We start from the raw sequence: 72,089 nt of genomic DNA on the forward strand, positions 1-72,089 counted from the left end.
GTGTAGCTTGTTATTCTTGGTACATGCATTATAGTGTACTTGTTAAACAATACCATTTGTTTTTTTACATGTTATTTTTTTCTCTATTATCATGAAAAAAATGTAACACTAGTTTGATAGGTTCAGGTTGTTTACAAAATAATAACAGATTTTTAGTGTTTGTCATCCATGCTAGCTAGTTGTTGCACATAGAATGACCATCTAAAAACCATGTTTAATCTTTTAAGTTATGCAGCTCATGATGTTTTTTAATACTGATATGTTTGGTTTCAGACTTTAAAAGCAAATTTTTATGCTAAATTTATATATGATTGTATACATGTGTTAAACATGGTGTTCATTGAACCTTCCTATGCTAGTGTCTTGCTAAAGAATTTCATCACAGGCCGCATTGTCCATGACTATAGCCAAATGTGTCTTAACAAGACCTGTGAATTTGTTATTTAATTGTCATATCATACCCTTAAATATAGGATTGAACAATGACCGTTGGTGTTTATAGATGTGAAAATTGCCAAAGTTAGTTATCACCACCTGTTTTTCAAGCTTTGTTTTCTACTCTCAAGTTAAAGAGACGGACATGAGAAATGAAGGCTATAAAATGGTAACAACACCATAAAGAATACAGTATTTGAATCACACTTGACCAGTTCTATTTTTCTTGGGCTCAGTAAGTCATAGCCCTTGGGATGGCAAAGAAAACCCGAAATCAAAACATATAGGATGAACATTCAGGTATTAGATTGGTTACGGTATTAATTCTTTTTCTCAGGTTCTAGTGGGTACGGGATTCAGTGATGACCTATTGATTACCTGAAAACCTATGCTCGTTTGCTCGATTACCGAAAAATATTTATTTAGGGGTGTTTGGGATTGCTTATTTACACCAACTTATACCTTATTAACTTTCTGAAAATGAAAAGGATGTTTGGGATTGCTATTAATGTGAGAGGGAAAAGTTAATAAGTTACACTTTTGTAACTTATTAACTTAATAAAAATTTATAAGGTGGTAAAATAAGGAATTCCAAACACCGCCTTACTTTTCAATTTTCTTATTTAAGAAATTACTAATACTTTTCATTATGCTTTGTAAGTTACTACTTTCTCAAAGTGTTACCATCATACTAGGCCTGGCCTACTTAGATTAAGAATGATCTGGAAGCTATAAGGAATAAAGTTGAAGATAAATGGAAAGCAACTGAAGATTATGCAAGACGAATAAGGAGATACTTGATTTATAGCTGGATAGGTTTTTAAATTTTTGTTGTTACTTTTAAGCCATGTAAATGGTTATTAGTTGTTACTGTATTTGGAAGAAATGGAACAATTTATTTTTCATTATGTGCTTTGTTAGCATCTATAAAGATGTAATACACATGTTTGTATGAAATTATTTTCATCTATTTGGAGGCATTCGCATAATTTTACATTAATTTTGACTTTGAAAGTCAAAGATAAATTTTATGTCCAAACTAAAATGGTGAGAGTTATAATTGACAAAACTGTTCATTTGTGAAATTATGGGAGTTTTACATCAGTATTGACAATGTTTACTACTTTAACATCTAGTCGTAATTTGCAAAGTTTGGTACATGCATTTGCACAAATGTGCAACAATGCGACTTCCACCATTCATATTAGTACATTTTGACTCTATTCAATTTATATTTCTACGTTGTGTTACATTTAAGTTTATATTGCTGTATTTTGGCCCGTTTCGTTTTATACAACAATTTTGACTTGTTTAGATTTATATTGCTACGTTTTGACCTGTTTAAGTTTATATTGCTATATTTTGACCAATTTAGCATTATATTACTATATTTTGACCCGTTTAGCTTTATATTACTATACTTTAACCTGCTTCAGTTTATATTGCTAAGTTTTGACCATTTAAGTTTATATTGCTATATTTTGGCCTGTTTCGTTTTATATCACTATACTTTGACCCGTTTTTTTATATTGCTATCTTTTTACCCGTTTACTTTTGTATTGTTAAATTTTGGCCCATTCCATTTCTAATTCATATATTTTTCTATACATTTTATTTTCTTTTGAGAGTATTCCAAAAGAAAAGCCATTGCAGCATTTTCGCTTTTAAAGAGTTAAACAAAAACATACCATCATTAAAATATGAAAACTACTAAATAGATCTAAAAACTATAAAAACAAGTTTATTTCATATATATTCTCAAATAAGTGGTACCAAAGCAAATCTACAAAACTGCTAGGTCTCCAATTCGATTCACAAATCATCATTCTCTTTTCTAATAATGACTCATCTTCTGCGAAAAATTACTGCAAGTACTGTACTAACAATCACTAGTTATTAATAAATACATAGTACCTTCTTTGTTTTTGGCATCCACTGACGTAATGACCCGGTTGCTTGCAGTATGAACAAATTCTCTTTTTTAGTGTTTCCAAGGAATATTTTATTCTAGTTGCAGTGTTAGGATGGCCTTTAGTATTTGTTTTAACTTGTGGATCACGAATATAAATTTGAGGCATCAAGTTTACTTGCGAACTTCTTATGTTAGAATTTTGTATAGTACTTTCCAGCTGTTCATAATTTGTTCGAATGCTTTGTTCTTCTAAAAAGTTCATCAAGATGGAATTTAGTTTTTTTATCTCAGATGGGGAATCTCTTACATGTTCGATTGCTTTTTTAAAGTTTGATTGAACACACCATAAAATTAATGCCCTAACTTTATTTCCACAATGTATGTCTTCAAGCCCAATTGTGTCATTATCAGACTTATACCTAACATCAAGTGTCCACCTAAAATATAATGATCAGGAAGGGTTTCAACATTCATCTTCTTCAACACATATAATATATTCTTGCATAATATCCCATATGTTTCCAACTTTGCACATAAACATGTTACATCTATCTTATCCGAGAGTCAAAAGTTAACAATTCAATGTCACTATAACGAGTTGTAAGTGGTCCAAGACGTTTAATTTGATGTTTCTTTATATGCCATGAGCAAAAATGATGTCGAGTTTTGGAAAAACTGTTTTGATTGCATTTCCAATAGCTTTGTCTTGATTAGTAATTATCGCCAATGGATTCTTATCAAACATGTACTTTAAAAATGTTTAAAATAACCATTCAAAAGTATCTTGTTTCTCATTCTCCAATAGTGCGCCGACAAAAAGTATGGACTGGTGGTGATGATTCACCCCGAAAAATGGAGAAAATGGAAATTTAACATTGTTGGTCATGTATGTGACATCAAACACAATAAAGTTCGCAAATTTTATATACGAGTCTTTTGATCTCCCATCTGCCCAAAATATATTTCTAGGAGAACCATAATCTCATAAGTCCACAACAAAATAAAGGTAGGGTCTTCTAATAATTTGTCTTGCAAATGTTTAATAAGGCCATAAAACTCCTTACCCTTGCATTGCTTTCGTTGTTCATTTAAGATTATCAGCATATTGTTTTGACGTGACATCATTTTCACCTGGATTTTTCATGGTATTTATGACCTTGTTGATTTGACAAGGTCTCAACCCGGATTGACCTAGTTCCAACATTATAGATTTGCAAGCCATTGAGTGGTGAAACTTTCCACGAGACATGTGTTTCATTACTTTGGTTGGAGTAACAATTAGCTCATGGTTGTGTGCATCATTAAATCCATCCACTAACCATTTACCATCATTATCAATTGAAATCATAAGATATGCTTCATATCTTGTCCTTAAATCCCTATGACATTTCATAGCTTCTCCCTCATAATTACCATGCTTCAAATCTTTAAAACCATCTTTGTTGCATACGTATTCAATCGATAAGCCACATTTGCTGTCATATATTTAATAGTCAAATGAATGCGTATTCCAAACCCATTTAAAACAGATAGCTATTATAGAAAGCATATACGTCATCAGGAGTATCAAAAACCTATCCGAGTACGTCATTTGCTATTTCTTTTTCAACTCCAAAATCCAGGTACATATCTTCTGTTTTCTCTACTTCAACATCGGAACTGCTATTTATGACCAAATATCTATTTGCATCATTATGTTCAATAAAATTGGTTTCAAAATCTTCCTTCTCTGCTTCTAAATCCATTAAGGTGTGGACGTCCTATATCAACAAAAGAGAAATATCAGAACACGGAATGCTGATAATCAACAAGCGAAAGAATGCATCGGGAACTGAAAACGAAAATTAGAGTTACATGATTACTAAAAACCGTTAATGAATAAATATGTCGTAAATAAACATTGGATCATATAAGTCTTATTATTGAATATTAGTTCAAGAACTTACTAAGATTGATTAACCACTATGCTGATCTTATTTATTAATTTAAAAACTGATTACAATTAGGTGATCACCTTTTGATTTAGTAAATGGAGAGAAATAAAAATATAACCAAACTCAATAACTTGGTCAATTATTTGAAGACCTAAAATTGAAGAATTTAGGTTTAAACCTATCAACTAATATTCAAGAACTTGATGGAATCATTCAAGATCTATATGAAATAGAAATACCGTCATGTATGAATGATTAATTGTTACATGCCCTACTGCATCCATCTTCGTCCTTGTTATTTTTGATCACCATGTACTGGAATAACCTAGGGTTGTTGTTGGGCTTGCAACGAAGCAACTGAGAGAGACATGATTAGACAGGTACGTGTTTTTATCTATTTTAGTTTTAGGTTTTTTTAATATCAAAATTACGTAGTTTTAGTGTGTTTTCGGTGTAAGATTAGGTGGTTAACAACACCGTATTTCATTTCCTCTTTAAATAATATTAAATATTAATTATCGGTAATAACAGTCCCAATTAACAAAATTTCTGCTAACGCTCCCATCATTTAATATATTTAATCCTAACGATCAACGATTAACAGAAGCCTAACTCCCTTTATATGATGATAATATGTCAAAAACGTGCTTATGCGGCAAAATCGGGTTTATGTGGTTGGTTACACCATCACCACCACCATGGAAGCCGCCACCATCACCACATTCATTATCACTTCCTTTCTCCACTCTATCCAAACCTTCCCCATCTCCGTCAAACTCAGTCAATTTCCTTAATATTAGAAAGAAAATCTTTAGCCTGATGCTTTATATAATCATTGAATATTCCTTAGCCTCGGTTCATCTACCATCATGACCAATAAATCTAAAGCTCTTGGGTTCATTAGCCAGGTCGCAAAAGTTCCGTTTGAAGATTCCGATTTAGGTGGGGATGGGGACATTGTAAACGATGTTGTATCGATATAATCTACGTACACATTAGAACTAAAATCAATAACAGAGGGATTAAGACTTACAAAATCAATAGTTCAGATTCTGTGAATCTGTTTAGCGATTCCCATTTCACGAAGTGATTGAAGTAAGAAAGATGAGCTGCCGCGAACTCGTAGTGTGAATCGATGGCTTGTTTAACGAATTTCTTGTTGTGATTGCATAATCTTCCAACTTCGCATTTTTCTGCTTTCATGTGTGAAATCCACATTTGTTGAAATGTGGGTGATAAACCTTAGAATTGAGTGAAAAAATTGGGGATTTTAGGGGATAAAAGCAAACCCAGTTTTTGAAAATAATGGAATTGGTTGGAATGAGTTGGGGTTTGAAGAAGGAAAAAGTAGATGGTGACGGTGGCGGCTGCATGGCAATGGTGGTGGTGGCTGCCATGGTAGTGATGGTGTAATCTGCCACATAAGCAAGATTTTGTCACATAAACTAGATTGGCAAATTGGATTTTAATAATCCCAACTATCTGTTATTAGCCAATAATAATCCCAACTTAGTTTATTCCACTAGTGGTCTTAAATTTAAAAAATTGGCTCTCAATGGTCACTCGTTAAAAAAACCTAACGATGTTAAGTTTTTTTTTTCGAATTTCAAGGTGATTGTTTAGGGCTTTCGATCGGAAGGAGGATACGAGTCGATTGATGTAAAACTTAGCTCGAAACGATACTCCAAACAGCTTAATTTTTGTTAATTTGAAGTTCAAACACCCTATTTGAAGCACCAATCAAGCCGCACGGAGCATCGTTTTGAGCTAAGTGTTTTTTATCAAGCGACTCGTATCCTCCTTCCGATCAAAAACCCTAAAAAATCAGTTTGAAATTCGGAAAAAACTTAACGCCATTAGGTTTTTTTTAACAGAGGACCATTGAGAGCCAACTTTTTAAATTTAGAACCACTAGTGGGAATAAACTAAGTTGGGATTATTATCGACCAATAGCATTTAGTTGAGATTATTAAAATCCAATTTGCTAACTAGATTTTGTCACATATGCATGACACACCATCATCACACTAACGAAGTTAGGCTTCTATTAGTCGCGGATTATTGGATACAAATATTTTAGAACATGAGACGGTCAGCAGACATTTCGTTAGTCGACCCTATTAATTGCCAATAGTAAATAATTTGGATATTTATTTAAATCTAAATTTCCTTATTTTTATAATTAATTAATATGATGCTTTTCGTGACTCTACTTTACCTAGCTATATCTAGGTTTTTACATTACTAAACGATAATCATCAGTTATTCGTTGCAAAATACGATGATAAGATTTCCTAAGTATAGTCTGCAAAAGTTGTCGAAAAAAATCGATCTTTGAACAATAATTTGTTTGTATGTTCAAATCTTTATCACATATACATACAAACCTCTTTGGGTTTCACATTTTTCTTTAGTGATCTCCAATGACGGATCTAGAATGAAATTTCAGGATTATCCCAATTTTTTATTACCGTACATTCATTTAAATGAGCAATTTTTTTACCGTACCTGCATGTGAATGAAACAATCTTTTTTAACCGTACATATGAGTAAAATTAAACAAAAATTGGAAACTAAACCCTAAGATAAGGTCCAATTTTGTCCCTTTTGTGTTAGATAAGGTTGTAAACAAATTGAGCATTTAACGAATAGTTTGTGAGCCGTTTGGCGGGAAGTTCATTTCTGTTCGTTTGTTTATTAAATGAACAAATATGAACAAGAAATTTTGTTCGTTTAGTTAAATGAACGGACATGAATAGAGGCTGCATCCGTTTATTTGTGTTCATGAACGTTCAGTAATTTGTTAATTATTGTCTGTTTACGTTGGTTTGTTTATGATCGTTAGTTAAAGGTTTGTTTTATATTTTTGTGAGTTTTTATTTGTAGCAAGCAACCTAACATTTAATTACTTTTTTTTTAAATTTTATTGTTATGCTTCGTTCGTTTCATTATATGTTTGTTCTATAAAGTCTTGCTTCAACTAACAATAAATCTAGCTTGTGCCTTATTTATATTATCAGACTAAAATCACTAATTGGGATTATTATATTTACGGTTATTATCTTAATGGCTTAACTTAATATACAACTAAACATGTGCTTAACTTTATATTCAACTAAGCTGAATATGTCTAATGCTTTGGATTAAGAATGTTGTGTATTTAATTGTTTTTAAAACAGTACATGCTCGTCTACGTTTATGGAACGTTTGTGAATAAGTTCAATTCTTTAACGAAGGAGTGCGTACAAGAATTTTTGATCGATTAGAATTTATGAACCATTTGCACAATTTCATATAACCCTAAAATAAAAAGTGAACAAGTTACAAAAAATTAGAAGAATACATTTTACTAAGTGATGGGGTGACGGGCTGACGGGCGGAGGCACCTACCGAAAGGCTGGTGGTGTGACGAATGGGATGGAGGCCGATGACTCTGATTCCGTTCATTTTTTTAAATCATATTTTATTTGTCTAATCTAAATGATTAATCGGTTTAAGCTATTAATTAAGTTAGACTTTTATAATTAATTAGTATGCGGGCTTTTTAATGAAATCACTATGTGGGCTTTCTAATCAAATTAACTTAGGCTTTTAATAAATTTTTAAAAGTGCGGTGTTGGGTTTTAAAAGATTTGAGGGGTATTGTAATTTTCCCTAAGGAGTATCCCGATACATAAAACACCAAATAAAAAACAATTGCATTTCGGAAGAAAAGTCGAGGAAGCTTGGCTTTCATATATGTCCGCCTCTGGCGATCTCTCTATACTCTAGTGATAATGTTTGTTGATATCACATAATGATCTGTGAGCTAAGTAATTTTACATGCGCTTATATGGTCGTCATTTATAAGTCCATAAACTTTCAACACAAAGCTAAAAGTATTATTGTTATAATATAAGTCTAGATTTTACATTTATACAATCTATTAAAACACAAATATTTAGCCACGATCATTTCTCTACCCCGATATTTACAAACCTCCGCACTAAAATAAAAATTGTTTTCCTTACATATCCTTCTCCCTTCCCCGTCCGCTTCTACCAATATTCGAATAAACGCGAAGCCTCCTCTCTTGCGCATAAGCCACCCAAAAGACGAGCGAAAACATTACCGCCAACGATACCATCAACAGCCCGACATAGACCAGTTAAGGTAGCGACACAGCCCCGGGCAATGATCTCGAGAAATATCCGTAAAAGTCTTCTGAACAAATGTGAAATCTTGAAGATCCACCAAAAATGGCCCGTACAAGCACAACGAGTAGCCTAGTTCGATCCCAGCCGACATTTGGTTAAACGAGTCAGGTGTTAGCCGGCCTGGCCCTTTTGTGTAAAATTAAACAAAACTTAGAAACTAAACCCTAACATAAGGCCAATTTTGTCCCTTTTGTGTTAGATAGGGTTGCAAACAAATCGAACATTTAACGAATAGTTTGTGAACCGTTCGGTGAGAAGTTCGTTTATGTTTGTTTGTTTATTAAATGAACAAACACGACAAGAAATTTGTTCGTTTAGTTAAATGAACAGGCACGAATAGAGGTTGCATCCGTTTATTTGTGTTCGTGAACATTCGGTAATTTGTTAATTTTTGTATGTTTATGGTCGTTAGTTAAATGTTTGTTTTATATTTTTGTGATTTTTTATTTGTAGTAAGCAGCCTAACATTTAATTAATTTTTAAAATTTTGTTGGTTATGTTCGGTTCGTTTCATTAGATGTTGTTCTATAAAGTCTTGCTTCAACTAACAATAAATCTAACTTGTGCCTCATTTACATTATCAGACTAAAACCGTCGATTGGGATGATTATGTTTATGATTATTATCTTAATTGCTCAACTTTATATAAAACTAAACAAGTGCTTAACTTTATATTCAATTAAGCTGATTATGTCTAATGTTTTGGATTAAGAATGTTGTTTGTTTAATTGTTTTTAAAAGAGTACATACCCGTCTATGTTTATGAAAAGTTTGTGAACAAGTTCAATTCTTTAATGAAGGAGTGCATACAAGAACTTCCGTTCGGTTAGAATTCATGAACCATTTGCATAATTTTATATAACCCTAAAATCAAAAGTGAACAAGTTCCAAAAAATTAAAAGAATACATTTTACTAAGCAAGGGGGTGACCGGCTAACGGGCGGAGGCGCCTACCGAAAGGCTGGTGGTGTGGCAAACTGGGATGGCGGCCGATGACTCTGATTCCGTTCATATTTTTTTAAATCGTATTTTCTTTGTCTCATCTAAATGATTAATCGGTTTGGGATATTAATTAAGTTAGACTTTATATTAATATGTGGGCTTTTTAATCAAATTAATATGCGGGCTTTCTAATCAAATTAACTTGGGCCTTTAATCAATTTTTAAGAGTGCGGTGTTGGGTTCTAAACAATTTGAGGGGTATCGTAATTTTCGCTAAGGGGTATCCTGATACATAAAACACCGAATAAAAAAAATTGTATTTTGGCCGAAAAGTTGAGGAAGCCTGGCTTTCATGTATGTTCGCCTCTGACAATCTCTCTCTACTCTAGTGATAATGTTTGTTGATATCACATAATGTTCGTTCAAATCACCGAAGTCCATGCTATAGAAGCTAGTATCTACCATGAATGTGATGAATGATGAATGATGAATCAGAGTCTACTTTGATAACAATATTGAATGAGAGAGAGAGAAAGAGAGAGAGAGAGTGAGTCTTTTTCTTATTTCAATAAAAGATGAAGTACAAAAGCACAAGGAGAACCCTCCTTTAAATAGAAAAGAAAACCAAACGGCTATGCCTATAACTCACACAGTCTAAACAACTTATTCAAATTCAAACTAAACAAACTGACTAGATAAAACAAAAAAGACTCCACAACTTTTGACCAAATCTAGCATGAGCACGTGCAGAAGACTTAATCTTGCATGCCTTCCCCCTTTCAATTTTGCATGGGAGTGTTGTGTCAATTTTAACACCCCCCTTGATACACACTCCTGCACTCCAACCTTATGCCTTAAATACACCAGCTTTTCTCTTGGAATTGCCTTAGTCATAAGATCTGCTAACTGCGCGCTAGTGCCCCACAGAATTCCAGCTTGACTTGACTCTAATTCACCATATCTCTGATAAAATGATGCTTAAGTTCAATGTGCTTTGAGCGGCTGTTCATGACAGGATTTTGGGACAAGTTTATTGCAGATTTGCTATCACAGAATAACATAGTTTCTTGTTCCTGAGCTACACCAAGATCATTTAAAATTCTCCTTAACCACACCGCTTGACATGCACCTCCTGTAGCTGAAATATACTCAGTTTCTGTACTTGAGAGAGCAACAGTATTTTGCTTTTTAGAACACCATGTCACTGCTGCATTACCAAGGAGAAACACATTTGCAGACGCACTTAATCTATCATCCAAACATCCTGCCCAATCACAATCAGTATATCTAACTAACTGAACATCATTCTTGTTTTCATACCACAAACCAAAACCAGTTGTGCTGCAATGTACCCGAGCACTTTCTTAGCAACACCTAGATGTTGTTTTGAAGGGGCCTGCATGAACCTTGCCAAGACTCCTACAGCGAAAGCCAGATCTGGTCTAGTATGAGTGAGATACATAAGTCCTTCTACAAGACTCCTGTACATTGTTTCATTCACCTTGTCTTCACCATCATCAACCTGGAACTTGTCATTAGGACTCATAGGAACAACTTCAACTTTGCAATCCTTCATCTGGAATTTACTGAGTAGACTCATAGCATACTTCTCTTGACTCACAAATACACCCTTCTTAGATTGTTTTACTTCCAACCCAAGAAAGTATTGTAGAAGCCCCATGTCTGTCATTTCACAGACCTCCTTCATCCCTTTCTTGAATTCAAGAATGAGTTGTTCACAGGAACTTGTGCATATAATATCATCCACATAAAGGCAAACGTAGATAATATCATGTGCACCAGTTTTCTTCACATACAATGTTGGCTCATTAAGACTTCTATGATACCCATTCTGAGTAAAATAGCCATCTATTTTAGCATACCAAGCCCTCGGGGCCTGTTTGAGTCCATACAGGGCCTTCTTAAGCTTATACACTTTTTCACTTGAGTTCTTCAACTCATACCCCTCCGGTTGTTCAATATAGATGTCTTCTTCGAGTTCTCCATTCAAAAAGGCTGACTTCACATCTAATTGATGTAAAGATGATTGATGTCGAAAGGTCAATCAAAAATATTTGTAAAATACCTTCACTAGCAAGGGCAAGTAAGGTGTTGAATCCATAGGAAATCAGTAGAAAGTGCCAATCAAGTCTAATAATTAATTATACTAAGTGGACAAACGATGTCAAGCGGTTTATAAGATTTGTTTTAACGAAACGACTATTAATTTGATTTGTAAGCAATTATAAAAAGTGTAACCAATCTCCAAGTTTCGGGATTTGAAGTAAATTAGATTGATGATTAAACCTATTGAATTATAACCTTGTTTAAGGCAAGAAACCAAAAAACTAAATGTTTGACTATGTTGATCGTTAGAACTTAATCCCCAATTGATTGACACGGCTAAACAATAACCTATTTGATTGTTAATCATAGGTAATGATGAATCACTCAGTATTATGGTTAAAGATAACTAGGCCAATGACACTAAGAACTCAATCCTAATTGTTGATGACCAAAATCATTAACTGATAAACTTCAACTATCATTGATTACCCAAAAAAATATTCTCAAGCACATAAAGAAAATTCAAAAATAAGGTTTAGAGTACCAACAATCCAATGAACAACTTAACCCTAAACTCGGAGATGGTCACAAGCGGATTAGCCTAGCATATCCATCTTGAATAGCTTCTTTGATTCTTGAGTGGATGATAACATGGATGATTCGGGTGATTAGGATGTGTTAGAAGGGTGGAAAGAGCCTCCAAAAACGTCCAAGTATGATGTGATATCAAAGATAGCCATCTTAGGGTTGAACCGGCCTTAAATAGCTCCAAAAGAAACCTAAAAATCGCGAATTCCTGTCCAGACGACCGTAAGCTACGGTCACACCACCGTAGCCTACGGTCCACACACTCTGCCTTACGGTGGCAGTCCAACTGTAGGCTGCGGTGGGCCTGCCACCCACCATAGTATTTTTCTTGTAACTTCTTCGTCCGAACTCCGATTTTGTGCCTTGTTTTCGGCCACGTCTTCGTCTTCATTTGCTCTATCATTCCATGCAATAAAATTTTCCTTTCCTTTCCATCTCATATGCTCCCATTTAGCTCCTTTAACCTCCACACATCTGTAATCGTAAACTCACACAAAGTAATCGTGTTTTCGGCATATAAACACACAAAACATGTGATATGAATCATTTAACATACGATATGTCACCCACACATCACATTCCAACACTTATCCTTTTCGTCCCGAAAAAGACGTACAATGAAATCAGAACTTGAAACTGTTTTTACTAAATAATCAACTTATTTTACGTATCAACAAATAACACAAAAACCGCGATTGCCGATATTGCAATCCACTTAAACCCATGCCCTAATACTTACCGGGACAAATAAGGCGTGACAATTTATTAGTGTATATGATTAAATGGAACAAACACATCAAAGTCGTGAAGCCGCCTTACCATGCTTCATTATGGTTTTACCAAGCCAAACCACCCCAACTTGACTTAAATCTTAGAGTTAGATGATCAAAACTATGCACAATCATGTGTACCATTTTAAGCCCATATGTAATAGCTAAAACAATCATGGATATTTTATCGAGCCAATACCTAAACTTAAGCATCAAAGCCTACCAGAATGGCCATTAGATACGATTAAGGTACAATTATGTAACTAACTAGCAAATAGTCCCCACTACATGGTATACCCCCGTTATCAACAACACCCCAAAGTCCACTTCCATGGGTGAGTATGCACGAATTCATCTGTAGAGCTTACATATGACGTGTCCCGTGTGGTCCGTTTCTTAATGGTAATGAGACGCGAGTATGGGGACCCCATATGACTAGCAGCGTGGATGATCAAGTCAGTAGTGTAATTGTACTTTAAAAGCACGTAATGATCATGTTTAATGACTTATATTTGGCAGATAAAGTGCGGGTTTGCTCTTTGATCTCTTTTAACATTCATAAATCCACTTAGGAGGTATGAATACCCAGATGATATACCACATAAAGACCCATGGTCTCCGAACCCTAGAGCATCCCATCAATACAGGATTTAAGGTTATAAAACCATACACCTATGAAGCGTTAACCACTTAAACTAGAAGCATTTTCGTTATGTTTATATCACAAGCCATCTAGCATACTCTAACGTTAAGCCTATCCAAGCATCGTTCAATAGTCTATTCATATTTAAAATTTTTTTCTTTTGGTGATCAAATCTAACAAAAAGGCTTGAGTATGGCCCGACCTTTCATCCCAGTCCTTACACAGGCTTAGCTAAACAAACAAAACCCAAAGGCGTTTCCCACTAACATCAAGCAATTAAAGTTTCAATTATGTCAACAGCCGAACCGTCCTTTCATTCTTAATGGCTGAGCCGACCGACACATCCCAAATTAAGTGTGTTACTGTTCTTTATTATTATTATTATTAGTATTATTATTTTATTTTTATTTTATTTATTTATTTATTATTATTTATTTATTTTATTTTTTTACAGTCCAGTTTTTCTATAATTTTTCATTGTGTACAAAAATTTTAACTCGGGACATTCTTAGTGTTTTTCACTTTCAAACCAAATAACCCGCATCCCCATACTTAAACATTACATTGTCCCCAATGTAAGTTACAATCAAAACATAGGTGAGGTATCTAGAAAATCCTACCCAATTACACGTAAAAACGACACTAAACACAAGCAACCATACACAATAGATAAAAAGTTCTACACCACCGCTGACCACACATAGTTCACAAAATAAACAAAAAAAATGCCAAAAAGTCTCACACCACCACCCAACCGTTCGAACAAATAAAAATAAAGAAAAATTGTTCAACAGAAACATAGAGATAAGGAGAGACATATGGACCTGATCAGCCGATCAGCGAGTGCACAATAGTACGGGGGTTGCGGGTCACCAAAGATCGACTGCGTGGTCTTTATCACTCCAGAAAAGTTAAACACGTCCGACGAGCTACCCGCAACCGTATCCCGCGCCGCATCTGCATGTGGATCAACCCAGCGTGAGTGGTGAAACTGCGGTGGTGGATAATGGACACTACCATTATAAGGACCCAAAGTAGTGTAATCGATCATAGGCGGGTTTGCCACCACCGGCTCCTCGCGGTGCCACACCTCATGCATCCTGCTATTGAGATCATCCATGTGTATGTCATTAATCTTCTGCTGAAAGTTATACGCATGAGTTTGGTTCCACAGCTCCATCCGGTCATACAATCTCTTAGTCTCCCGACGCTGTAATTCTGCGTTCCGATTCTGTTGGTCGTACATGTACTGGAACTCGTTACTCCAACCCTCTTAAACAGATGGCCTCGAATTTTGAAGCCATTCGGTCATTCGTGCATCATCCTGCAACATCACATGCGGTTCCTGAACTGGAATAAAATGTGGCTACTCAAACGAACCACCCGCTTGACTACTCTCAACACCACCATGTGGTGCCGCCCCACTACTGACCCCGCCAACCATCGGCTCATAAACTTCTTCCACAACATCATCACCATCACCATTCTTCAATGCTTTCAACAACGTCTTGGTATCCCAATACTTTAAAATCAAATACTCCTCTGTTCGTTCAGTCGCCCATCCCTCCTTCTCCATTTGGTCCATCGAAAAAGGAGTATGGATTTTTTCAATACTTGGTGTATCCTCCCCGATGGCACCTTTCATTTTCAGCAAAGCCGTTATCAGTCTGCAATGTGGGATAATCAGTTTCTTCTTCGATTGACGAGCCTCCCAAATATTCATCATAACCAAATACCGGAACGAAATTTTAGGCTTCCCTTTCATTAACGCATACAAAATAGGGATCTCCCACTGCCGCACACTTGTTCGATCCCCTCTTCGTGGCATAACATTAGTAATCACCAAACTCAACAGTAATCTCACATGTCCCCTCAGATTATTCCTTAACAACTAGTGACCCATCCCCGGTTTAAATAATTCAGCCCTCATCATTTCATACGTGGGGTGTTTGTCGGGGTGTTGGTGGAGATCAGATTCCGACGGGTAAATGTATTCCCCTGATGGTCGTGAATCAAACTGCGCGATACGGCGAACACTATCCATAGACATCACCACCTCCTTATTGTTACCCATTCCGATCAACCTCATCGTTTTTGGTGGATTATCACCCCAATCCAATCTCAAATTGGATACCTGCTCCTGAACACTCTCCATATACAAGACCTTGGTTTCACCATCATAGCATTTCAAAGCGGCTTCCCATCCTTTATTCTTGAACATTCTAACAATCCCAAATGGTTTCATGTCACCAACATCGACTTTCTTCTCAAAAATAAACCCTAAATGCTTCAGGTGTAACTTATTCATCTCATCATTAAATATCTCTGCCTGCCACCGAGGATCAATCCCTGACAAAGGACCTCCTTTCCAAATCGGCTTAAGAGGAGGTGCCATGTCCTTGTCTTTATACGGTTCCTCAATTGGATCATGCTCCTCATCATCATCCCTTAAAATTAGCCTCTGTTTCGGTAATGGAGGATCCGGTGCAGCCGAAGATGCACTTGCCTTAACTTTGTTCCGTGGTGGATTCTTACGAGTGTCACCTATCCTCCCATCCTACACAAACGTAACAAACACAATTCATTAACCGAGGTTCTCACTATGACTAACACCAACCCAAAATTCCCCATACTTGTCGTTGGTTATGCACTCATGGTTAGTCATACCCATGTATTAACCCCATTACCAATTCTTTCTCAAAATTTATTAGTTATAAATGCATCCTTCTTGTTACACAAAATCTTGGTTTAGATTTGTCAACTTCCAAACTCACAAAATCACAAACCATTATGACAACCATACCAATCCAAGGCACAAGTGTGCTAACCCCCCCCCCCCCCCCCCCGCCAAACAATAACCAACAACTATAGGATGTAGAATGCAATCATAAACCACCCTAAAAACCATATTCCATACCAAACACATTCACTAAAGACTAGTAACAACATACCTCAACTAATTGTCAATAAACAATAATCAACATACCTTGAATGTTGCAACAAGTCTTTACACACGTCAATTACTAGAATAAACAATGAAACACGAAAAACCCCAACTTTGATTTCTAGGGTTCATCACCCTCCACCATGAATCCGACGAAAAACTGAAAGGAATTGATGGAAACTGACACCACACTTGAATTCCTCTTGAAAAATTAGTGAGATTAGGCCCTGGAATCGAAGGACTTGGTGGAGGATTGAAGGAGTTAGGGTTGTTAGAGAAGATGGTTATGGTGGAAGGAGAGGAAGAAGAAGAAGATTGAAGAAAGAAAGGATGAGAATGGTTTTAATCTTAGATGTGTTAGGTTACATATGTGGTTAAGCTTATTTTAAATATTTTCAGTTTTTTTTTGTTTACTTGTCGCTGACCTGCTGAACCCAGCTATGGTCTACCGCGAACCGTAAGACAGAAGCTGGATACCGTAGCCTACGGTGCCACCATAAGCTACGGCCTCGCCACCGTAGGCTATGGTGGCTACAGAATATTTTTTTTAACTAACAAAGAAGTGTATAAACCGAACTCGGGTTGCCTCCCAAGAAGCGTTGCATTTATCGTCTACAGCCCAACATTACTTGGCCCTTAGCAGTCGGCTGAATATGTCGGTGCACTCGCTATGAAGCTCACCACCGAATCATGTATGCTTTTATTCAAATCTGCATCTTCCAAATACGGTTTTAATGGATGCCCGTTCACCATTTGCCTTAAGTGATCATTGAAATCTTGAATTTCAACCTCGCCAAACTTACCGACACAATTAACCTGGTATGGCCCCAACCATTTGCTCTTTAACTTCCATGGATACAAATTTTCTCTTGAATTGTATAGCCAAACCCGCTGACCTTCTTCAAACTCCTGCCGCTTAATCTTAGCATCTTGCACTCGCTTCATCCTATCGTTATATGCTGACGCACACTCATTTGCTTCATCTCTAAGTTTCTCCAACTCGTAGATGTTCAACTTTCGCTCCTTATCTGTACACTCATAATCCAAGTTAACCTTCTTCACAACCCATAATGCCCGATGAGCAAGTTCTACGGGCAAGTGGCAACCCTTTCCATAAACCAACCGATAGGGGGTGGTGCCGATAGGTGTTTTGAAAGCTGTTCGGTAGGCCCATAAAGTATCTTTTAACTTTGCAGACCAATCTTTTCGATCAGGCCTCACCGTCTTTTGTAAAATTTCTTTAATCTGCCTATTGGACACCTCCACCTGACCACTCGTTTGAGGATGGTATGGTGTGGCCATTCGGTGGTTTACGCCATACCGTTTAAGTAGTTTTCCAAAGTTAAAGTCTTTAAAATGTGATCCCCCATCACTTATTATAATGCGGGGGACACCAAATCTAGAAAATACGTTCATTTGGACAAACTTACAAACAACGGCATGGTCATTTGTTTTGGTGCGAATGCTTCGACCCATTTTGAAACATAGTCAACCACCACCAAAATGTAATAATTCCCGAAGGAAGTTGGAAACGGACCCATAAAATCAATCCCCCAAACATCAAAGATGTCTAATACGAGGATTGGTTGCTTGGCATCTCGTTTCTCTTGGAAATGCTACCCAACTGTTGACATCTCACACAGTTTTTAGCATATTCCGCCGAATCTTTGAAAATAGTGGGCCAGTAAAAAGCACATGTTAAAATCTTATACACTTGTTCACTTGAGTTCTTCAACTCATACCCCTCCATTTGTTTAATATAAATATCTTCTTCGAGTTCTCCATTCAAAAAGGCTGACTTCACATCTAATTGATGTAAAGATGATCGATGTCGAAAAGTCAATCAAAAATATTTATAAAATACCTTCACTAGCAAGGGCAAGTAAGGTGTCGAATCCACAGGAAATCAGTGGAAACTGCCAATCAAGTCTAATAATTAATTATACTAAGTGGACAAACGATGTCAAGCGGTTTATAAGATTTGTTTAAACAAAACGACTATTAATTTGCTTTGTAAACAATTATAAAAAGTGTAACCAATCTCCAAGTTTCGGGTTTTGAAGTAAATTAGATTGATGATTAAACCTATTGAATTATAACCTTGGTTTGAGGAAAGAAACCAAAAGACTAAATCTTTGACTATGTTGATCGTTAAAACTTAATCCAATTGATTGACACGGCTAAACTATAAGTCAATGTTTTCCCAGTGCCGAGCCACACGACCGTGCCACTTTTTGGCATGACCGTGCCAAATTAGAGAAAACTGCAAAATTGGTCGGGAAAAGAAAAACAACTTAACCTTACACTCGGAGATGGTCACAAGCGGATTATCCTAGCATTTCCATCTTAAATAGCTTCTTTGATTCTTGAGTGGATGATAACATGGATGATTCGGGTGATTAGGATGTGTTAGATGGGTGGAAACAACCTCCAAAAACGTCCAAGTATGATGTGATATCAAAGATAGCCGTCTTAGGGTTGAATCAGCCTTAAATAGCTCCAAAAAAAACCTAAAAATTGCGAATTCCCGTCCAGACGACCGTAAGCTACGGTCACACCACCATAGGCTATGGTGGGGACTGTAGCCTACGGTCCACACACTCTGCCTTACGGTGGTAGTCCCACCGTAGGCTACGGTGGGCCTGCCACCCACCATAGTATTTTTCTTGTAACTTCTTCGTCCGAACTCCGATTTATGCCCCGTTTTCGGCCACGTCTTCGTCTTCACTTACTCTATCATTCCATGCAATAAAATCCTCCTTTCATTTCCATCTCATATGCTCCTATTTAGCTCCTTTAAGCATCGCACACCTGTAATCGTAAACTCACATAAAGTAATCATGTTTTCGGCATATAAAAACACAAAACATGTGTTACGACTCATTTAACATACGATATTTCACCCATACATCACATTCCCACACTTATCCTTTTTCGTCCCGAAAAAGATGTACTATGAAATCAAAACCGGAAACTGTTTTAACTAAATAATCAACTTATTTTACGTATCAACAAATAACATAAAAACCGCGATTGCCGATATTGCTATCCACTAAAACCCATGCCCTAATACTTACCGGGACAAATAAGGCGTGACAATTTATTAGTGTATATGATTAAATGGAACCCACACATCAAAGTTCTGAAGCCGCCTTACCATGCTTCATTATGGTTTTACCGAGCCAAACCACCCCAACTTGACTTAAACCTTAGAGTTAGATGATCAAACTATGCACAACCATGTGTACCATTTTAAGCCCATATGTAATAGCTAAAATAATCATGGATATTTTATCGAAGAAATACCTAAACTTAAGCATCAAAGTCTACCAGAATGGCCATTTCACACGATTAAGGTACCATTATGTAACTAACTAGCAAATAGTCCCCATTACATGGTATCCGTTATCAAGCAACACCCCAAAGTCCATCTCCAAGGGTGAGTATGCACCAATTCATCTGTAGGGCTTACATATGACGTGTCCCGTGTGGTCCGTTTCTTAACGGTAATGAGATGCGAGCACGGGAACCCCATATGACTAGCAGCGTGGATGACAAGTCAATAGTGTAATTGTACTTTAAAAGCATGTAATGATCATGTTTAATGACTTATATTTGGCAGATAAACTGCGGGTTTGCTCTTTGATATCTTTTAATATTTATAAATCCACTTAGGAGATATGAATACCCAGATCATTTTGATCGATATCGAAAGGTCAATCAAAAATATTTGTAAAATACCTTTACTAGCAAGGGCAAGTAAGATGTCGAATCCACAGGAAATCAGTAGAAAGTGCCAATCAAGTCTAATAATTAATTATATTAAGTGGACAAACGATGTCAAGCGGTTTATAAGATTTGTTTTAACGAAACGACTATTAATTTGATTTGTAAGCAATTATAAAAAGTGTAACCAATCTCCAAGTTTCGGGATTTGAAGTAAATTAGATTGATGATTAAACCTATTGAATTATAACCTTGTTTAAGGCAAGAAACCAAAAAACTAAATGTTTGACTATGTTGATCGTTAGAACTTAATCCAATTGATTGACACGGCTAAAAAATAACCTATTTGATTGTTAATCATAGGTAATGATGAATCACTCAGTATTATGGTTAAAGATAACTAGGCCAATGACACTAAGAACTCAATCCTAATTGTTGATGACCAAAATCATTAACTGATAAACTTCAACTATCATTGATTACCCAAAACATATTCTCAAGCACGCAAACAAAATCCAAAAATAAGGTTTAGAGTACCAACAATCTAATGAACAACTTAACCCTACACTCAGAGATGGTCACAAGTGGATTAGCCTAGCATATCCATCTTGAATAGCTTCTTTGATTATTGAGTAGATCATAACATGGAATATTCGGGTGATTAGGATGTGTTAGAATGGTGGAAATAGCCTCCAAAAACGTCCAAGTATGATGTGATATCAAAGATAGCCGTCTTAGGGTTAAACCGGCCTTAAATAGCTCCAAAAGAAACCTAAAAATCGCAAATTCCCGTCCAGACGACCGTAAGCTACGGTCACACCACCGTAGGCTACGGTGGGGACCGTAGCCTACGGTCCACACACTTTGCTTTACGGTGGCAGTCCCACCGTAGGCTACGGTGGGTCACCGTAGGCTACGGTGGGCCTACCACCAACCATAGTATTTTTCTTGTAACTTCTTCGTCCATACTCCGATTTATGCCTCGTTTCGGCCATGTCTTCGTCTTCACTTGCTCTATCATTCCATGCAATAAAATATTCCTTTCCTTTCCATCTCATATGCTCCCATTTAGCTCCTTTAAACTCCGCACACCTGTAATCGTAAACTCGCACAAAGTTATCATGTTTTCGGCATATAAACACACAAAACATGTGATATGGCTCATTTAACATACCATATTTCACCCACACATCAAAAGATCATCTTTTTTGAGCTGCCACAGCAAGCACAACCCTGATTGTTTCAATCTGGCTACCGGAGCAAACGTTTCCTCGAAATCAATGCCCCTTCTTTGAGATTACCCCTTAGCCACTAACTTGGATTTCTGCTTCACTACTTGCCCATCAGCACCGAGCTTAGTTTTAAACAACTACTTAAAACCAACAACATTCTTACCATAGGGTAGAGAGACTAATTCCCATGTATTGTTTCTCTCTATAGCAGCAAGTTCTTCAGCCATGGCAATTTGCCATTCTTTCTTTTGAGCGGCATCATGATAACACATTGGATCACATTTACTTAAAGCAAATTGTAAGTGCATGTATTCTTCTGGTTCAAGTGCACGTGTAGATGCATAAATATCAGACAAAGGACAATATTTAAAGGTGTTTGAGAGGTACCATTTGAGCTTGATTGTGACCCCTCATGCAAAGTTGTTGGACCACCCATGTGCATTGAACTAGAACCATGTGAAGTAGGTGACACAACTCCATCCATAGTCAATGTTGCACTTGTATGTGATGTTGACTCTTCAATAGGTACACTTTCATTCATAGGGAAAGGATCTTCATAGGACAGCCAACCATAACCTTTTCATCTTTATCAGTTTCTTCCCAGTTCCATGATGCCTCATCAATAATAGCAACATCCCTACTAGCTTCAAACTTTTTATTAGAGGGATTAAATAACTGGTAACTAGTAGGACTTTGTGAAAAGTAGCCAATAACAATCTTTTTTTTTGTGATCAGTCATCCAACTTCTTTCTTCTTTGAACATACACATGCTTATACCCAACACTACCAAACACCTGAAGCTTAGACACATCAGGAACTTCTCCTGACCATGCTTGAAGGGGTGTTTTGCCTTCAACAGCACTTGTTGGAGATCTATTAATAACATACACAGCCGTTTCCATAGCCTCTGCCCACAGAAAATTTGGCAACTTCTTTTCTTTTAGCATACATCTTGCCATCCCCATGACAGTACGATTCTTACACAACACCATTCAGTTGAGGTGTATGTGGAACTGTCAATTCCCTTCGTATTCCATTCTTTTCACAAAAACTATCAAATTCCTTTCAACAAAACTCTCCACCTCTATCAGTACGCAAAACTTTTATAGTGCTCTCACATTGCTTTTCAACCATATTTTTAAATACTTTAAATTTAGCAAGAGCATTTGATTTGTTTCTAAGAAAGTACACCCACGAATTTCTTGTAAAGTCATCAATCAAAAGAAAATAGTACAGGCTATGACCAAGACTTTGAACTTGCATGGGACCACAAAGATCAGCATGCACAAGTTCTAGCCTTGTCTTAGCTCTCCAAGATTGAGATGTGAAGGGGGTTCTTGTGTGTTTTCCCAATAAACACCCTTTACACTTTGTAGATCTTCTAATACGAGGAAGCCCTCTCACCATATTATTATCATGTAACAATCTCACCCGAATAGTTCCACTGCCTTGAATAGATAGCTTCTTTTTATTTCCCAATTGAACCTCCTATTTGAAAGTTTCATCTAGATGAGTAAAACTTGATCTAGATCCTGTCATATGGTTTGAACACCCATAATCAACAAACCACAGGTTATTGTTTTGTACTTGATCGGATTTTATCATAAGACAAGGTTTCTCATCTTCTCTGAATGCCATGAACAAGTGTTGTTCTTCACTGACTTCTTCTTTTTCACTTGCTTCAGCCACATTTGCATGTGGTTCTTGATAATACCAACAGTCGTTAAATATGTGCCCATATTTCTTGCAAACATAACACTGGGGCACTCGGCTACGATCCATGATACGTCCCCGTCCACGACCCCTTGCAAATCCACGTCCACGGCCACGAGAACCATTCGTATTTTGGGGTCGATTGAATTCTTGAATCACTTGAAGTGCATGTTCTTCGGTCTTTTCTGTTTTATCATTTGCTCTGCTCAACATTCTTTGCTCTTGTGACTGTAAGGATCCCATAAGTTTAATGGGAGAAAGTATAGATAGGTCATAGGCTACCTCAATAGATGGAACCACAAAATCAAATTTTGATGTTAGACTTCTCAGAACTTTCTCCACAATCAGTTGATCCGTCACTTCCTCTCCATAGGATCTCTTTCAGCTAACTATAGCCATGACCCTAGAGAAATTGTAAGTGCACGGATTTGGTGTCCGCAGCTGTTCGAATAGGCTAGGGGTAGTTTAGTCTTTAAACTTAATGTATAAAGGCTCATTCGCTAAGCATGTTTAGCGAATGAGGCCTCATTCCTTAAGACTAGGCTCATCCGTTAAGTTAGGAGCCCATTCGTTATTATAGTGTAACGAATGGTGGCTCAGTCGTTAAAGTATACTCATTCGCTAAGGGTGTTTAGCGAATGGGCTATGGAATGACTTATTCGTTAGTGATGTTAACGAATGAGATGGCTCATTCGTTACTACTGTTTTAACGAATGGGACATGCCTATAAATAGGCCTTCCATAGTTAGCTTGCATAGAGATCTGTGGCATATTTATGTTTATGTACCGTTACTATGCCGGATTCTCTCATCACCTAATGTATTTATCATCCATCATAATGTATTGATCTTTAACGTATCGATTTGCAACTAGATTCCTGGCTCGTAAACGTTTATATAACGTTTTTATAATTGGTATCAGAGCCGGCGGTTGCTCGTGATACGTGTGAGTTTATGTTCTTCGTGTTCATTGGGTTAAAGAACTGTTGAATCTGATTATGATCAAATCAACGGACAATTGATTGAATTAATGACTGATTCATGTTCCTAATGCAAATCCGAGCATTCGTAATGTATTCTGATAGTCAATTGGTTGTTGGATCGGAATCCACCATGAATGCCATGGTTGAAGCTTCGATGTTTCAGAATTAAAATTAACATCAGTTAAGTGTATTTGGAATGAAATTGATGATTTCAGTAAATTGATAATGTATTTCCGAGTATTTGTTGAAGATCTGGGATGATAATATGAAGATTGGATGAAGATTTGTGTTTATCCAATGGCTGTAACCGTTTTTTCCGACGATATTCCGTTTTTTTGGCTACAGTAACTGTTTAACGACTCATTCGCTAACTTAAGTACTCGTTCGTTACGGAAATTTAGCGAATGAGTGATTTGTTAAAGGTTTAACGAATGTGACCTTCATTCGTTATGTGCTTATTCGCTATGAAGATGGACTCATTCGCTATCAATACTCATACATTATTTTTTTTCTGACATCCGTTAGTTCCATAACGAATGTGAGTGTAACGAATGTCTTCCTATTCGTTCAAGATTTAACGAATGTGGAAGTTTGGTTATTTATAACGAATATGCTTCATTCGTTCATAGGTAATGAATGTGGACAAGATGCCATTCGTTGTACACTATTCAAACGAATGTAAAAAAAAAGTATTTTCGGAAAATTTTCTTAAACGAAATTTTTCGGGGATATTTAAAATATGCGGGATACTCTTCTGGCAAAATTTGGTGATATATTTTCCGGCCGACTTTTCACGCATATCGAGGGGCCGAGGGGGAGTAACCGACTAAGTTAACGAGAATTTTATTGAAGATTTTTGAAAAATTGTTCAAGACCTTGCCGAATTTGTCAAGAAAAGGGGGAGATAAAACTTTCAAGGAGTTTATTCGATTGATATCTTTCTATCTTCGCAAGTGTTTCTTGAAAAATTACTGCAATACGGGTGTTAATACATGATTGGAAAGCTATGTTTGACCGAGTTCAAGACTGTGGTTGTTCTTCGATCGATGATTGATTTCTTCAAGATTGAAACCTGACTATGTGGGATACGATTGTCTGTCCGATTAATTCTTTCTGAGGGACTTTGATCCTGACAATGTTGGCTACGAGTATTTGGCGGATTGCTTCTGTTGAAGGGGACAATTCTTGAATGGGTTGATTTGGTTGAGGAATATACAGGTCTTGTCATCTGATTGAAGATGAGATTGTTTCAGTATTGATTAACGAAGGTTGGATCTCTGTATCATATGCCCAAAGTAGTAGTGCATCCAAGCGTATTGGTTGCCGAAGAGCTTCAAAGAGTTATATTTTGGGATAGACGTTATCGAGAGAGTGAAGACCAAAGTGAAAGATGCGGAATGATTGGGTTGTTCATGAAGATGTGTGACGAGGTTAAACGTAAAGACATTTTTTCTTTACCAGTGCGATCGATAGCCGATAATTTGTTGCTCATTGATTCGTTTGATCGAACCATATCATATGCAAGTTGGATAATCGGAATGATCACCTGGAGATGCTTATTTGGGGGAGAGATCTTATACGAGTAGCTACAAGTTGTTGGTTTGCTTACAAAGAGTTATATTTTGTCTGTTTGCAAAAGCCCGAGAATCGTCAGCCAAAGGGGGAGGTTGATATTACGGTTGATGATATGCAGTTAAAGTATTCACGGTTAAAGTATTCAACTTTAACGTATTGGTCGTTAACGTATTCAATAGTAATGTAATCGTCGTTGAAGTATTAGTCGTTAACGTATTCGACGTTAACGTATTAGTCGTTAAAGTATTGAAGACTAAAGTATTGGATGCTAAAGTATTCGACGTTAAAGTATTGAAGACTAAAGTATTGGATGCTAAAGTATTGGAAAGCATTCGACAGCTACGGAAAAGGGGGAGTCTGTAAGTGCACGGATTTGGTGTCCTTAGCTGCTCGAATAGGCTAGGGGTAGTTTAGTCTTTACACTTAATGTATAAAGGCTCATTTGCTAAGCATGTTTAGCGAATGATGCCTCATTCGTTAAGACTAGGCTCATCCGTTAAGTTAGGAGCCCATTCATTATTATAGTGTAACGAATGGTGGCTCAGTCGTTAAAGTATACCCATTCGCTAAGGGTGTTTAGCGAATGGGCTATGGAATGACTTATTCGTTAGTGATGTTAACGAATGAGATGGCTCATTCGTTACTACTGTTTTAACGAATGAGACATGCCTATAAATAGGCCTTCCATAGTTAGTTTGTATAGAGATTTGTGCCATATTTATGTTTATGTACCATTACCATGCCGGATTCTCTCCTCATTTAATGTATTCATCATCCATCATAATGTATTGATCTTTAACGTATTGAACATGACCTTTAACGTATCGATTTGCGACTAGATTCCTGGCTCGTAAACGTTCATATAACGTTTTTATAGAAATAATCACCAACGAACTCTCCTTCTTTCATGGACAAAATTTTGAAATCCCTACGGAGTCCTTGGAGTTTTAAACCCTTCACTTATGCATCACCTTGGAACTTAAGCTTCAAAATCTCCCAGCTTTCTTTAGCAGATGATGCCGATGCAATCCTGGAAAAGAGAGTGTGTACAGCATGTTGAATTAAAGCCATAGCATAACCATCCCTTTTCTTCAGATTCTTGATCTTGGTTTTGTCAGTTTCTTTGTCATCAATACCAGCATCAACAAGGTCCCATAGATCTCTGGACTTGAGTATAGCCTTCATGCGAATGTTCCAATGTTCATACCCTTCTCCTTTAAACACAAGGATTGGGTTGGAGCAATGGAAAGAATGCTAGTTTGATCGGCCATGAGGAATTGAATGAAAGAGTTAGGGGAAAGAAACCAGTGCTCTGATACCACTGATAAATGATGAATCAGAGTCTACTTTGATAACAATATTGAATGAGAGAGAGTGAGTCTTTTTCTTATTTCAATAAAAGATGAAGTACAAAAGCACAAGAAGAACCCTCCTTTAAATAGAAAAGAAAACCAAACGACTATGCTTATAACAGGAACAGCCTAAACAACTTATTCAAATTCAAAATAAACAAACTGAATAGATAAAACAAAAAAACTCAACAACTTTTGACCACATCTAGCATGAGCACGTGCAGAAGACTTAATCTTGCATGCCTTCCCCCTCTCCAATTTTGCATGGGAGTGTTGTGTCAATTTTAACATAATGATCTGTGAGCTAAGTAATTTTACATGCGTTTATATGGTCACTCGAGTAATTGAGTTAGTCATACATTATTGTTATAAGTCCATAAACCTTTAACACAAAGCTAAAAGTATTATTGCTATAAAATAAGTCTATATTTTTCATTTATAAAGTCTATTAAAACACAAAAATTGGGCCACGATCATTTCTCTACCCTAATATGTAATAGCTAAAAAAAAATTGTTTTACAAACATCCTTACATATCCTTCTCCCCTCCCCGTCCGCTTCTACCGATATTCGAAAAAACACGATGCCTCCTCTCTCGAGCATAAACAACCCAAAAGACGAGCGAAAACATCACCGCCAACGACACCATCAACAGCCCGACATAGACCCAATTAAGGTAGCGACATAGCCCTGGACAATGATCTCGAGAAATGTCCGTAAAAGTCTTCCGAACAAATGTGCAATCTTGAAGATCCACCAAAAACGGACCGTACAAGCACAACGAGTACCCTAGTTCGATCCCAGCCGACATTTGGTTAAACGAGTCAGGTGTTAGCCGGCCCGTGGTGGTGCACACCTGGTTCGATGATACTTGACAAACATATTTGCTATATACACTTGAGGCGTTACTCAATGGTACTTCACCGGGTTCACATGTTCGGTTAGTGAAGTCGGGGTTGAACGGGTTGCAAAGGGGTGGCATCTTCGGCCCCGACTGGTTGTAGTAAAGCGGCGCGTTGGTTGGTGGGAAGTTGCCGTTTGTCACGTTATTTATGACTTGGTTGATCACGGTAATGAGTTGACCCGTGACCTCTTTGGACCGCTTTGAGGTCTCGTGAGCCGTGACGTTGTCGACACATGGAAGGATGTCGTCTAGAGTCGTGTGAGCCGTCGGGTTTTGGACCCATTGGTTCATCGCCTCGCAGCTGTCTGCGGTCACGCTATTAATGGCGAGGTACAAGTTATTACATGTGTTAATTATGGAGTTATGGTTACAAGAAGTAATGTTAGCGACAAATGAAAATGAACTTACTTGTGGAGACAAAGGAAGACACTACATAATATAAACGTTGCGGTCACAAAAACCCATCCAAATACCACCAATCTGCAACGAAAAAAGAAAATAAAAATGTAGGAAAAATATCTAATACACAACAATCGGTTTCATTAAAAGAAAAGGAAAAGAATTTAACTCACGTGTAAACCATGCATTGCAAGCCAAGGATGGAAAAAACTGCACGTAGTCATTTTAAAAACGTCACCCAAATCAATTTAAAATTTAGCAAACAATCTAGGGGCAATTCTAAGGTCGGTTGTGTGTTGTTATATATTAAGAAAAAAAAGTTATTCTAGGTCGGATTAAGTCATACAATAAAAAGATCGATAAAACCAAAATTTTCCGTTCCAAATGTAAGAAATCGTTCCACCAAGACTATATTTCCTAAATTTACAATTAACAAAATATCCAAATAATAATAATAATAATAATAATAATCGCAACCATTGGTTTCACCTGTAAATGTGTGAGCTAAACGGTGTTTGGGCTTAATTGTTTAAATGGTTATTGGGTTTTTGAGTTTAATGAAACTTAGTTTGAAATAAGCATAATTGCTATTATATTTAATCAATTAGTTTGTAATAGGTTTATATAATTATATTTTGTATAATTTTTAAATCTTAAAGAGGCAAAAGGTACAAATTTTAGTGAGTAAAGCTAGTTTAAAACCATTGTTCCAAACGTTTGGCAGCCATTGATTTCCTTTTATAGGAAGCGGAAAGAATTCAAGACATGTTTTTTTTCCTTCTTTTTTAATGATCAAAAGACAGAGATTTTGACAAATAACTTTATTTTTACACAAAAGGTACATGTGCCGAGTCCAAGTGGTTTCCACGTGGACTACGACTTCACAAAAACGGATTGGCAGATTCTATTACATGAGTTAAATGAGTCGTAAATGGATTAGTAGATTAGCCGTGAAACATATATGTTTTTAGCCTAATTTTAAACCGTTGGTAGACCAACAGTTAAAAAGATCCATTTACATAAAAAGAAGCAAATCAAAGGAATTAACTTACTTAATCCAAGAAATGTCCATAGCAGCATCACTGCGGATATAACAATCAACGCTATCGCCCTACAAGAACACATACGCATAAGACCTCAAAATAATAAAATTCTTTCCCATTTAACCGTATTAACTGTAATCAAACAAGACGTTACACGGATTGAAGGATATACTGAATATCCTTTTTATTCTCTTCGGTTCTCTTAGACAGTTCAATAGCCGAAGCATTAAGTTTGGTTTGTATCTCATCAATGTTAGCCTGCATATCAACCGGCAAAAACACTTGTGCAACAGCTACATTCTTGGCAGCAGCAAGATCATCCGACACGTTACCAAGTGTCTTAGCAGTTATTTCGGCTTGATTAGCGATATACTTCAATGCTTTTGTTGTAGTTACATGAAATTTCCCCTGACCCGTGTATAAAATAATGCATCCAACACTGCATATTAAAGGAACCGGGTGAATTCTAATGATTATTAGTTTTGTAATTAGAAAATATTAGAGGTTTACTTACACTGTGGTGATTGTGAAAAGAATTAGAAGAACGAGAGATAGAGTATAAGCGGTTTTGGAATAGCCGCAAGGTTGTCTCCGGCAACAACAATAGCAGAAGCTTGTTATAGATAAAAATAGACCGAAGATCACGAACCAAGCTGCGCCCACAATGATGAACGGTGCAGCCGTGAATGCCACAGACTGAAAAATGTGTGCATGCACACATAAGAATGATAATCAAATTGTTGACTACATAGATTATATGTATGTATAATCTTTGATACAAGAAATCAAGAATCAACATCTCAATTCTCATTTATCCCATCGTTACATGCATATGTTCATGTGTTTTTTGGGCATTCATCTTAATATAATTTATTAATTTATGAAGAATTTAATTATAAATATGAGACCCGATTAATAATTCTAAAAACAAACATCTATTAAGTGAACAAAAAGAATAAATCAAAATCATGTAATGCTTTGATCAATTATTCACATATTTTTTCATAAATTTTATGCTTTTTACATAAACGAGTAAACCATGTATATTTTTAAATTTGGAACGGTTTACATATATTTCTAGGTGATATATAACTATATACACATTCTAGGTCCCGAAACTGCCGGATCCGACAACGAACGGCTTTGTTCTTGATAAACGCTCGAGACGGGTGCGGTAAATCAAACGACCGGACATAAATAATATAAAGATAAAATAAATGAACAATCTCGTTGTCGGTTAAAGATTGATACATTAATAAACGAACTGACCCACCCAAGGTGAGCTCCCCTTGGGTGGATGACTTACACCTTACAAACACACACATACATATGCAACATGTGACACATATATATAGCAAAAACAATATTTTAGAAGATTTCCTTCCGTTGAAGCTAAACGCGTGCCCGAAGCTCTCATCTCGTGTCCGGACCTCTCGTCGACATTATTTTCTTGGCCATAAATATATAACAGGTTTCATACTTTGATATCGCAAGTCACATTTTTGGCCTTACAATCACCCCCTTGACTTGTGATCTCAAAACATCGTCGAATTGTGTCTCTCATTTTCGCAAATCAACCCGATAACTGAAGCTTCTTCAATCACCCCCTCAATGTATGATCCACCTAATTCATTCATGAAGACGTTCTCGCTTCTTTATCCATCTCGGATCTTAAGCAATATAGGTTCAGAAGAGCTTGACGAAATACCGGGGACAACGATCAAATGGCAAAGCTTATTAATTTGTTCGAAGTTCACCTTTCGGATCCAACTTCTCGAACACCTTAGAAATAACAAGCTTTGAACACGGTTAAACAATGACAAAACCCGAACAAGTTTGACTTTCTTCAGTTGGTCAATCCGAATAATAACTCTTTTTTTGGGACAAAAAAAAAACACACCTTCAAACATGTGCCTCAGCTCAAACTTTCAGCAGGCAGTAGCCCGAGTAAGAAAGCAGTTGGCTGGTTCTTTTATCTTTGATCAATTTATGCAGGCCACACATAGGGCCCATTGCATGTTTGTACAAATCAGCCCATAACAAGTGTTTATAATCAAGCCCATAACTGGCCCATAACACACAAAACCTAGCAGCCATTACATCAACCATGAGGCAACCCTAGCAGTAAACACCCATCAGCCGCCACTCATTGTTTCCCTGCCGGAAAACCGATCTCCGATTATCGGCGCAGGAAAACCAGATTCTGGCTATCATAGCCGCTGCCGCCACAGTCTTCCACCATAAATCGCCAAAAAATGTTCCAATCACCTTTCACAACCACCCGCAAACACCTGAAACTACCAAACCGGAAAACCATATTCCGGCCGATAATTGCCGCCCGCCATATACACCGCAGCATCCATCTTTCATAACCGATCTCCGGCCACCAAACCCATCTTCACAAACACCGTTCACCACCACCTGAAACTACCAAACCACCTGTTACCGTCGCCTCCACATAACCACCAGTGACCGGCCTGCCGGATAAACGAGCCGCCGCTCACCGAAAAACAACCAACTGGACAACCACCCCGAAAAGTGTCGGTGAATCCAGATCCGCAAACAAAACGAGCTTCAAACACCTTTATTTTCTGAAATCTTCAAACCTTATTTCCAAACATCAAACTTTATTTCCAAAACTTCAACGAAATTAACTTATCGGTTCGGGTAATAGCGGAAATAGAACCCGAATATCAAGAACAAAGTTGAATCATAAGATTCGACCCGCTCTGATACCAATTGTAGGTTTCGAAACCGCCGGATCCGACAACGAACGGCTTTGTTCTTGATAAACGCTCGAGATGGGTGCGGTAAATCAAACGACCGAACATAAATAATATAAAGAAAAAATAAATGAACGATCTCGTTGTCGGTTAAAGATTAATACATTAATAAACGAACCAACCCACCCAAGGTGAGCTCCCCTTGGGTGGATGACTTACACCATACAAACACACACATACATATGCAACATGTGACACATATATATAGCAAAAACAATATTCTAGAAGATTTCCTTCCATTGAAGATAAACGCGTGCCTGAAGCTCTCGTCTTGTGTCCGGACCTCTCGTCGACATTATTTTCTTGACCATATATATATAACGGGTTTCATACTTTAATATCGCAAGTCACATTTTTGGCCTTACAAACATTATCAACAAATCACATTTATACCATCTTGTTTTAAAAACATATAAGACTAAAAAACAATCTTATGTTTTGTTCTCGTAATTTTCAATGTTCTATCAGTATTCAGATAAAATTAAGAGTACGTCTTACGTAAAACCCAAAACCTAAAAATGTTTTTCCGGTTTTCTTTTTATGGAATGTATGCTTTAAAACATATATAGGCACGTAACAAGGTTTAATATTTAGTAAAGTAGATGTAAAATTATTTAAGGGGTTTTCCATGCAATTCTGGTTTTTTCTTTGTTCATGATATTAATTAGGATGATGATTAAAGGGTTTTGATGAATATATATTCTAATCTAACAAAAATAATTCAAAACTAGAACCAAATAAAAAAGAATCAAGAAACTTACAGCCCAATAATGGCGATCTTTAATGTTCCATCCTCCTTTGTATTTTTTGAATTTATCAAAAGGATCTTTTCTTCTTGTTCTTTCTTGAGCCAAAGCAAGTGATGCATTTCCATTCTTCTGTTCATCCCCAAGCAGCCTCTTGCTCCCCCTTTCAGTTTTCCCTACAAATTCAAAAGAATAATAAATAAATAAAATCTTCATTACATCCTCTAAGATCCCTGAAATTTTCTTCAAGAAAAACACATTTTCTTGATGAGTCAAAGACATATTAATAAAATAATTAAGAAAAAAAAAACCTGAAATAGGTCTTGATTGGAAGATGGTCAAATGGGATTCTGCATGTGATATAATGAAAGAAAAGGCAAGGAAAAGAAGAAGAAAAGAAACCGGGAATGGGAATGAGAGTGAAACCCTTTTTGGCATTATGATTTTAAAATCTATGTTTTTTTGGGTTTGAAGATGGTGCGCTTTCAAGAACACACTTGAGCCATACAAAATAAAATGGAGGCCGAAATTTGCTCTAAGAAATGCCTTTTTTAAGGGATTTTGACATGCAATGTAGGTTTAATCTTGCATTGTATATACATATTTTTAAATTTGTAACACTCTTCTCCGTGGCGAAGCTTGAGCAAAATCATCGAGGGGCCGAAGTTGTATGTATCCAAAAATTTTCGGGTTAGCGGTTAGGTTTGGGCTGGGTCAAAGTCAAACAATATAAAAATTTTCGAGTCAGCGGTTCAAGTCCGGTCAAACAATATAAAATCTAAATAACTAATTTTTCTTCATTCATTCAAAAGATCATTCTTAAAAAAAACAAAAGACCTAAAATATTTAAGACGATCTGAGAGTGAGATTGCGAAGAAGGGTGATTGGGTGAGTACCTGGTAGAAGAATTACAAAGCAGCCCGACGACCTTTAAGATCTTTAAATTCATTGATTATGGACTCCGAATTAAATGTTTCAGCAATTTCTTTTTCTATGTAAATAACCAAACTATTCACGAGATACTCGTTGGACATCTTATTGCGAAGACGATTCTTGAATATTTTTGCGACTGAAAATCCCCTCTCAGTTGTTGCTGTTGAAACAGGAAGTGTCAAGATTAACCGAATCAACCTGTCAACCAAATAATACGTCTCACATTTTCGAGTTTCCACAAGAATATTGCATAGATCCGAAATACTTGATATACCACTTAGCTTGGTATTGTTTGTCATTTCAACAATAAAAACCACAAATTGATCTCGTAAATGAGTCCTCTCTGGCTCCGTAAAATCTTCAGGATAATACTTCTCAATAAGAAGACAAATCTCATCAACATTTATCTTTTTTTGAAGCCAAACTAGAACTAAGAGATAACAACTCCATCGTGTGGTCATTGAATCTACTGTCCAACTCATGCAATTATTCGTCTAATGTGGATGTAAAGACATCTACTCGGTAATGATGCTCAAATGTAACATGGAGTTCTTTTTTACGAGGCCGGTACCGAGTAGAAGTATATGGAGCGCTCATATCCGGCATTTCTATTATATGCTTGTTGCAAAAACAAGTAACTTTTTCAAGAAATGAAACCCATCCAGTGTTTCTATAATCATTTAGACTAATCTTTGTTGATGAAACTAACTCCATGGCATTATGAATATCTTGGGTTTTCTTTTGTAATGCTTGAGAAAGTTTTTCAGTTCTTCCTAATACTTCTTTCATCAAGTAAAGAATAAACATAAACTCAAATGATTTCATGTAAGCGTAAGCTGTATCGGCATCTCCACGTTGATCAAAAGTAGTATGAGATAAGTCTTCAATTATTCCTTCGAGAACAACACGAGTGACAAAAAACATGTTGAGCAAACTGCAAACAAAGTTATAACGGGAACCCCAACGTATATCACCAACTCTTCTCAATGTCCCAACTTGATTGATTTGATTTCACCCAATTCCAGTAATCTTTTAACCTAATCTACCTTGGCAATTTGTAACTTATCACGACGTTTACTAGAAGCACAAACCACGTTAATTATAGAAACCATTTTATTAAAGAATTAGTGTACTGGAATAACTTCCCTTGACACACAAACCAAGGCAAGTTGTAACCTAAAATCAATGCACAAAAACGTAATAAGCATAAGAGTATTTTAGTCAAACCGGAGAAAAAAGACAAAATAAACAAGTAACCTGTGAGCAAAGCAGTGAGCATAATATGGATAAGGACGATCATTACGAACAAGTGACCGCAATCTGTTCCATTCTTCTCTCATATTTCTAGCACCATTGTAACCTTGACCAGGGATTTTATTAACATCACCTCATAATACAAAAGTTGTCTCCACAAACTTGTTTTCAAGGTTGCTGATAAAGTATCGTGAACCAAATCCAAGACCCTTTCTCGTAGCATCCCTTTTGCGTCCGCAAATCTTAAAACGATGGACATTTGCTCTTTTTTGACTCGTCTCTTGACTCATCAACCATGACACAAAAGCCCGAATCCCCTACTTCATTACGAATATGCTTTCGAACTTTATTTGCAATAATACTAAGAATTCCTTTTTAAATATCACTTGAAGTATACTTTGAATTGTAAGGAGCATTCTCTAATATAGCCTTTGCCACTTCATCATTATAGAATTCTGTGTATGAGGAGTATTGATATTCCGTTTTATACTGTCCCTTGTGTGAAATAGAGGGAGAAATTGGGTCTCATATTTTGGTGGCTGTGCATGATAGCTGATATCTGGAGAGTGATCGGGAGGTGTCTTGGCTAGATTTCAAAGTTCTGATGGATATGTGATCTTGGTAGGACACTTGGACTCTTTTTCTTTTAATAAACAGAAAAAAGATTTATGGAAGTTATTATCATATAGTCGTGGTGGATTATATGGAGGCATCGAAATGAGATTGTGTTCGCCACTAGTTGGTTCCATTATGGCAATGATTTTTTATGGGTTTCGAGTATAAATGTAAGATTTAAAATTAACTAAATTGAGTGGTTGAAAAACTCGCTCCTTGTTATGTAACCGTTTTCCCACGACTAGTTTTTAGACCTTTATTCTTGTGATATTTGATTTTAATTTTAATTTTGGCTGGTAAAAAACAAATAGAAATTCTCACTAAAACACCTGAGATGGTAGGAAACACATGAAGACAAAGACGGGTTTAGTTTTCCAAGTAATTTTCGTTTCTTAGAGCATTCCCAGTTCGTCCCCTATCTTCATCCTATAATTACACTAAAAAACGCTACATTTCTATCTTATTTTCAATTAAATAATATTTTTTATAACTTTATAATTATACCGAATTTTCAGTTAAAAAGAAAACGATAAAACAAATAGAAATTCTCACTAAAACACCTGAGATGGTAGGAAACACATGAAGACAAAGGCGGGTTTAGTTTTCCAAGTAATTTTCGTTTCTTAGAGCATTCCCAGTTCGTCCCCTATCTCCATCCTATAATTACACTAAAAAACGCTACATTTCTATCTTATTTTCAATTAAATAATATTTTTATAACTTTATAATTATAGTTTATCTCCCCTTTACTCACAACCAATTTCAACAAACATTAAAAAATAAATTGGGACAAATAGGTTTTCCCCAAATTTACAAAAATCACTTACTTTTCTCTCTCATTCACTAAAAACCACTTTTAACCCTATCTTGTAATTTACAAAAATATCTCACAAAAATTTAGGAGATGGGTTGTGAATTGGCAAAAAGAAATATTAATTTCGGCTCAGAATTATGCCCGTTATGTGGGGACTATGCAGAAACTGTCGAACACTTGTTTGTTTCATGTAGTTTCGCACAAGATGTATGGCAAATCGTATCCATGTGGTGCGGGCTACCGTCTATCTATGCATTCTCGGTTCGAGATCTCCTTAACTTACACAGGTATACGTGTTTTGATAAGAAGAAAGCAAAGGTTTTTTATTTTGTTTGTTTAGTCACGTTTGGAGTATTTGGAAGGCTAGAAATGAGTTGGTGTTCAACGGAAGGTCTGCAGTGCTATCAGATGTGGTGGGTGATATGAAGGCGCTCGGGTTCCTATGAATTGAAAACCGAGCAAAGTGGAGGAATTTAACGTGGGAAACTTGGCGAAGTTTCAATATTAATTTAGATGTTTTCATGTTGAAATTGATTGTGTTTGGTTTGGTTGGTGATTCAGTGTGTTAGTGCTTGTAAAGTTGGTCAGTTTGACTTTCATATATAATATACATATTTTTGTTGGTCGTTCAAAAAATGTTATTGCCCTTACTTACTTTATTATAGTTTTTGTATTATAATAAAAAAAAAGGTGTGGCATTACACTTGTAGGTGTTTTTTTTAACAAGATGTCAATGTTGAGAATTGTTTGGTTATTTTAAAATCGCTTAACAAGAATCACTTAAGGGAATATATACTATGTTTGAGCAAACTCAATTTAAAGGTGTAATTGATGAAACTTGAAACAAAATTACGATACGATCATACAGGGACTATCCGTATAATTTATTCCATTAAATGTTGTATAATATTTGTATTTCTAACTATTTATGTTTTGAGTTCATTTTGATTAGTATTGCATTGTTTTGTATTCGTAATAATTTTAGTTTCGAATTCATTGCAAAGTAGTATTTTTCTTTTACTCTTGTGAATTTTGATATTCCCTCAATCTTCAATCGTATTGGATATGAATAACAATTCAACTAGGTCTGTAATCGAACCAAACAAATATGAACTAGGGCATGTTCATGTTCATTCATTTAACATAATCGAACATGCACAAACACGAAGAAGAGGATTATTCCATGGTATATTCCAAAGATATCATGATAACCACGTAATGGTAGCACATGTGAAGATAAAATGTGCAATGATTATTGTGTTGTAAAGATGCAATAGATCTTGTAGTTGAAACAAGTGAAGACAATCGTTGGAAAATATAGGTTATTATCCTAACTACTAGCCGAAACTTCCATATCTAAGATTTATTATGATTAGAAATAGAAATGAAAGGAGCCCAAGACTAATGAATACGCTCAATATGAAAAATTGAAAAGTATGAGGCCCAAAACACCATGTGGCTTACTTTAATTCATCATCATCATCATCATCATCATCATCATCATATTTTATAGATATATTATACAAACGCTATAGAGCCAGAAACTAGTTGCAATTGAATACATCTTGATTGAGGCATTACGAGATGATTTGAGCCGAAAAGTTAGTTTTCCGTGATAACCGAATGATTATAATAGGATTCATACATGCATACATACACACTAGTTTAAGCTCGATCCGCCTATATGTGCACTTCTAGACGGCCTATCATCCTAAAAAGAATCCAGCAGCATAACGTTACTCGTCGATGAACAGTGCACAGATCTCTACTCTATCATACGCTGGTACAAGCCTTGTATAGGCAAATCTCCATACGCCTCATATTCAAGCATTTGGGATTATTCCATGCGTATGGCTTCCCATACGCCAACATCTTAAGCGTATGGGTTATTTCTAGGCTAAAGGGATTGTCATACGCCAAACCTCTAGCCGTATGACCATTACAACTAGGCGTATGGCCACATATTACATACACTCTTTAAGCATATAGCCATACATATAAACCCAATAATACCCCTAGCATATTTGAATAGTTACGGACACTACACTAACATATATGCTGTTTTTATTTTCTAAATTTATCTCTAAGTTTTACTTAAGGTTAAGACTAGTGTTTTTTGATTGTCAAATGTCTTTTATTTTGACGTCCAAGTTTTCGAGTCGGGTCACATGTCAAATAAATAATGATAACTTGTCGTTGTAATTGGTAAAAGTAAGAGTTATCTTGGGGCTTTATGCTAATCATAATTCGTAACCACGAACAGGTAACTGAAATATTAATCGAATTTAATTCCAAAATGTTTTTTTACATTTTTTTTTAAAGAAACATATATAGATTTTTCTTTCCAAAGTAAGTTTCAAAAAGATTTGATGTCAGCGTTAAAATGTCTCGGAGGTTGCTCGAAAACCTATAATATATGTTATATATAAATTAAAGAAAGTTTGGGGTTGATTAACCTTTAGTCCATATAGTAGTTCCGTCCATGAGGTTAGTGAGGTCTTCAAAAAACTGAAGCCGGGGTCTTTTTCCGGTTATGGCCTACCACATGCATTTTCGACTCAACCATTCTTAAATCGAGTCTTTCAATATGAGGGCAACAGACGCGTTATACCATTTTTATAGTTTCGTAAATAAAACCCTATTTTCTGCCATTATACTTTCAGAATGCCATGAAAATTGCTTGATCCGGTAAGTATTTGTCAGTTAACAGATTAAAAGACAAACACGTACAACACTACAACAGTACTTGGTTGATCGAAGACCTATCTCATCAAGGAACAAGTAGTATTTTAGTTACTCTTAATTGAATCATGTTGCTTAGGACTTACGAAAAGAGAGACTTTTTGATCTTGAATAAGGCTGTAAAACAAATTGTGATAAGTGTTGATATTGAAGTAGAAAAAAATATTGATGATTATTGATTAGTAATGTGTGGGCAACATGGTGTTTCATGCCTCTTTCATGAAAATTGCAGTCTTTATCAGATTCTATTCCCTTTTCATGAAAATTGCGGTCTTCATAATTTTAATTAATAATTAATAAATTTGACAAATAGCAATGAGTTTAATTTTTCTTTTAAAAAACATCTTTAGAAGCTTCCACATTGCACATCCGGCTACGCCGGTGCAACACTAATGTCCTGCGTCATATGGAAATATGTTGTGCCAGGGGTGCAGATTATGAGGGACGGGGTGTTTCTGGTCACTCCTGTTTTTCGCTTCGTATATTAAATTTTCATGATTTCGTTCAAATAAAATGACTTTGGTGATTCAGTCACAATAATGGCTTAGTCCAAACTTTACCACTGTGTTGCGCCAACACTTAAATTTGTTATGTCAAGATTGGCATCTACTACAGCAAGATTAAAACTTGTATACCAAGAGACACTTATCAAACACTAATTGACTTTGAAATATTTAGAAGTTAGAGGTTTTTTACAAATCATTGGCCAAGATTGCCATCTTAGAGTATTCTCATCCTATCCCCTGTCTCTAAATCAAAAATTACACTAAAACTCACTATATTTTTTCTCTTCATTTCAATTAAATAATACTTTTTATACCTTTTATCATTACTTTTTCTCTTTTCTTCACTCACAACCATTCTCAAAATATATTAAAAAATTATAGGGGATGAACAGTAACTTTTCAAATATACAGAAAAATCACTACTTTTTCTAAAATATAAAAATTCTTCACTCACAACACCCTGAATCACTCTCTAAATTATAAAAACACCCCTCACAAAAAATGAGGGGTTAGATGAGAATGCTCTTAGTAACTTTTCTATATGGTAGTTGTTATTCGCTTCAATATCCTAAAATTGTTTTTGTCTACATGTAATAAATGATATATTGGTAAAATTGGTTGAATAATAATTGTTTTTCATTTAAATTATTACATAGTTTTAAGTGAAAAGTTAGTCAATGTCCTTTGTCTGCGTAGCAATGACGGTACTTTTAGTTAAGTAACCCCCTCCAATACACTTGATCTTAGCATCTATTACAATATACAACTACGCATATCTTTCCTAACATAAGAATCTTGAATAAGATTGACTTTACGGCCGGCACAAAATCGAATAAGAGTCTAATATTCGAATGTGATTATTTACCATATCAACATGATACCTTTGTCTTTGTCTGCATCTTGCAATATCTATACATTTGGGCAAGTTGAACCAAATTACACATGAATTAACATTAACTAAATATATTATATCTGAATAAATATTTCAAATATTTAAGTAACTTTGACTTTGAAATTTTTATTTGTGTAGTTGACATATGGAGTTCAAGAATATCGGTTTAACTGGTACCATGCATTTGGGTATATTTTTATTCTCAAATTACACACAAAAAGAGTCTACGACTCTACGTGATAATTGTAGTTGACTTTTTAAAGTTTGACTTGATCAATGTTCTTAGTTTTCTACTTTTCTTAGAAATTACAAAAACAATTTTAAATAAATTTAAAGATTTTAATAGATACAATACAGACTAGAGATTTCAATCATTTGCATTATATTTTCAAACCACGCTTTTGCTTTGTTGGGAATAGGGTTGCAAATAAACCAAGTTGCTTACAAGCTATTTGAGTTCGGATCGATAAAAAGCTTGAAACAAGCTAAGCTTTTTCGAGCTCAAGCTGAGCAGAGCCGAGTCTGAGCCTCAAGTAAGACTCATTTAGGTATCGAGCTCGAGTTTTGTATGGAAAACTCATTTAGGCTCGTCGAGTCTTGTGTATTTTTAAGTTTTACCTATTTTATACTTCTTTGTACCGATTTCACACTCCGCAACCGAACTCGAGCCGAGCTTTGGCTCGTTTAAGGTTTATGGTTTTCTCAAAATATAAAAAATAATTAAAAACATATATATATATTTAATTAATAATTAATAAACGAGTTGAGTTCGAGTTCGAAAAAACAAATCATGAGCCGAACTCAAGCTCGATTCATTTACACTCGTAGCTCATATCCTGTTTAACCATATTTTTATGACGGAAAATCTTTCTGTGTTGTATCTAATCTAAGATAATGTGTAGTGGGCGGTATGTTTGGCGACAAATGGGCGATTTTGGCGATGAACAACCCCCCCCCCCCCGGCGATAAAAGGGGCAACAAGGGGACGACGAGAATTTATCGCCGCGCTTGTTTTTTGATTTAATATTATTATATTAAGTATGTGTGTGTAATATATATATATATATATAATGTGATGGGGCTACAACATGACATTCAATTAGACCCTCTATATAGGATGTTAAATGTATAAGGTGCTGTTTGTTTTTGAAGACAAAAACTATATGCAATCTTATTTCATCTGATTTTATGTCTGCAATTGAAGATCTGGTCTGAAGGTCTGCAATCTGAAAATATAATACTGTTTGTTTTATAAACTGGATATCGTCTACATAAGCTGAAAATTAGTTACCTATAAACCAGATATCGTCTGTATAAGCTAAGTGGTGGTGGTGGACGGTGGGGTGGTGGTGGTGAACGGTTGTGACGGTGGTGGTGGCCGACGGTGGGTGGTGGTGGTGGGGGGTGGTGGTGGTAGATGGTGGTGGGTGATGGTATGATGGTTGTGGCCGACAGTGAGTGGTGGTGGTGGCGGACGGTGGTGGTAGTGGACGGTGGTTGTGGCCAACGGTGGGGTGGTGGTGGTGATGGACGGTGTGCTGGTGGTGGTGGGTGGTGGAGGCAGACAGTGGTGATGGTGGGTAGGGACGGTGGTGGTGGGTGGTGGCGCCGGCTGACGGTGGGGTGGTGGTGGTAATGGTGGGTGGTGGACCGTGGTGGTGGCGGACAGTGGTGGTGGTGGGTGGTGGACGATGGTGGTGGGTGGTGGCGGCGGACGGTGGTGGCTCACCGTGGGTGGTGGTAGTGTTGGACATTGGGTGTTGGTAGGATGTTAAGAAGGGTGAAGAAGTGTGAAGAAGTTGAACAATTGTTTATTTTTTAAGACCATAAAAGCAGTTTTCAGATATTTTTTTTTCTAAAAAAAACAAGCAGTCTTCAGAAGCTTATGTCTGCGCGCCTGCAGACGTAAGCCCCTTGCAGACCTTTTAAGTAAAAACAAACAGAAATTAAGTTTCCAATTTAACAAACTCTACTTATTATCTATTTAATTTAATTAAAATTGTTCCACATTTATGGTTTTGAACCGCAATAATAAAATGAAAAATATGTTGTTGGTGGGAATCAAACTCACCACCTTGCTTTTAAAATGTTTGTGTCATACCAACTCAACTAGGATGAATTGATGTCAGCCTTCTCTTTTCCTTAATAAGTTTAGATTCACAATCTTCTATTTTGATTTCTTTTAAAATACAAATACAAATAATATTTCTTACTAGGGTAAAGTTAAAATATAAGAAGAGACAAAAATGTAAAATGTGAGAAAGATATGTGGTTATACAAAATACCCCTAAAAAATTAAAAAAAATCATAACTCAAAATATGAATTAAAAATGAAAAAAATTTAAAAACCAAAATGTTTCACCCGTCTTTCCCGTTCAAAGAAAACGGACGTAAAGACACAATGCCGAGAAAAAAGACACAATGCAAAAAATGAACAAACAACACAATGATAAATAAAATAGACACAACAGGTCGCAAAATTTTACAAAACGCCGAACAAAATATAACACAATGTTGCGTAATATAACACAATATCAAGAAATAAAAAAAGACACAATCAATGACGAAAACAAATACAAAACACAATGATAAATAAAAAGACACAATGATATTTTTTTTCCTCAACATTGTGTCTTTTTTTTTAAAACGAGGTAGACGGTGAAAACATTTTTACAGTTTTACATTTTTCGTTTTTTTATTAAATTTTAAGTTACGATTTTTTTTATTAATTTTTCATTATTTTTTTGAGTGGTTTTTTTGCTAGAATTTCTTCTTATACTTTTCATTTTTGTCCCTATTTATAGAATAACTTTACCCTATTTTACTAATCTATGTATTTTTAAAAATTTACAATTAGTCATTCATTTATATTAATTATGTAATTTATATATGTATATTTGTTGTTTTTTATATTCTTCAAACCTAGTACATTAATAATCCTAAATATCCCCACTAGTTACTCTTTATTTAATATTTCCTTTTTTCACTATCAATTATTATTATATTATTCATATTTATAACCCGACCATCGATATATAATTTAAAATTCAAAAGAGTAACTCATTTTGGAAATATGTATTTTTATGGCAACACAAACGGTGGTACAGCCAATATTCCCAGACTATTTTGGGGTTGCGTCAAAATTTTGAAAATGGTACGAGAGACGTGTTATCGAACTATTCTCATAAAACTAAATAACAAATTGATAAAAGATAACAATTAAATGAAAAATTGGATAAATAAATAAATAAATATTAAAACATGATATAATATTGATTCAAAACCTATAATATAGTTTTTAATGGACAATATTAAATACTAATGCAAATAGTAAAATTTATGTGAAAACTAATGGTCTGGAAATTGCTTCCAAATCGTCCGTGATGAAGTCATGAAACCAAAAGCGATGATTGTTATCATGAAGAGCTCTGACATGTTTGGATCACCTTTATCGGTAAAATAATGTTGATATAGTAGTATTTCTTTCTATTTTGTTTTGATCGGTTTATGAACTATTTGTTTATAAATGTATCTAAAAGATATGTAATTAAATCGGAATACAAATATATAACCCGATACATGAAAACTATGGCGAATATGTGACAACATATGCATGTATAATTTTAATTTTTTAACAAAACATGCATTTTTCTTTTGATATGATACACGATAAGCACACTTGATGCATGAGAGTAGGTTGGTATGCAATGGATATTTAACAAACATGCAAGGAAAACATATGATACAAAAAAGGATTTGGAACCCTAGGGTCACATGACCCCGAGTGCAACGGGGAATTCTTACTCACATGCCTATAGGGTGTAAGGCATTCTAAGAAATGATTAGTTTTGCGGTTTTCTCACAGAGTGGCGCCCGTGAAAGCAACAGGAAAGCCCAACACAGTTCCGGAAAACTGGGAACACCCCCCCCCCCCCCTTGTGCGAATTAAGTGTGATTTTTTTCCACGCCACTTGGTGAATAACACCGGTTTATTCCAGATTATTGCCAAAATGTGAAAAAGAAAATGAGAATCTTCATCACCGATAAAAGTGGGAGTTGGGATGACTCCGTGTGATCTAGTATAGATCCAACCATTTGAATCTTGACATTAACACCAATTTTAACAGACTTTCAAAGAGTGATCGGTAAATGAGAATCTTCATCACCGATAAAAGTCATTCTAGAAGTTTAACACCTAAATCAAACCATATGAGAGGACAATCAAAAACCAGGTTGGCCAGACTACTTCGATTTGAACGGTTGATTTAAGTTTTGGTTGAACAATTCACCTTTCTAGTTGACATCGTTTTCAATTTTAATTTGTTTATTGTGGAATGTGATGTAATCCAATTTTATGGAACGGTTAATTTATTACTATTACTAGATTTTATCTCTCGTATTACGGGGTTGTTTTACATTATTTGTTTTTAATATATATATATATATATATATATATATATATATATATATATATTTGGATTTTAATTTTATTTATCGTAAGAAAGTTAATGATTAATTGGAAAATTCCCAAAATAGCCCCTTTTAAAGAGAGAGTCCCCAAAATAGCCCTTTTTCCTCAAATTTTTTTAGAATTTGGACTGTCAAGACGCATTGAGAAAAGATAAATATAAAGAGGGGGCATGCCAAATTTCAAAGGAAAGTCAGGGAGGAGACAAGATTTGGGGAAATAATAAAGGTAAAGTCCAAATTTTTATGTAATCTTGGAGCAAAAGTTCAGATTTTACAAAACTTTTTTTTTTTAAAAAACCGTCTTGAGATACTGTTTTTTTTATGTTTCCTACCTTTCCCGTCCATATTTTCAAATTCTTGAAAAAATATATTTTTTACAATTAAACCCCTGAACCACCACCACCACCTTGAACCACCACCACCACTACCGCCACCATCCACCCCCACCACCCACCCACCATCCGCCACCACCATCCGTCACCACCCACCACTCACCGAAAAACAATGACGTCACCACACCTCCTCTCTTTCTCCGTCTTCATCCTCCTCACCTCCGCCGTAAGCTCACAACCGTTCTCATGTTTTGAAGGTTGTAAGAAATATAGTTTTAAGGCTCAGATATTTTATAATCAGAATTGTCGTCCAAATCCGCCATGGCTGCAATCACAGTTGCATTTGTCAAATGCATACAACAGAATTGCCAAGCCAAGATACGGATGATGAGATCAATAAATTCCGATTTTGCTCGCATAATTTCCATCGTCACAGCCTTTTCAAACAAAACAACACCACACGGCATAAGCATCATCATCATTATAAAAAAGAGAGTTGTTTAATCACGGCGGGGGTGAGGAAGATGAAGACGGAGAAAGAGAGGAGGTGTGGTGACGTCATTGTTTTCCGGTGAGTGGTGGGTGGTGACGGACGGTGGTGGCGGACGGTGGGTGGGTGGTAGGGGTGGATGGTGGTGGCGGCGAATGGTGGGTGGTGGTGGTGGCGGTGGATGGTGGCGGTAGTGGTAGTGGTTCAAGGTGGTGGTGGTGGTTCCAGGGTATAATTGTAAAAAATATGTTTTTCCAAGAATTTGAAAATATGTACGGGAGAGGTAGGAAACATAAAAAAAAAACAGTCTCTCAAGACGGTTTTTTGAAAAAAAAAAGTTTTGGAAAAATTTGAACTTTTGCTCCAAGATTACATAAAAATTTGGACTTTACCTTCAATGTTTACCCAAATCTCGTCTCCTTCCTGACTTTCCTTTGAAATTTGGCCTGCTCCCTCTTTATTTTTATCTTTTCCCAATGTGTCTTGATAGTCCAAATTCTAAAAATTTTTGAGGAAAAAAGGGCTATTTTGGGGACTCTCTCTCTCTAAAAGGGGCTATTTTGGGAATTTTCCCATAATTAATATACTTGAATTTTGATGATAAAATGGTTTCACAAATAAATGATATGTTAAAATCCGGTTTAAAAGCTATATAGGTTTAGTGATACCCATTACCCGTTTATTTTCTTTATTATAAAATTGTTTCTTAATTATAAATAATATTTTTTTTAAATAAAATAGGATATTAATTTTTAGTATATCCCTATTTTATAGGATTTTCATATCAAATATTTGATGAAATTAATTTTTAATATAATGAGATGTTATAACCCGTTTAAGAGCTATCTGAGTTTGGTGACACCTTTACCCGTGAATTCGAGTAAAATGCGTGAGAATCTTCATTTACAAATAAAGCAATCTGATAGCTTGAGAGAATGATTGTTTTACAATTTTTGTTTTTTAATATTTAATTTTTGGATTTAATTTTCTTTACTGTAAGAAAGTTAATAATATACTTAGGATTTGATGATGAAAGGGTTTCATAAATAAATGATATGTTATAACCCGTTTAAAAGCTATCTGGATTTGGTGACCCATGACCCGCTTATGTTTTTTACTATAAAATTGTTTATTATTTATAAATAATATCTTATTCTTTTTAAATTGAATATTAAACTTTAGTATATCCCTATTTTATAGGATTTTCACATCAATTATAAATAATTGGTAAGATTAATTTTTAATTTAATGAGATGTTATAACCCGTTTAAGAGCTATCTGGTTTTGGTAAGACCCATACCCATGAATTTGGGTTAAATCAATCAGAGGTCTCAATTTAAAAATCAAGCAATCTGTTGACTTTCATAAAAGAGGGGAGCGACCACATCGCGACACATAGGATTTTAGGGGTTTCATTTATATATATTATAGATTATTAACTTTTTAAACAACTAATATCTTTATTTTCACTTTCTTTTAATAAAATTAGAACCCATACCCTTTTAATTGAACGCCATGCACCTTTATCATTAGACCAAGATATGATTATAGAACAACACATTGTTGTCACCAAAATCCTTTGTAATTATTGGACTCGTTACTTGCTACTCATATGTTATAGTGTAGATGTGGTGGGAATTTGATATTGGCTCGGTTCGTTATGGTAATAACCTATATAAAAATTAAAGTTAATTATAAATCTAACTAAATACTTCATTCAAGTTTGTAAATAATTTAGCACAACTGTCAAAAGGAAAATTGGATTAAAATAATGTTGACTATGGACTACTAGCAAATAACAGACCCAACTAACAGGTTGACTTCTGACGGTTCCATCTTTTAACATATTTGCTCCCAACGAGTCGTGACTCGGTTCGTTATGGTAATAATCTATATAAAAATTAAAGTTAATTATAAATCTAACTAAATACTTCATTCAAGTTTGTAAATAATTTAGCACAACTGTCAAAAGGAAAATTGGATTAAAATAATGTTGACTATGGACTACTGGCAAATAACAGACCCAACTAACAGGTTGACTTCTGACGGTTCCATCTTTTAACATATTTGCTCCCAACGAGTCGCGACTAATAGATGTTTAACTCTGTTAGTCTCCGGTCGTCAATAAAATGTTTTTTGCTGGAAAACTCAAACTAAGCATAACCACCACCGCTTGAACACCACCACTATAGGTCCCAAGGCAGGTGGATCTAACAATAATCTTGGATCAACCAAGCTTAGTGCTAGCGGAAATCACACTAAGCCATCTAAGCGGTCTCGGATCTTGAGATGTTATTTTCGGGTAGAGAGAGAGAGTCGAGAGTAAGAAAGAGAGTTTGCAAAAGGTTTTCTATTAATTTGAACAATGAACAACTCCAAACTCTCATGGCATGCTTCCTATTTATAGGGAAGCATGCATGAGAAGTAAGTCACATCAAGTGCCCAATGGGCTTTACAACATTATTTATCTTGGGCCTATTACATATTAAATAACCAAAACGGCCCATTACATAATAACCAATACAAAAGACTAATATAAACAAAATGGGACCTAACAATCTCCCTCTAGTCTTTAGTATTGGAACCCGTCGGTGTCGTAATCTAACCAGCCGTCCTCGGGTAGTGGAAGTTCAACAACTCTTTTAACAAACTTGTTGAAGGCTTCAACTATCCGGTCTGTGTTCTGACGACCGATATCCTCGACGGTTCCCAGGGGAGAGTTGTAGAGCTTCTTGATGTCTTCTATATGCAGCCCCATTAGCTCGTGCTCGTCAAATACGCGAATCTCAGGCAGATCTTAGCAGCGAATGACGGCCTCCCCTGTCGTGTTGTCGAATTCCTAGCCAATGAAGTCTCGGAGGATGTTAGGAATAAAGGGCTCACCATGGTAGATGATATGACAATTCTTTGGTGCCCTGTATCTCCACATTGTTCGTGGCTCTCCGGTGGCTGGGTCTATCTCCTTTGGGTTCTTGTACTTCCGACCCTTATTCGGCTCAAAATCTTTGTAGTCGACCTTCGACTGACGATGAAGATAATCTGGAATCCAACTTTCAAACGTACTTCCAACCGCACCATGGGCCAGAGCTTTTCGAAGATAGTTTATGTCAAGCTTTGGTAACGAATTCAGCTCATGGTGGTTGAGATAAATCAGATCACCACTATATCGTCTGATCGCCCAACACGCGTTCTCCTTATTATATTTCGCATATACAATTAGCAAATCATCGTGGTAAGGGTAGATGAGATCGCGGGCGCTTGCATGACTTGACACAATATGATTCTTCCTCTTCTTCTTTGGTGGCTCTTGTGTCAAGTTGGTAGTTTGATTGGAGACGGGATCAGCAGCAGGAGTCTCTGAAGCTTGAACTTGAGCAAGAGGAGTGTCTGGATTAGGTGAGTAGTTTATGTAGTCATCTTCAACCCCTTCCTCTGTATTCTGTTCAATAAGATGCTCCAAGTTCTTTCCCGTTTCAATAAAGTCATCCATAACACCTGCAAAGTCATCAGGAAATAAATCTTTATACATATCAGTAATCTATGTGTCATGCTCCCTGACTTTGCCAGCCGAGTCATGAGCAGCAGGGTCCTGAACTTCATATTGAGTTTGTGGAGGTGATAGAGTGTTATCTCCATCTCCACCACCTACGGCCCCGGCTCCTCCATTTCCACCGTCATCCTCATCATAGCTATCATGAACATCATCATCGTCAACATCTTCCTCATTCTCATCTTCGTCATCACCATCATTACTACCACCAACACCGCTAGACTGGCCGCCCTGTTGTACCAAATGACCGATAGTCGCCTCACCTTTAGACACTCCCATTCTAACTCCTCGCAAGGCCACACTCGGACCTACGGTAGGCTGTGAACCACCAGCCTGAGAAGTCTCACCAGACCTTCTCCAACTTTTGAAAACTGTATCAAGTCGATCCTCCAGACCATGAAAGTCATCTTCATGAATACCCATAAGGTTTGAGGCCGCTTGATATTTGCTCACCAACTCTTCGTTTGTCTTCAGTTGGAGCTCATTAAGACGATCATGTTCCATCACCTTCTCTTGAATAGCCTACATTTCGGCTCTGAGTGAATTGAGGGAAGCGGATGAAGCGAGCTGATTCTCTAAGATTGTAACTCTTGAATTTGTGGCCTCACTCTTAACATCCCACTTTCGATTGGCATCCTCAATCTTCTTGTTGAGACTAGTCTTGAGAGCACTTGCAGATGGCAGATTTCTTTCTAGAGTGGCCAATTTGTCTCCAAGTGTTGAATTGTCAGCTCTCATATTTGCGTTTTCCGAAGCTTCTCGGTTCATTAGTACTTGAAGATTCTGGATTCGGGTGTGGAAGGTGTTGGTCAATAATCTTTGATTTTCAGCAAGTGCGTTGCTTTCTTCCTTTTGCTCTTCCAACACCCTTATCCTCTCCCTCAGAGCCGCCTTCTCTTCCTCATCCTCCACTGCCTTCTGCTTCATTTCTTTGATAAACATGAGGAGCACAATTTCTCGCTCAGCCCTTTTAGAGTTTGATTCCTCCAGTGCGACGATCCTATCGAGGATAGGACCAGCGTACACTGGAGGTGTCGAAGACTTTTCTTGGGAAATGGGTTTGGGTGAGATAATGGTGGATGGTGGGGTGGTGGACATTATGGGTGGTGAGGTTGTTTGCAAAGGTAAGGTGATGGGTTGGGTAAGGATTGGTGAAGTTGTAGTGGTGGGTGGTGTTGGTTGTGTCATAGGTGGTGTTGTGGTTTGGGTTAGGGAAGTTATAACGGTTGGGCTCTATAAGCTGGTTGTTTGGATCGGTGAGCTGAAGATGGATGATGTGAATATGGAGGAAGTTGTTGGTTCGGTGATTGGTTGAGTGGGTGGTGTTGTGATTTGGGAGGGTTCGGGTTCGGTTTGGGTTGGTTGTTTGACTGGAGTTTTAGGTTGGTCTTAAGGCGGTGAAGAAGGTATTTGGGGTAGGAAGGTAGATATCGGTTGGTCTATTGGAGTGGGTTCAGGTGAGGATTCAGGTGAGTCATGGAGTAAGGTTTTGGTGTTCTTGGATTTGGCTTTCTTTCTGGTCTTTGGCCTTTTATTGGTAGGGATTTGGATTTTTGTTACATCTAATGCTTTGAGGGCTTGGGCTTCTTTGGTGATTTTGGGTTGGTTAGATGGTTTGTCTTGTGTGGGAATCTTGACAAGAAACTTGGTTGACTTCTGGGAGTCCCCAAGTTTCCTCAGACGCTTCAAGGGCGGCTGGTCTTCCTCTTCCTCCTCAAGCTCAATAATCTTGCCCTTATCAGCCTCCTTCCTCTTTAAATCGTGTTTGGCTTTTGTACGGTCCTCAAGAGGCTCATTAGACGAATCCTGTTCTGCCTCGACCTCTGGCTCAACATCCTCTTCACTCTCAACAGATGCCTCATCCCCAGCAGGCTCTGTTTCTTCAAACAATCCAAATTTAGGACCCGACCTTGGTCCTATATACTGGTGTCCCCTTCCTTTGGTTCTAAGCAACACACCAAAGATTGACGTATTGATCTCATTCACATGATATGGCTCGGGAAGAGATTTCTTGTCTTTAGCCTTCTTAGACCCCGGCCTTGGAACATCTGGGATCAAATCATCCAGGAGCATCTGTACGAATCTCGGGTACATAAGCCATGTGGCTCCACTCCTGATGTTCCCTAACATGCACAGGAATATTCTTCGAGAGTAATTGAACTTCTCTCGAGTTGTTAATGCAAACTTGATCCTGACCCAGTCCACACTCATGCTGTCAAATCCTCCCCAAATATCCGCAAAGCAATGAGTGACTATGTGGAATAGAAATCTCCAGTATGGTGGGAGATGTTTCTCCTCAAGGCTCTTCCATTCTGTGTCATATCCCATCTGAGTGACAAACGCTTCCAACTTCTTTCTATCTCCCTTTTCATATGTGTAATCAGGTTCGTCAGCAATTCTTAAAACCCGTCTAATGTATGCTTCAGTGATGGTAAACTCTCTTCTTGCAACCTTTGTTGTAAACGATAGGGAGTCATCAGTAACCTTTGCAAACGCCTAGAAGTCCAAGACCCACTTGTAATAAACAGCTGGGTTGGCTGTGATAGCATGTACCAGGGGTGATTGCCTGAGCCCCTTGACCATAGACGTGAAAACTTTATCGTTCTTAGCCTTTGGTAGCTCGAGAGCACAGAACAGATTGTGACCCTGAAATTAGACCATAAGTTCATGAGAATCATCATTTACTAAGAGAAACACAAAGAATATTTACAAGAGCATTAAGTAATTACATATTACTTGATTTGATTAATTACATGTAGTAAATTAATTATGTACATTTTAGATTTAATAATTTAATAAGTTAACTTTTGGTTTATGTAAACATTTCTAAGTTCAATATATACAAAGTTTAAGTCAAAAACAGGTCAAGAGTCCAAACAGTCCATTTGTTCAAAACAGTCCAGTAGCTTTAGTTTCAATTTTCTGAAAAATATGCCAAGTGTGCCTTTTTCGCATTAGATCCAGTTTCGCTTCGCATGGTCATGCGAAGCGAATCAAGAGCCATTTCGCTTCGCATGAGCATGCGAAGTGAAACAGAAATCCTTTTCGCTTCGCATGGTCATGCGAAGCGAAACAAAACAGAAAGCCTTATCGCTTCGCATGGTCATGCGAAGCGAAATGCATCCTCAAGCGAAAAAGTTCCACTTGTTCTATTTTGATTTCCTTTTCTTTCAAGGGTGTCGCCCAGCCCGGAATTGAGTTTCTGGAAAGTTTGAACCCAAATTCATTTGATTTACTTGGTCAATTGAACCACATAACTCACGAACAAACCCTATAAATACAAACTGTATACAAACAAAATCTAAATTTAACAAATAATGATGATAGTCATAGATCTAATGTCCTAACAACAGATTATGATCATGAGAACACCATAAATTAAGAGATCTGTCTTAGATCTAGCCAACGGTTCATGAGAACCGCCGTCTCGATCCATGAGAACCCAGAAACCAAGATGAAGGGATGAACGATGGTGTTTATGAAGTTATACCGAGGGAGCATTATCTGGATTCAAAGGCATGATGGATAATGAGTAGGCCGAATCTTGAAGAAGAAAAGGTTTAGGGTTTGAAGGATGAAAGGATGAAAGAGAAGAGAGAGAGAGAGTGAAAAGTAAAAGTGTTGGTGAATAGTGAAAGATATTTTAGGTTTCCTATATATATAGGGTCAGCCTATCTTGCGATAAGGTCAAAACATCGCGAGTATTCACTGAAAATACACTCTCAGTCCTCGGTCTTTAAAAATGTTTGCATTTTCGAACCCGAAAAACATTTACCCACCGAATCCAAGCACTTGTTTCATTTTTATAATTGCATTAACGATCTCTTAAGCATAAGCATAAAAATGAAATAAAAATAAAAAATAAAATAAAAATAAAAATAAAAATAAAAAATAAAATTAAAAATTAAAATTAAAACTTAAAATATTTAAATGTACAATTACTTTAAAAATTTTAGAAAAACAAAAACAGAAACAAAATAAACAAGAACTTTAGATGAAGATAATATTAAATTAATTTACATAGTTCTTTTCTTTATTTACAAAGAACGATCTTGACATGGAATCATATTGATTTGCAAAGCCCTAGATCACGTCTACATTTTGAAGTTATTGTGACACAAATTCATCATTGACTGTAGATATTGTCCACCTTTTTAACTTGACAAGTGTTTTGATGTCAAGGTGATACATTAGAAGTTCAATTAGGCACGGTGCTTATGTGGTCCCCACTTAATCAGACATGTTACTGATTCCATCATATCTCGGGTTTATTTTGTGTTAACATATCACCTCAACTTGACTTAAACCTTTCTTGGTTGATCACAGTACTCTTATTAACATACTTGACTTATTGTACACTGTATACATGACACTTTGTGCTTTGCACACTTGACTCGATCTAGAGAGATTAAAATAAAGCAGAAGTTCAGGCCATAAAAATCAGGTCGGATAATACCATATTATCGCGCAGAGAAAGTCCAAGCCTTGAACAAAAGAAAGAAAATAAAACAAAGCAGAAGACTCAGGGCCTTAACAATCAGATCTTGTATGACTACAAAAGTAGAAAGTCCAAGGCTTGAGTCGAAAATAAATGAAGAAATAAAGTAGAAGTTAAAATTCCTAAGACTGACTCTTTTTCTGACTCTTTTTCTTTTGTTTTTCTGACTCTTTTGTTTTTCTTTTTCTTGCTTTTCTTGACGTTTTACTTGACTCTTTTCTTGACTCAATGAAAATTAAAATTGACACTGACTTTCATAAGACCACAGTGATCAGGTAAAGAGAGTCTTGGGTATGACATGTGTAATTACATTTCATCCTTCATTAATATGACTTAAATGGAATCATGCAACCGCTTCTTAAACGAGCAGTCACTAGCAACGGCATAAATTTAAGTTTATATCACCCAACACTTACTTGTTTGTCAAGCCTATCTACACATCAATTAGTGACTTTGTAGCCTTTTGTTCTATTCTTTTGACTTGCTAGGATCAATACATACCAATGTACTATCACTTTCCACATGGTCAGATCAAGTTCTTAATTTAAAATTTTAAATATCCAACTCCCTCTACGAAGGAGCTCCCTCTAAACGGGACAACAGTTTTAAAGTTTTCTTAAGATTTTCTTAAATAGTAGTAAAGATGAAATTAATATTATATATAAAAATTTAAAATCTTTTTGTTAAGTCAAATGACTTGATTTTTGTTTTACTAAAAGTAAATTTAAAATCTTTTGGTGAGTTAAAGTTAACTCATTTTCTAAATTTAAAATCTTTTTTGTGAGTTAAAGTTAACTCATTTTCTCCCTCTAAAATTGTGACATATTTGAAAAATATTTACCATTTTAAAACCTAAAAGATAAAATTTTACTCAAAGGAGATCATGCCCAATGACTCAACGAGAAACAAAAATCGGGCACGACTAAAAGCTTTAGTAAAGAGATCTGCAAAGTTATAGTCAGTATGGACCCTTTTATGTCAACAAGCTTATGATCATAACAATCAAGAATAAAGTGTATTCGGATGTCAATGTGCTTGGTCTTTGAGTGCTGGACCGTGTTTTTAACAATTGCAACAGCCGCCTCATTATCACATTTGATCGTGGATCCATAGAAATTCAAACCGTAATCCAACAGCTGATGTTGGATCCATATCACTTGAGAGCAGCAGCTGGATGCAGTGATGTACTCGGCTTCTGTTGTGGAAGTGGACACGGTGACTTGTTTCTTGCACTGCCACGAGATCAACCGATCACCCAAGAATTGACATCCACCAGATGTTGACTTTCTGTCCAAGTTGCATCCTCCATAATCACTGTAAGTGTAGGCATGAAGTTCCAAGGGTGACTCCTTTGGATACCAAAGACCCAAACGTGGTCTCCCCTTCAAGTATCTGAAAATACGCTTGACAGCCGTCATGTGGGATTCTCTCGGATCAGACTGATATCTGGCACACTGACAAACAGGGAACATGATGTCCGGTCTGCTTGCAGTGAGATACATCAAGGAATCAATCATTGACCTGTAAAGGTGTTGATCGACTGGTTTTCCCGGTGGATCAGGAGCGAGAATAGGTCACGTAGCGATTGGAGTCACGAAAGATGTTGAGTCCTTGAAACCAAATTTCTGAACAATGTCGTGAACGTACTTCTCCTGGTGTATTAAAGTCCTGTCTTTCTTTTGCTCAACTTGTAAGCCCAGGAAGAAAGTCATCTCCCCTAAGGAACTCATTTCAAATCGCTGTTGCATAACCTCAGAGAACTCCTTGCACATATTCTCATTCCTGGACCCGAAAATAATGTCATCAACATAAACTTGTACCAGAATCATATCACCATTGACCTTCTTGACAAAGAGAGTTTGATTGACAATTCCTCTCAGGTATCCATTCTTCACTAAATGATCAGCCAAGGTGGCATACCATGCACGAGGTGCTTGGTGAAGACCATAAAGTGCTTTGTCAAGACGGTAAACATGATCAGGATGATTTGGATCTTTAAAACCTGGCGGTTGACTGACGTAGATCTCTTTCTTTACTTTCCTTTACAAGAAAGAAGTCTTCACATCTATTTGATACACTTTGACGTTCATGTACGAGGCGTATGCCAGAAAGATGCGAATTGCTTCTAGTCTGGCTACCGGTGCGTAGACTTCATCGTAATCAAGACCTTCACGTTGCCAAAAACCTTGCACAACAAGCCGGGCTTTGTTTCTAATGATCACCCCCTTGTCATCTTTCTTATTTCGGAACACCCATTTCGTTCCAATAGGTTTCTTATTTTCTGGTTTCTTCACTAGCCTCCAGACATTCAGCTTCTTGAACTGCAACAGCTCTTCTTGCATGGCTTCTACCCAAGAGTTCTCTTTCAGTGCTACCTTGTAGTCCTTGGGTTCCACCTGTGAAATAAAACAAGCAAAAAGACAGCTGTTAATGTTACCGGAAGTACTGCGTGTTTGGATGTCAGCGGACGGATCGCCAATGATGTTCTCAGTCGGATGTCGACGATGAATTGGTAGCTGTGGAATTTGGTCAACATGCTCGACTGGTGTTGCTTCAAGCTGAATGGTCAAGCTCTCTATGGGATGAAAGATAGCATTCACATTGAAAGGATCACTTGGTTGAGAACGAGAGGGATCTTCATCTTGATCAACCATATGGTCCTATGCAATGGGAACCTCCCATAGGTTGTCATAGAAAGAGACAACTACTGCTGGAACAGAGGTTGTGTTGGTGTTATCAGAAGTATCATTCGGACTTGGTTCAACCTGCACATTTGATGCATTGACCTCCATTGCAGGTCCTTGATTGTCTTCTTCTGAGGGAGGCGTGGGGACAGATTCCACCACACTTGGTTCTGCAGGAGGTGGCTCTGATTGATCGACTTGAACATTTTGATTGTTTTCGGCTGACACATATGAATCAGAATATGAATCAGACATGTCTTCAACAACTGGCATTTCAGTGGTGTCGGTAGAGGGCTGCTCATCATTAACCGGGGCTGGTTGATTTGCCACGGGTTGTACATTAAGTATGGGTGCAGCAACAGCTATATCAACATGTCCAAGATCTCTTAATACAGCATGCATCAGGATAGACTGATCATCAGCAGGTTGAACCGGTGGAGAAACAACAGGGGAAACCATTGGTACAGCTGGTGTCATGTACATTCCACGAAATTGCTTGAACAAACTTTCATAATCAAACATCCAGTCCGGACCATTGTGTGCATCAGTAGGGTTCAATTCTTGCCAATCAATGTTGAAAGACTCCAAGATTACTCTAGTTTTCTTGTTGTAGACCCGATAAGCACATTTGTCGGCAACATAACCAACAAAATAGCACTCATAAGCCTTTTTAGCGAACTTGGAGGTTGTTCCAGCATTTATTTGGAGTATGGTACAGGACATCCAAACGTTCTGAAGAAATTTACCCTTGGCTTCGTTCCATAGAAGACTTCATACGGAGTCTTGTTAAGTCTTTTGTTCAGAAGCACACGATTCTGGGTAAAGCTAGCAGCGTTGATGGCTTCACCCCAGAAAATCAATGGTAGTTTGGAATATAAGAGCATTGTTCTAGCGGCTTCCACCAAAGTACGGTTTCTTCTTTCAGCCACCCCATTTTGTTCGGGAGTGTAAGGTGCGCTGAGTTGATGAACAATTCCCTTGTTGTGATAGAATTCATTCACCACCTTGTTGCAAAATTCTGTGCCGTTGTCACTTCTGATACACTTCACCTTCTTGTCAGTTTGATTCTCAACTAACACAATAAACCTGAGCAGAAACTGTGATGTCTCGTCCTTGTGCCCTAACAGAAATGTCCAACTGAAACGCGAAAAGTCATCAGTAATAACCAGACAATAGGCTTTTCTACCTATTGCCATTGGTTGAATTGGACCGAAAAGATCCATGTGCAGAAGCTAAAGAGTGGAATTTACAGAATTTACGGTTTTGGGTCTTTGAGGGAGTTTGTGTTGTTTGCATTTAGAGCAAGATAAACATTTTTCAGCACAGTGAAAAGATTTTACTAGTAAACCCCTCACATGGTCACCTTTAACCAACTTATTCAAGTTCTTAAATTTGACGTGACCCAAACGTCGATGCCATAAGGATGAATCGTTCTCCGAGGCCTTGGACATCAAACAAGAAGCGGAACGCATGGAATAATTGCTTCTCATGTCCAAAAGGTAAGCATCATTGTGTCTCGGAGTACGCAACATGATCCACTCTTCAAGGACTTTAAAACATGGTTTTAGAATGAGACATTCATTTTCTGTAAATAGGGTTGAGAATTTCTTATTGCAGATTTGAGACACGCTGAGCAGGTTGTGGTTGAGCCGTTCCACCAGATTGACCTCATCGAATGTCAAGGTACCATTCGAGACCTTCCCTTGTTTGGTTATTTCTCCTCCAATGTCGCCGGCAAATGAAACGTGTCCACCATCGAATGATTTGATGTCGAACAACAGGGACTTGTCTCCTGTCATGTGTCGGGTGCAACCACTGTCCAAGTACCAAATATTGTTGACAGGCTGTCCTGGCTAACCCTACACACACAAACAACCAGTTAGTGGAGGGTTTCCCGAGACGTACTTGTCTCGGGAAAATTAAACACAAAATCACCAAGTTTAATTTTATGATTTCTGAAAATATAATCTTTTGGTGAGTCAGAATCTGAAGAGCAATCCGTCGAGGAACTTGAATTATGATTTCCTCAGTTTTGAAATGGTTTTCTTGATTGACTTCGTTTTGGTTTAGGCTTAACCACAAAATCTTCTTAACTAGCCTTTGAGAAAACCTTTGAAGGGTTCTTTAGCTTTTCAGCTTCAGATCCCTTAGCTAACCTCTTCCTTTCTCTTTGGGTTAGCTAGAAAGGTTTCTTGGGTTTTTCGGTTCTTTTGGGTCTTAAATTTGTCTTACTGGCTGAAGTGCAAGTTTGGTTAGGTATTTTCTTATTTTGAGCAGGAAACCTAGAAAATGTCTGACCAAACTTACTGTTTAGATCTCTTTGTTGCTTATGCCAGTTTTTGCAATGTCTTGCCAGATGAGACGGATTCCCACAAACAAAACAACATTTTCTTTGGTTGCATTTATGGATATCTTGGTCACTGAGATATGTGTGATAGGGTGATGTAGTTGGGTTAACATTTCTATAACTTGTATCTGCTTTAAAATGATGAACATTTGAAAATTTTGAAGCAAAATAGTTTAAATGTCTAGGTTTCTATTGAGAATAATAATAGTCACTATCAATCTGATCATAATATTGGGCATTATTGTTTAAATTTGTATATTGAGAAAATGAGGTTTTCTTCGGTGGCACGTATTTACAGGAAGTGCTTGGTTTTTCATTTTCAAATTTGGATTTCTCTTTCACTAAGTTCTCAAAATTATGATCAGGTGATGAGCAACTCTGACTAGTCTGTTCATTAACCTTGACTTCAATGGATTCATCAAAAACAGTTTCACATTCTGAATCAAAAGAAGAACATTCACTTTCATTACAAATATTTGTACAACAGTCATCACCAGCTATTTAACAAAACACAACTTTTGATCCTGACATCAAGCTTCCTAACATTGATTCACACACTTTATTACAGACAGGATTGTTAATCGTTTTTGTTAGACCCACACAAGATTCAAAACGGGGTTCTAATTCTCCTTTTGGTTTACAACCCTGGTTAACCTTCCCTCAATCACCACTTACATCACCTGCTACACAAGACACGTTGACGTTATACTTATCAGATGATGGAATTTGAGCTTTTGATGGAGAGGCAGCAGGAAAAAATTTCACTGCTTTTGGTAGTTTACCAATACCATAAGCCATCTCTTCATTAGGAGAAGTATTATAGCTAAAATGGGGTAGGCAAGTGTAATTATCATTCATTGGTGGAGGCACCGCTGAATAATCATAACCTAGTCCCGACTTAACTTTAGTACTTCTCTGAGCTCCAATAAGATCATCTAATTGTTCAGATGATGCTTCAAATCTTTCAACTTGTTTTTCTTTTTCTCGTTTATCAGAAAGATCAAGTTTCAACTTTTCAATCTCATCTTTTAAATTATTAATTATGTTCTTATAATAGATGACGTTGTGCTCTTCTTGAAAGATTTTAAGTTTAAGATTTGTGACATCATCATGATGAGTTTTAATCTTTTCAACATAGATCTTGTCAGCCTTTACATATTCAGCATTTAGTTGACAAAGTTTTGCATTTTCTTTCAAAACTTCGTCCTGAAGATATCTATAATATGTAACTTTATTCACACAAGCTTGAGAGCAAAGATTTTTATTTACCTCATCAGAGGGTGATGCATCAGAACTAGCAGCAGTGGACGAGGATGCTTCATCATTTGTCGTGAATGCCATGCCAGCCATGTTGAGAGGATTCTGCAGCTCTTGGAATTGATCATCCCAATCCATACCAGTTTGGACCTCCGATTGAGAGACAAGGGCCTTTGAGTTTGTACTTGTATTGCCCTTGTGTGGATGATTCCAAACTCTATGAGCTGAGCTGCTTGGCTTCTGCACTTCATGCCTCTTTCCAGCAACTTTGCTATTTTCTTCCTCTGTCACCTCAGTCACACGAATTTCATTTGCTGGCTTTGAGGGATTCGTGCATTCTCGTGAAAAGTGACCCATCTCACCACAATTGTAGCATCGTAGCTTCGTCTTGTCAAACCCAATCCTTTTCCTGTCAGAGTCATTGAAACTATCCTTCCCATATGTCTTCATGAAGTTTGTGGCTCTTTGCACAGCCATTGCCATTTGGTACTTGATATCCAGCTTTTCCAGATCCTTTTGATTGATATCTCTCAAATCCCTAGCCTCAAACTGTGGTGGCAATAGATTTCCCTGCAATAATTCTTCATGACATGACAGAAGGCATGAACTATTGTGACATTTGAATCATTCAACAATGGAAGAGCTTCACAGTAACTTGAAGGTTTGCTTGGTTGAGGTTTTGAAAATGAGGAAATCCCTTGAGCTTTTAATGCTTGGGCAACCGCACTGTCGACTGCCTTTTGAAATGAACTTGTACTGGAAGAATCTGATTGATTGCTGGTTGAGATGAAAGCAGTTGGTTGTGAAGGCACACTTGGGGAGTACTTAGGAGTGGTCACAGGATACACATTCTGTTGAGTCTTGCTAATAAAAGCAGTTGGCATTGATCACTCCAGCTTGATTTAGAGAACTTAGATGATTGTTCATTCTCATTTTCTCATCCATTTCAAATGACTTGATAGTAGAAATCAAATCACTGTTTGTCATGGCATTTAGATTTGTAGTTCTCTTGATTGTGATTGTGTTAGTACTCCAACTGTAGGGCAACGAATTCATCAACTTGTGATTGACCTCAGAGTTGGTTATGTTGACACTGGCAGCTTTGACTCTAACCATCAGCTTCTCAAATCTCTTTACCAAATCCAACACAGCTTCACCTTGCCGATGGTTAAACATATTGAACTATTCCTTCAATAAGGCCTTCTTGTTTTCCCTAATTTCAGCATTGCCTTCAATTTTTTCAACAAGTGCTTCCCACAAACCCTTGGCACTTGTGTGTTCACGAAGAGTCTTAGTGATCTCATTAGAAAGACAGATAGTTAGAATGAGATAGGCTTTCTTATCTTATGCTAATAAGTCTCTGTCTGCTTGATCATAGTTTTCAATAGTCTTAAGTTGTTCCCCAGCATCAGTGTGAGTCACAGGAATATGAGGACCTTGTTCAAAACATCTCATTAGGTTAGTTTCAGTCAATGAGATGTAGTTCATGAACCTCCACTTGAAGTCGGCAAAGTTGTCATCTAAGGTCATAAACTTAGGAGGCTTCTGAGGGGTTCCCACTTGGTTTTCTAAGAACAAATATCCCTTTAACAACTCAGAATCAGTGCTCGTCATGGTCTTGGTAGTCTCAAACACTTAACAACCCTTAAACAGTTTAAATTTTGAAAACAGTTAACTTTTTCGCGTGAAACACTTTTCAAGCGAAGTGAAAAATGAAGTGAAGCGACAAAGTTGCAAGCGAAGCGAAAAATGAAGCGAAGCGAAAAAGTTGTGAACAGTGATGCGAAGCGAAAAAGCTCTATGCGAAGCGAAAAAGGTTCAAGCGAAGCGAAAAAGTTGTGAACAGCGATGCGAAGCGAAAAAGTTCTATGCGAAGCGAAAAAGTTTCAAGTGAAGCGAAAGAGGTTCAAGCAAAGCGAAAACTTTTAAGCTTCCAGAAGCAATCTTTCTCGGGATCTGTTCCACCTAACTTGTCAGTACAAGGTCAAAGGTTGTTACACTGATTTTGATGCCATGAGAAGCGAAAATCTTAACTTGTTAATTTTAACACTTTTCAACAACCCGTAACACCAAAATTTATCACTTTTAAGCCTAAAACCTTTTATATCTAGAACTTGAACACTTGTTATCTTTACCGAGAACACTTTCTAAGACATTTTATGAACTTGAAGCCGAATCTTTTTGTGGTTTTTCTTGTCAAGGACACTTGTTATCTTCTTCTCAAGATCAAAACCCAAGGTTGTGATCCAAAACCCTCAACTAGTGAGCCGAAGCTCTGATACCAATTGTAGGTCCCAAGGCGGGTGGATCTAACAATAATCTTGGACCAACCGAGCTTAGTGCTAGCGGAAATCACACTAAGCCACCTAAGCGGTCTCGGATCTTGAGATGTTATTTTCAGGTAGAGAGAGAGAGTCGAGAGTAAGAAAGAGAGTTTCCAAAAGGTTTTCTATTAATTTGAACAATGAACAACTCCAAACTCTCATGGCATGCTTCCTATTTATAGGGAAGCATGCATGAGAAGTAAGTCATATCAAGTGCCCAATGGGCTTTACAACATTATTTTTCTTGGGCCTATTACATATTAAATAACTAAAACGGCCCATTACATAAAAACCAATACAAAAGACTAATATAAACAAAATGGGACCTAACAACCACAACTGCCAACCACCACCACCACGTGAATACCACCACCACCAACTTACTTACCACCAATCAACCACCACCACCATCACCGTTGCTTACATCCATCGCCATCGTCAGATGTCTTCTGAACGTAAGGGATTTGCTTGATTCTCAACCGATCAGACCAACGAATGGTCGATCGTCCCCGTATTCGAAGCCCATCACCATCACAGAGCTGGTGAGACCCTTTTCTTTTACCGCCACTGACCCCGACAATGGTTTTAGGGTTCCGACAATCTCAATAATTAAGTCTTTTAATAGAAAAATGTTTCTAATGGTCCGATTTGTGGTTACAAAGAGGTTTGGGATGAAAATGTTGAGTTTTCTGACCAAAAACGTTTTTCCAGCGACCGAATATTTAAAGAATTAGGCGTCTTTTAGTCGTGGCTCGTTAGGAACAAATCTGTTAAAAGATGGGACCGTTAGCAGCTAACTCGTTAGTGAAGATTGTTATTTGTCAATAGTCTATAGTTATCGTTATTTAAATCTAGTTTTCCCTATTGAAACTAAGAACTAAAGTTGGTAAATTTGAGAAGTTAGTAAAAAATGAAACAAACGCAATAGAAAGGATTTAAACCCATGTGATCACATCAAGACCAAAATAACTCCACATTAGCTATGTATTTTGGAACCATGTGTAATCAATGTTTTGCACGGAAACAAAATATGTATTACAATATGTTCTCGGCAAAAATCTTTACAAACAAAATCATAACCAGATCTCATTTATTTCTTTGTAAACAGTACAAGTTCTAAACTTCAACGACCACAAGTTCAATGATCATTTTTCCATCTCCAACATCCGGGATAAACCGGCTCCTACTCCTCAATTTCCTTAGAAAAAAAAAACCGAATCCGGAGGTGGTGCTACCGGATTTCTCCAGTCGATGCCAGCTTTTCAACGGGTCTTTACAGGGCCACTCCATGCGCTCTTGGATGGCATGCTACGTATTTAATAACAAATAACATATTTTATCGGACAATGTGACAAAAGTTCTCTTGTTAGGTTAGAGTAATATATTGTACGGCACTCGTACATATGGAGCTATAGTATGCATGGCGTCTTTGTCAAATTATCGGTTATATCGTTACTTGTTTGGATCGGGTGAAACGTCAAATAACACCAGATAGATAAAAATATCTTATTCGTTTATTTATTCAACAATCATATTTTAATATTAATTTTTTGGGAAAAAATTATTACTAGAACCTAAGATACATACAATGATGCAAATTTTAGGTACAAAAATCCGAATTTCAGCTTTAAATTTAGGAAATAGAAAATGACGTTTATGATTAAGGTAAACATAAAACGATACATTATTTTATAGAGTTATTTTGGACAATATACCATAGTAACACGTATAATATTGTTGGAGCGGAGAGGGTATGACGATTTATAAGGTCCTTGTCTTAGGCTTCTTTGAATATCATACTTGGATGGTATTTTTATAAGGATGAGATCAGTACTATACTTGTACTTGTAGTTGTATCCGTATGCACCTGTATTTGAAAGTACCCGTACCAAAAATCATTAAATCTGGATGCCCGTACCCAAATTTTATGGTATAGGTACGGGTGGTGATAGCGACAACGGTGGTGGTGACGGCAATGGTGGTAATGGTGTTGGTGGTTGTGTTGGCGGTGACAACAAGATGTGGTAAAATAGAATGAAATTAATTATTAAAAAAAAAAACAGTAGGTGCGGGGGAATGATATCATGTGTTTAGAGGGAATAAATTTTTTGTGTGATATATATGATTTTACTATAGTTACCCACCAAACAATATTTTATTCATTTATCTAAATGATCTATTTCATTACGTATGTAATTCTTTCTACTAAATTAGTCTCTTATTTTGGTAATCAAATTGATTTTCCATGCAACTTCGTAGGTGATGTCGTTTTTGGCTCTAGTTTAATTTCCTCACTGTCAAGATGTGGACTTTGATGTGGTGCAATTTGACAAATTCCTTTTACTAAATAAATTAAATATATTTTTTTAATTGTTTATATCCTTCAAAAAAAAAAATTTTCAGACAGTAAAATTTTATAAACAAAACCCAAACACCCAAAAAGCAACCTCCACAACTGAATAGAAGACACCAACGGAAACCACAAAAGAATTACATGAACAAGAATTTATATCACTTCGTCTAATTTATATGCATGTCTATTTTTTGTCCTATTCTTGTATCAAAGAAATCCATTCGACTTTATATCCCCGATTATATTTTCTATCCTTCAAAATGATTAGTGACTTTGGTTCGAGACTTTTCTATTTGTTTATTAGTGCTTATTATTATAGATATCGATGTAATTAAAGTTTTCTTGATTTAATGCTAAATAATTAATTATTAGTGATGATGATGGTGATGATGATGATCAATTAGGTGAAAACTAAAATCCAAGACTATATAGGTAACAATGCTTTGTTTCGATTTGATTTCAACAAATGGAAATGAAAAGCGATTTGAATTGTGAGCAATGCTCGATTGAAATTGGGAGTTTAGGGTGTGTTGGATTTTGATAAAAGAAAAGTGACGACCATAACGAGAGGTGGGAATATGATAGTTATTTTCTAATTGTGCCACATGTCATTATCTTCTTCCTCCTATTCTACTCAAGGAAAGAAATTGTGATACAACTTGTTACCCACTTATCTACCTTTCTATTATAATCAAATCCTTTGCTATATTTGAAAAATTAAGATATCGTTTTTCTAAGACAAAAACTCCATTATGATTTGGTATCTGTTCCCCCTTAATATATGCAATAGAAGCTATGATAATTTGGTGAAAGAAAATGTATGATTGGTGAAGCAACTTCGTGAGCAACTCGATAAATATTGACATCTAAATAGCGACATAATGCATTATCCTTTATATTATTTTTACTATCCAGTGATACAACTGCATCAAACGCAAGTGGTCCTGAAATGTGTACAACCGAAATAGACTAGAACTATTTTTAGTGGCAAAAATGCTTTAAGAAGGTACAAACTGTCAAACTGTACCCTATTTTTATTAAACTATTGTTTGGTTGTATAAAAAAATTAAAATTTTATTTTATTTTATTTTTTGTATTTATCATATGCTAAAACCCATGGTACATGCCAACTAAGTTAAAAAGTGACAATGTGACATATAACAAATGAAGCAATTTCACATATATACATTTCTGAAAAAACATACTAAATATATAAAAATCTATATGCTCATTTATCATTTTAGTATTTTTTTTCTTTAAAAAACTGTTACCCTTTTTATGCACTTTCACATTTAGTTAAAAACATGTTTACTTTACCATAACACTATACATGATTTTAGCGCGTCAATTTAGTTTGAGAAATATTTCAACATTACTTTAACATGTCAATTTACTTTGAAACACATTACATGTAAAAGATGGGATCTAAAACTGACATGTTCATTTTGACTAAGTATGCTAAAATGCCACTATATTGCTCTTTCGATCTTTACAAGGTTCACACGTGAAACCATCAATTCGAGTTAGTCTCACGATATTAATATTAAGGTATGTTTTGAATGCATTTAGTCTCATGATATTATCTTAAATATATATAAATGAAATATTTAAAAGCTTTCTGGTTGCTTCCCACCTCCTCTCAAGCCATCAGATTGTTTTATTTGTAAATGGAGTTTTTTTTATGTATTTGACCCGAATTCAAGGGTATGGATCTCACCAAATCCAGAAACCCTTAAACGGTTATAACATCTCATTAAATTAAAAATTAATCTTACCAAATACCTGATATGAAAATCTTATAAAATAGAGATGTACTAAAAATTAATACCTGATTTTTTTATAAAAAAGTTATTATTTATAATTAAGAAACAATTTTATAGTAAAAAAAATAAGCGAATTATGGGTCTCACAAAATTCAGATAACTTTTAAACGGGTTATAGCATATCATTTATTTGTGAATTTTTTATCATAAACTCTAAGTATATTGAAAACAAAAATTTGTAAAACAACCCTCGAATACATGGGATTAAACCTAGTTATGCACATATATGTTAAAGATTTAAGTCATATTTAACCCATTTACGCTTCAAAGTTCAAAGTTCACAACTTCACATGACATATTGACATTTGTTTTTTAAGGGTTTTTGGACAACATTTGTTTTGTAAGTAGTCCCTTGTTTCTTGTAAAAGCCAGCCTGTGAATTACCCGTTCAATCGTTATATATAAGATTATCTTATTTATTTAATACTTATAACATAACTCTGCCTTGTTTTATTACCAACTTTTACTAATAGGCCCTTACTTAAACGAAAAAAATAAAATAAAATTATAACGTACGTGAGAGATTGAGATAATTGTATGAGAAGTTAATAACAAAACCCCAAAGTAAGACTTGATGCAAATAAGCTTATTTGTTATATTTCACCGTTTTGAACGTTAATATTTTAAATAAGCTTACGACAAAAAAAAAAATATACATTAATTGAACTTGATGCAAATATCTCTTCTTATAAATTTAGCACAAATATTCAAAATCATTGTAAGTTATTATAAGATAAACACATTTACAAAAACAAATATAAAATTTAACCTAACATGTTCCAAGGTTCGACCCAAAATTGATAGGAAATCAGTTAGACTAAAAACTCAAACCATAGATTATGTAGTTATATATTTCAATATTTGAGTAACTACTTGATTAAGTTTCAGTATCAAAAGAATTAACTAATAACTTGATTACGGAAAAGATAAGCACAAAACTAATAACTTTTTTTTTTTAAATTAATTTGAAATAAATTAAAAATTGTTGCATTAAATTCATTAAAAAACATTTATTTATTAAACTTCTTTTTAATAACTTAAATGTCAAGCAACAATTTTCTTGCGGTTCAAATACTGTAGTTTCAGTGCAACTTCATGTAACTTTAAGAAATTTAAGTGTCATTCTGACACTATCATTTACAAGAAAAAAAAAAGTTAGCTACGCTATATATGATATATTTTTAATTTCAATACATTATTATAAATTATAAAGTTGACAATATAACAAGAAGAATTACTAACGATTCATTAAAACACCAATGTCAACAAATATCCAAATAACTTTTAGAATTTGAATAATTTCAATAATCAATAAATAAAAACAATACTGTATGACTGTATCAACTAAATAATAATAATAATAATAATAATAATAATAATAATAATAATAATAATAATAATATCCATCGTTTAAATATTATATATTTCATATAACAGAGTTTTTGTACATCTCAAACTCTCAAAAGATAATATTCAATTTTTTATGATTAATTAATATCTCATATCTGTCTGTATATATATTACAAATTCTGCATATCAACTTTAAACCTTTAAAGTACATACTACAAATAAAACCTTCCTCTCTTTTTCTCCGTTGTCATCTCCGGCCATTAATCATAATCATGTACCGTGTAGCAAGTGCCTCCGAGTACCTAGTCATCACCGGTTTCGGGATCGACGACATCAAGATCGCGAAAAAAGCATGGGTTCTCCCCGGGCAGTCCTACTCGGTTTTCGACATCTCTCCGGTGAATTACACGTTCGAAGTCATGGCCATGAGCGCCGAGAAACTCCCCTTTATCCTCCCGGCCGTGTTCACCATCGGTCCACGCTCCGACGACGAAGAAAGCCTCCACAAGTATGCTAAACTCATCTCCCCTCATGATAAACTATCACAAGATGTGAATGAGCTTGTGAAGGGGATTATTGAGGGCGAGACGCGTGTTCTCGCTGCCTCGATGACTATGGAAGAGATTTTTAAAGGAACTAAGGAGTTTAAGCAGGAGGTGTTTGAGAAGGTTCAGTTGGAGTTGAATCAGTTTGGGTTGTGGATTTATAATGCGAATGTTAAACAGTTGGTGGATGTTCCTGGACACGAGTAATTCTCGTATTTGGGACAGAAGACGCAAATGGAAGCCGCGAATCAGGCGAAAATTGATGTGTCTGAAGCCAAGATGAAGGTAATATTAACATAATTTGATATGACATATGTTTAATTTTATGGTGTATAGGTTTAATTTTAAAGGAAAATAGAAAGCTGCGTCGCTAGCCCTTTTCAAATATCAATATTTTAAAAATTACTTTGATAGATTATGGGTCATAATATGTTTTTTGATTTTGTGTAATAATAAATATAATTTGATATGATCTAAGTTTAATTTTTTGTTGTTAGAATTAATTTTAAAGGAAAACAGTGATATTGCCTTTTAAAAATTACTTTCATAGATCACGGGGTCATAATATATTTTTTGATTTTGTGATTTAGGGTGAAATTGGGGCGAAGCTTCGAGAAGGACAAACGCTGCAGAACGCAGCTAAAATTGATGCGGAAACAAGGATCATATCGACGCAGAGGCAAGGGCAGGGGAAGAAGGAAGAGATAAAGGTTAGGACAGAAGTGAAGGTGTTTTGAGAATGAAAGGGAGGCTGAGGTGGCAGAAGCAAATGCTGAGCTGGCAATGAAGAAGGCCAAGTGGGCCAAGGATTCGCAGGTGGCCGAGGTGGAGGCGACCAAGGCGGTGGCTCTAAGGGAGGCGGAGCTGCAGAAGGAGGTTGAGATCATGAACGCTTTGACTCAGACAGAGAAACTCAAGGCTGAGTTCTTGAGTAAAGCTAGTGTTGAATATGAAACAAAGGTATTATACACAAATTATGAATTTTATCTTGTATCTATTGAATACATTTGTTTAATAAGTAATCATTAAATTGGGTATAATATTATGTTATGATTAAAGGTACAAGAGGCAAATTGGGAGTTGTACAAGAAACAAAAGGCTGCAGAAGCGATTCTATACGAGAAAGAAAAAGAAGCAGCGGCTCAAAAGGCTATGGCGGAGGCTACGTTCTACTCTCGTCAACAAGTGGCAGACGGTGAACTATATGCGAAACAGAAGGAGGCTGAAGGTCTGGTTGCCCTTGCACAGGCTCAGGGGACTTACATAAGGACACTTTTAGGTGCATTGGAGGTAATTATGGGGCATTAAGAGATTATTTGATGATCAATGGTGGGATGTATCAAGAAATTGCCAAGATTAATGGGGAGGCGGTTAAGGGATTGCAGCCGAAGATAAGTATTTGGACTGGTGCGGGTGGTGTTGGGGATGACGGTGATGGTCAAGGTCCGGGTGGTGCTATGAAGGAAGTGGCTGGGGTGTACAAGATGCTACCGCCTTTGTTTAGCGCGGTTCATGAGCAGACTGGGATGTTGCCACCAAATTGGATGGGGAAGATTACCGAATCTTGAAGTTTTATATAATATATGTCGTACATGGAATTATGAATTTAAGTCTTTGGTTTAATTATTATCTGATGGTGTGAACAATAAGATTATATAATCAGTAGACTGTGAGTTATAGTAGTATAGTTATGTGAACTAATTTGCTTGGTGTTGAAATGAATGTTTTATGTGGTGATGCATGTTTATTTTGGTTAAAAACTTGAAACTATATTAGTAGGTTATGGAAACATATTAATTATTGATGAACTGGTTGTTAATGTTCTTATTTCATAGGTTTTAATAAAAATTCTGACCGGATCAGTGTAAGGTTTTGGAAAACGACAGAACAAACCGACTGCGTTGAGTGGGCTGGACGGACCGACTATTATGACAGTTTGATTGTTCTTTATATTATTTTGAAAATCATTAGTAATCAAAACCTTACACTGATTCGGTCAGAATTTTTATTAAAACCTATGAAATAAGAACATTAAAACCAAATCAATTGCTAGTGTGATTAACACTTTGTTAAAAGTTTACTTCATAATGTTGGGAATCAATTTCATTTTACACTGACCACATACTCCTTGTGGTTCGACACCCTACTTACCCTGACTAGTTTAAGGTGATTAGGACACTGATTTATATTGTTTTTGACTAGATAGCGACAGTCTAGCACCAAAATGGCGCCGTTGTCGGGGAGTTAGTGCGCTTAGTGTTTTTGTGTTAATTGATTTCTTTGTTTAATTTAGTTATTATTTTTATTTTTAGCTTAGTTTACTTTATTTTCCCATTTTACGCAGGGTGTGTTATTTGTGCAGGTAACAGGTTTATGCACACCCGCTATTCAGGAAGAGGTTCTCCATTGATTACGAGCCAGAGATTGAACGTTTAGCTCGGCAGAACCGAGCTCAGATCAGACAGCCAGACATGGAAGGTCAGAACCAGAAACAAAATCAAAACCAAAACCAAAACCCACCACCCGAGATAAATGTTTTCCAACCCGAACTCAACCCACCGAATAACCAAAATCCACCAAATAATGACCAGTTTCCACCAATAAACACAAATCAGCAACCCCAAAATTCAGCCCGACAATCCAGAAACTGAAACCGAAACCTTGATAGACCCGGACCATCAGTCCCGAACAACACCCCTCGTCACCGACAGCCGATTATTCGAGATCTTGATCATGTTAGTGTTCATACTGAAGACTAAGAAGAGGGAGATGAGGAGGAACAGGAATTGAGGAATGATGGTAGTAATGGGAATGATTGGAGGATTAGAAGGAATGACAGGTTTTGAGCTGGGAAATAATGATGCGGGTTTGTGTGTTGAAGAGATTGAGGAGGCTGAGGAACCGGTTAGGGTGAGAGGTAACAGGTGGAGGAGAGATCAAGATAGAGGTGGAGTTGGAAGATATCGGGAGGAACGAAGACAGCCGATACAGGTTAACCGGGGAGGTTTTGAGGAACCGAGGGCCAGACGAAGGAATTATGGGCCTCCGGTTCAGGGTGTTAACAGTCGGTTCAGACCGGCTATTTCATATGGTGCCTCACCCATTGTCCCACAGATTCACAAGCCGGGACAGCCGACATTTAAATCCCGTCCGTCCTACATCAACATAGTTCCACATTTTCATGGACTGGGATCGGAAGACCCGTATTCACACTTGTCAGAATTTTCAGCTATTTGCGGGTCTATCGATGATGGTACATATGATCAGGATGAAGTTCAGTTGCGGTTGTTCCAGTTTTCCCTAAAAGACAAAGCAAAACACTGGTTCAACTCGCTACCGATGCACAGTATTGAGAGCTGGGCTGAGATGCAGCTGGTTTTCCTTAACGAGTACTATTCACAGTCGAAGACTAACGAAGCCCGGAT

General features: G+C 36.5%; 2 protein-coding genes and 1 pseudogene across 3 annotated transcripts; 1 reads left to right on the forward strand and 2 right to left on the reverse strand.

The window, feature by feature from the left end:
• Positions 1–27,539: 27,539 nt before the first annotated feature.
• Positions 27,540–34,279, reverse strand: LOC143624933 (uncharacterized). Its single transcript, XM_077095425.1, has 8 exons — positions 33,814–34,279; positions 32,901–33,061; positions 29,871–30,052; positions 29,511–29,795; positions 29,366–29,424; positions 28,487–28,523; positions 28,323–28,394; positions 27,540–28,230 (listed from the first exon to the last, which is right to left on the reverse strand). The coding sequence occupies exons 1-8, from the start codon at positions 34,277–34,279 to the stop codon at positions 27,540–27,542; spliced, it is 1,953 nt and encodes a 650-aa protein (XP_076951540.1).
• A 25-nt stretch (positions 34,280–34,304) lies between these two features.
• LOC143624934 (uncharacterized) lies at positions 34,305–34,742 on the reverse strand. Its single transcript, XM_077095426.1, has one exon. The coding sequence runs from the start codon at positions 34,740–34,742 to the stop codon at positions 34,305–34,307; it is 438 nt and encodes a 145-aa protein (XP_076951541.1).
• A 33,649-nt stretch (positions 34,743–68,391) lies between these two features.
• LOC143624976 (flotillin-like protein 4) lies at positions 68,392–70,236 on the forward strand (annotated as a pseudogene). The gene is made up of 3 exons (XR_013152199.1): positions 68,392–68,949; positions 69,255–69,624; positions 69,724–70,236. The product of XR_013152199.1 is annotated as a flotillin-like protein 4 (transcript).
• Positions 70,237–72,089: the final 1,853 nt, after the last annotated feature.

The sequence above is a fragment of the Bidens hawaiensis genome, unplaced genomic scaffold (assembly GCF_021521415.1).
Source record: "Bidens hawaiensis isolate Kalapana, Puna unplaced genomic scaffold, B.hawaiensis_p1.1 tig00004003_1, whole genome shotgun sequence".
Lineage (NCBI taxonomy): Eukaryota > Viridiplantae > Streptophyta > Magnoliopsida > Asterales > Asteraceae > Bidens > Bidens hawaiensis.

Bases quoted from the DNA above. Each gene is read 5' to 3' on its own strand.
- LOC143624933 (XM_077095425.1), bottom strand. From the start codon at position 34,279: ATGACCACACGATGGAGTTGTTATCTCTTAGTTCTAGTTTGGCTTCAA. The intron at 28,524-29,365 runs GTAAGTTAATTC...GACTACGTGCAG, and splicing joins ATGGACATTTCTTGGATTAA to TTTTTTCCATCCTTGGCTTG. The intron at 28,231-28,322 runs GTAAGTTCATTT...CGCCATTAATAG, and splicing joins GTCTTCCTTTGTCTCCACAA to CGTGACCGCAGACAGCTGCG.
- LOC143624934 (XM_077095426.1), bottom strand. From the start codon at position 34,742: ATGTTTTTTGTCACTCGTGTTGTTCTCGAAGGAATAATTGAAGACTTA.